The 72,089-nt window shown below is 33.3% G+C and overlaps 1 protein-coding gene and 1 long non-coding RNA gene across 2 annotated transcripts; both read left to right on the top strand.

The window, feature by feature from the left end:
* Positions 1 to 43,774: 43,774 nt before the first annotated feature.
* On the top strand, positions 43,775 to 48,694 carry LOC110096487. The gene is made up of 2 exons (XR_002303092.2): positions 43,775 to 44,311; positions 48,290 to 48,694. It is a non-coding gene; the product is annotated as an uncharacterized LOC110096487 (long non-coding RNA).
* Positions 48,695 to 60,113: 11,419 nt separating this feature from the next.
* LOC110096484 (2-oxoglutarate-dependent dioxygenase DAO-like) lies at positions 60,114 to 61,341 on the top strand. Its single transcript, XM_028694403.1, has 2 exons — positions 60,114 to 60,534; positions 61,000 to 61,341. The coding sequence occupies exons 1-2, from the start codon at positions 60,182 to 60,184 to the stop codon at positions 61,325 to 61,327; spliced, it is 681 nt and encodes a 226-aa protein (XP_028550236.1). The 5' UTR covers positions 60,114 to 60,181; the 3' UTR covers positions 61,328 to 61,341.
* Positions 61,342 to 72,089: the final 10,748 nt, after the last annotated feature.

Below are 72,089 nucleotides of genomic sequence, written 5' to 3'. Positions count from 1 at the left end.
TCTTTGCATCACCTTTAACCAATTTGTTCCAAGTATTTAGAACAATTCCTTTAGAAGCAGAGAGTGAAGCCCAAACCTCTTCATATCAAAGAAATCTGCTTTGATGTAATTATTCATTGAAAATTCTGAGAATTAAATGGCAATGTGTTGCGTATCTATTTTCAGAAATAAAATTTTGATGGTTGCAAATACTTATGTTTTACTACGACTGCCTTGCCTACTAACATTTCATGTCCACAGGATCAAGACTGTAATTTGAACCAGTTCAAGATTGGGTAGACTAGGTCTGAGTCAGTTTGTAATCTTTTTCCTTTCTTTAGTCTATTTGTAATAAATGTGATTCCTCATTCTAAGTAACCTTGCGCACACACACACTTGGGGGGTTTTATTTCTTTCTATTTTAGAGTTCTCTATTTTGAGTACATCATCCAGGATGATTTTCATATCTGCCAGGACGATCAGCCTAAAAACAGAAACCCTAATTAGAGCATCCTTGTTAAGGCAGCTGTTATTAAGCATATAGTCCTGGACGATCCATGTATCAGCAAGGCCGATAGGCTCAAATCAGAAAGAATCAGTCGCTAGATCTATTTAGGTATTATTTATTTTTGGACATCGTCTAAGACGATCCATTACATCATCCTAGATGATGCAACACAATTATCCCTAGATAAATATGGTAACTAAGAAAAGCAATTACAGCTTGATTGATACGATCACATCATCTCGGACGATCGTAGATCGACCAGGACGATCATTTCAAAAAACCTTAGTTGCTCCTAGACGATCAACATCGGCCAGCTCTTATTCAGAGTGATGTTCTTGATGATTTCCCCCTTTTTTGAACTAATCGTCCGAAACAATCGTGAGATCAACTCGAATGATCAAGGTATTTTTGGATCGTCTAGACCTCCTTTCAGAGTGATGGTTAGGCTGATATTCTGTGATTTGAACTAATCATACAGGATGATATTTTATCATCCTGAATGATATGAATAAATGCATTCTGATTATCTCAGATCATCCCGGCTGATTAGGCTTAAATTACACTGATCATACAGGATGATATTTTTATCATCCTGGATGATATAGTAGGTAAGTTGCAATTAATGAGCTATTCCTAAGATCTTCTATTTAAGAGCTCTTGTTCTACCTTTTAGGGAATCTTTTGCTACTTTATTTAACTAAGAAAGCCTAGAGGAGAGGGAGAGAGGGAGAGGAACTTGTCAGGGGGAGTTTGCGAGAGGATTCACAAGGGTTGCTCCAAGCAAGGTTCCAAGTCATCTTTTTCGATCATCATCCCTTGTCCTTGGAGGGTTGTGAGAGGTCTAGTTTAGCAATCGATTGAGTTTCTCTGCCTTCTTCAGGAGGAAGCAAAAGGAGTCGTGTTCTCTGCCTCACTGGTGTCAGTGGAAAAGGCATTTTGTAAAGGTTTCTCCGTATTGCTATGGGAACAAAAGTAGAGTCACTAAATTTAGTGCAATACCTGGAGGGTACCTCCGGGGAGTGGACATAGGTCAAGTTGACCAAACCACCATAAACCTCTTTGTGCTTTTACAAATTTTTTTTCGCATTTAATTTTCGCACTCTTTATTTTCGTTGTGGTAAACTTTGGTTTGTTGATTTTGATTTAAAGAATTTTAAAATACCAATTCACCCCCCCCCCCTCTTCGTTAGCTTTGGGCTAGTTCATAAGGGCTTAACATCCCTAACGAATTTTAAAGTGGTAGTCCTTCAAGTATTTTCTTCACACCATCTCTTTCTCCTTACTTTCTGCTTCCTATTTTCTTGCTATTTGTGATCATGGCAGGAGGCAAGCGATCTCACCAGGTGTCAGGCAGTTCCTCGAGAGCAACTTTGGACCCTCGATTCATGGAGGTGCATGATCAAGATACCTACCAACACTACAAGATGGCTAGCATTACTATTTCCCGCTCAAACAACCCAAACCACCTTTCATATTTGGTACTTGACTTATTCTTTCACACATCTTTGTGTTTCATTCTCACTCTTGTAATCCCCTTCAATTCAGAACTTCTGTTTGAATTCTTCACAAGCCTTCAAATAAATTCTTCCTTCACTTCTCTTGGATCATATATGAATCGATGCCCCATCGAGAACACATATCAGGATTACCAAGAATTCCTACAACTTTCCACCATATGGGATAAACTCCATACCATTTGTTCTGATCTTGATTTTTACTAGGCTCCAACCAATCACTTTCTCCTTAACTCTAATACCCACTTTCATATTAGAGAGACTAGCTCTCTACTTAAAGATGCTAGGATGATCCAACAGATCCTTCGCATCTCTATTATTCCCAAAGCTGGTGATTGAATCCATATCACTCCTCTTCTTTTACTCACCACTTTTTACATTATGGCATATCAAGAGTTCAATGCAACCGACATGATATTTCATTACATCGAGCACTTGACTACAATTTGAGATCCAGGTCATAAGAGGAAGCCAAATATTTCCCTAGGACATATCATTTCATATGTTCTAGAATCCAAATATAACCTCTAATATCCTACTCCAAATTATTAGCCTGTCTTCTACTCAAATATTTTCTTCAATGTCCTTCACAATACTCGTCTCCACCCAGGGGATAGGGAAGCTCAGGTGGCTGAGGAGGAGGAGGCTCCCGCTTCTGTTCCTACACCTGTCCCGCTCTGCCAGCACTCTTAGCTGGATCAGTTGGTGGAGCATTTTGATCAGTGGGAGACTCATTTTGAGACTTACGTTACTGCACAGAAGTAGCAATATACTGAGGACATTATCCGCATGTAGCACCAGCACGACTAGGATATGGCCTGGTTTGGATCACAATTCACTACTCTGTCTAGCTACTTTCAACAGCCACCACCACCTTCTCCTTCAGATGATCAGGAGCGATCATTTTACTAATTTTCTTTTTATGTTATTTTCTCATTGTAGTTTATTTTTTATTTTTAGTTTCTTCTTTGTTTCTATTTAATTCTCCTTTTTTGATGTCAAAAGGGGGAGTGGTCTACTGTATTGTTTGCTTTGATTAAATAGTTGATCTGTGTTTTCATTACATTGCCTTAATTGCTTAGATTTTTTTGTGTTTTACATCACAAAAAAGGGGGAGATTGTTGCATATCTATTTTCAAAAATAGAATTTTGATTATTGCAAACACTTCTGTTATACTACAACTATCTTTCCTACTAATATTTCAGGTCCACAAGATTAAGACTACAATTTGAACTAGCTCACGATTGGGTAGACAAGGTCTGAGTTAGTTTATAAACTTTTTCCTTTCTTGAGTCTATTTGTAATAAATGTGGTTCTTGATGTTAAGTAACCTTGCACACACACACACACACACTTGGGAGATTTTATTTCTGTCTGTTCTAGAGTTCTCTATTTTGAATACATCATCTAAGATGATTTCAATATCGACCAGGATGATCAGCCTAAAAATAGAAGCCCTAATAAGGGCATCCTTGTTAAGGCAACCGTCATTAAGCATATCATCCTGGACGATCCTTGTATCGGCCAGACAGATAGGCTCAAATCAGAAAGAATCAGTCTCTAGATCTATTTATGTATCATTTATTTTTGGACATCGGCCAGGACAATCCATTACATCAGCTTGGACGATGCAACACAATTATGCTTAAATTAATCTTGTAATTAAGGAAAGGAATTAATGCTTAATTGATATGATCACATCATCCCGGATGATCGAAGGATCAGCCGGGACGATCAGTGCAAAAAACCTTAGTTGCTCCTGGAAGATCAACATCGGCCAGCTCTTATTCAGAGTAATGTTCTGGATGATTTCCCTCTATTTTGAACTAATCGTCCAGGATGATCCTGATCGTCCCGAATGATCAGGCAATTTTTGGATCGTCCAGACCTCCTTTCAGATCAATTTTCAGGGTGATATTCTATGATTTTAACTAATCGTATAGGATAATATGTTATCATCCTGGACGATATGAACAAATGTCTTCTGATCATCTCAAATCATATCGGCTGAATAGGTATAAATTGCACTGATCGTACATGACGATATGTATATCATCCTGGATGATATAGTTGGCAAGTTGCAATTAATGAGCTATTCCAAAGCTCTTCTATTTAAGAGCTCTTGTTCTACCCTTTAAGGAATCTTTTGCTGTTGTCTTTACCTGAGAAAGACTAGAGGAGAGGGAGAGAGATAGGAACTTGTAAGGGAGAGTTTGTGAGAGGATTCACAAGGGTTGCTCAAACCAAGGTTCCAAGTCATCTTCTCCGATCGTCGTCCCTTATCTGTGGAGGGTTGAGAGAGCTCTACTTCAACAAACGATCGAGGTTCTCTGCCAGCTTCAGGAGGAAGCAAAAGAAGTCTGATTCTCTGCCTCTCCGGTGTCGGTGGACGTAGGTCAAGTTGACCGAATCACTATAAATCTCTTTGTACTTTTACTACTATTTTTTCGAATTTTCCACACTTTTAATTTTAATTGTGGTGAACTTTGGTTTGTTGATTTTGATTTAAGGAATTTTAAAATACCAATTCACCCCCCCCCCCAGCCCTCCCTCTTAGTTAGCTTTGGGCAATTTCATAAGGGCTTAACATCCCTTACAAACTTTAACAATGATTAGATGCGATCCTTTCCAAATGTCTAATCGCAACATTGTGTATTGTTGCAGATCTATTTTCATGGTTTATGATTTTGATGATATAAAACACTCTTATTTCTCTACGGCTGCCTTATGTATTAACATTTCAGGTCCACAAGATCAGACTGCAATTTGGAATCAGCTCAAGATTGGGTAGACTAGGTCTGAGTTAGTTTGTACCTTTTTTCCTTTCTTGAGTCTTTTGTAATTACTGTGGCTCCTGATACTAAGTAACTTTGCACACACACACCTTAAAAGAATTTTTGACTATTCCTTAAAGTTTTTTTTTTTCGGTAACATTGTCAAGGATAATATTTATATCGACCTGGACGATCGATTCAAAAATAGAGACCCTAATTAGGGCATCATTATTGTTAAGGCAGCCGTCATTAAACACATCATCCTGGACGATTTTATATCGGCCAGGATGATAGGCTCAAATCAAAAAGAATATGCTGCTAGATCTATTTAGGAATTACTTATTTTTTGACATTATCCCGGTGGATCAATCTAGCCTATCAGGATCAACCTGGCCGAACCAGCACAATTTTTCTTAAATAAATTTGGCAATTAAGGAAAGAAATTAATGGTGATTTGACATCGGCCAGCTTCTTTTCAGGGCTATGTTCAGGATGGTTTTCCTCATATTTGAACTAATCGGCCAGGATGATATCCTATCGGCCTAGATGATATGACCAAAAATTATCTAATCGTCCCTAACCGACTGGGCTGATTGAGCATAGTTTACCCTGATTGGCCAGGCTAATATTTATATCGTCCTGGATGATAATATCGATTTTACAAAACTATTAGACCTCTTGCTTTCTCATGAAGAATGTCTTTGGCATCCATTGTAGCTTCATTCTTTTGGCAGAACTTGAAGAGAAAGCTTGAAAGGGAGTGAGGAATGGGTGAAATCTGAGAGAGGCAGAAGATCCTGTGAGGGGGGACTCAAGGGAGTGTGGAGGGGGATTCCACACGGTTGCTCTGGCAGGCTTGCACCTTAATACCATCAGATTCAAGGTTTGTCTTGATAGAAGTTCAGCAAAGAAAAAGATCTCTTTGGTGTCAAAGAACCCGGCAACTCTGCCGCACCAGGGAAGGTGGAAGTCATTTTGTAAGGACTTCTCCGCCTAGTTGTGAGAGCTAAAGGAGAGACGCTTAGTTTAGTGCAATACTTGGAGGGTGCCTCCAAGGAGTGGACGTAGGTTAAGGTTTGATCGAACCACTATAAATCTGGTGTGTTCTTTCCTTTATTACTTCCGTATTTAATTTCCACACTTTGGTTTTCATTATGGTGAATCTTGATCTTTGTTTTAAGATCGTGTTTGTTTTAAATACCGATTCACCTCTCTTTTAATTAAACTTTGGCCAGTTCATAGGGCCTAACATCCCTAACAAACTTTTTAGTGCTATCAGAACACTTTCAAGTGGTATTAGAGCAGGATTCATAAACTCTAGTTTTTAAAAGCTTTTGAATTTTGATCCATGTTTAACAACTGTAATCGTAATATTGCATAAGGTTATTCAATCACTCTACCACCTTTATTTGAAAATATTACATTTGATTTTTAGAATATTTGTATGTCTACTTTCTTGCAATCAACTGATTTTTGTATGTGGCATATGATTTTAACTGGTTATTCATTACCATATCAGGTTTTAGATGGAGTTAAAACTAATATTCCTTTAAATCAATGGAATATGGAAGAAAAAATCAATGCTCAATTGAATGCAAAATCTTTAAATTATTTTTTATGTGCTTTAAATTCTGAAGATTTTATTTTAGTATCCACGTGCACTACTGGTAAGAAAATTTGGGATAAACTACACACCATATACGAAGGCACTGGTGAAATCAAGCAATTCAAGTTGAATATGTTAATGCATGATTATGAAATGTTTTTCATGAAACCTTGTGAAATGATCTTAGATATGTATATTAGGTTTATTCAAATTGTGACATCATTGCATGCTTTAGGTAAAGAATTTTCAAATTTTGAAAAAGTAAATAAACTTCTTCGTTGTCTACTAAATAAGTTTGATGCTAGAGTTGTTGTCATTTGTGAATCAAAAAATTTGAATGAATATTCTATTGATAATTTTATTGGCTCACTCATTGCCTACAAGCAAAGTTTGGGTCAAAGACTTTTGGATGCAAGTTAAACGATAGTGCTAAAAGCTGAAGATATGGAAAAAGGTAGCTTAGTTGGTGACGAAAGCAATGACTTGACAAGCAAATAAAAAAACTCATAAAAGCATAAGCATCAACTAAAGTGGAATAAAGGCAAAAATGGTAAGAATTTTAATGTTTCTTCTAACGTTATTTGCTTTGGATGTAGGAAGCCTGGACATATGAAAAATCAGTGCCCTAATTTGAGAATTCTTCTTCCAAAAGAAAAGGGTAAAGCAAAGCAAATTATAAACTTGGGAAATATTGAAAAGCAAAAAATTTCATGGGCAGATTTTGCTTCTGAATCATCTAATCAGGAGCAAGATGATGCTTAAATTATTTTGAGTGTACTTTTTATGTTTGCATGTTTTGTTTGTTTTTTTTTTGTGGTTTTTTATTTATTTATTTATTTATCTTTTCTTTTCTTTTCTTTTTTCCTTAAATTTTTTATGTGTCATTTCTAATCTAACACGCACGTCACCTTTCTAAAAATGAAAAACCTACCTCCTTTTTTTTCTTGAATTCATATGAAAATTGTGTTTGACTTCTCTAAAAATAGTCAAAGGAAGGAAACTCATGTTTTTTACTCTCAATCTCTGTTTCCTAAAAAAGGTTATTCTACTTTTGATTAAAATTGAATATATTAAGCTTCTCAATAACACATTGGGGAGAAGCATTCACAAGAGAAAAATTTGCCAAATTAGCTTTCCACAAAATTATAATTCCTCTTGAAGCACCATCAGAGGGATATAAGAAAAAAATCCAATCTTCGCCCAACAACTTATTAATATCAAATCTCTCAAATGAAGAGATTTTAGTTTATACCACACCAACAAAAGAAGCATCCCAATCTTTCACGAATTCTTCTAAATAAAGAGAGGCCTCCCTCTTATTATCCCCCTTATAAATCCAAAAATCTAATGAAGTCATTTGGACAAAGATGTGGGAGAGCCCCCACTCCTTCCTTTAATTAATACCTCATATTTTTTCCTGGAATAATTCCTCATAGGCCCAAGAAGCTTGAGTTCCTTCAAGAGTTTTGATATTTGTGATCCAGAATTAGCTTTCTCCAAGCACATATTTCCCATGTTTATGGGAAAATCTTCAATCTTTCTATCAATGTTTGAAGTATCAACAATCCCTTCACTATTAACTCCATCATCTTTACAAATTTCTCCTTCTTCAAGCTCTGGTTCAGCAAGGAAAGACAATACAGTTTTGTCAACTGAACTGTTATCTTCGATCTCTAATTCCAGCAGTTTGAACCTGTTATCTTGGACAGGAAACACTTCAGTATTTGAAGAAGCCTTCTTTACCATTTCAACAACAAAACTCCTTGCAAGATCTTCATGCTCCTCAATAGCATTCACTTTACTCTTTAGATTCTCAACTTCAGTTAATGCATTTGCTGCAACTTCTAAACTTTCTTCTACCATTTGCAATTCTGAAACATATTTCTCATCTTTTCTCATCTGTCAGGATTTTTTTAGCAACCCATCCCTCTTTCATCCCTTTATTCACCTCTATCTTCTTCTTTTGATAAGGCACATTCACCCACCTACCTCTTTTATTAATAACATGAATCCATGGTCCAAATTTTGAGTCTTTAGTAGGATCACCCAACCTTGGTAATCCTATACAATCAAGCATGAGTTGGAGCTTTCATTCATGATCACAAAGGTATTTTTCTACTTTCTTAGGGAAGAAAAATTTTGCATTAGGATATTAGCCAGTTGGAGTAGCTCATTGTTTATGTTATCTAACAAATATTGTAGGAATGCAAATATGATCAAGGAATTATTATTGAAGGAAATAATGTGAACATTATGAGATCTTGCCACAACTATTTAAAAAAGGTGTTTGATCTATACGATTTGAAGGACAATTTGTTTATCATTGAGACTTTAATTATGTTTTTTTTTTTTTTTGTTCTATTAATTGGCATTGTAATAAGCTGATTGATTATTTTGCCTCCTTAGCTATTTGTAGAAATTTCCTTTTGGATGTTTCTTCATCCAATAATCTTACTCTATCATTTGTTAGGATGGTTAGTGAAGATTGTGAAGACATTCTATAACTTAGGTTGTTTTGTTTTTTTTTTTCTTTTTCAATCTTAATGCAATTTTCAATTTCATCAACAACAAAAAAAGGCAAAGTTATATCTTATGTTTGCTTATGTTTATATACTATAGTTTACATTGTTTTGTTTTATCATTTACATTTAATTTAATTTTGTTATGCTTAATTATTAAAAAATTTCCTCAACATAGCGCCCAAACATTAATTGCCTTTATAAAAAAATAGTAATAAAAATTACATAAAATTAAGATAATAATAAAACTTTATATGAAATTTTGAATGAACAAAGCATAGTAATTCATATATTTAAGTCATTGACTTTTCTTAAACTTATAAGCTATATGTTGTTGCACTGACTATAGAATTTGAGAATGAATATTTCAGTTTAGGGAAAAGAAGTATTTAGCTTAAATTACAAAGATCACAATAAACTTTAATATGGAATTGTTGATCTTACTAAATCTTAATATAAAATTAAATAGGGTTATTGGACAAGGCAATAGAACAGTAAAAAACTGGAATAGAATTGAGAACTGGTTTAATTAGTAGAAATTTTCCAGCCAATGATAGAAGTTTAGAACCCCGTATATGAATCAATCTCATCACTTTATCAACAATAAATTGATAATCTTCAGCCATTCTTCTTCTTAGTGCAATTTTAATACCTAGGTAGCTGATTTCTTTCATCACCTTGAAGCCCATAATCCTTTCAATAGCTCTTCTCTTTTTATTCTTCACATTGTTGCCAAACATCTTCACAGATTTCACTGCATTAATGCTTTGGCCAGTCCAATTACAAAAATTGGATAAAATGATTTTGATTTTCTTCACATCTTTAATAATAGCTTCAGAGAATATTAAGATGTCATCGGTAAAAAGCAGATGATTAATCCTTGGACCATTTTGCATTATTTGAATACCCAAAGAATTCCCATCTTGTAGAAATACATTAGAGAGAATCTGAGCACATAGGATGAAGAGGTAAGGTGACAAGGGACACCCTTGTCAAAAACCATTCCTAGCTTTAATCCATTTAGACCGATTTCCATTGATTAATAAGGAGAATTTTGGATCAATGACGCAGTCCATAATCCATGAAGAAAATTTATGAGGAAAACCAAAATTTTCCAAAATTTTCCTTAAAGTTTCACAGCACATACTATAGAATGCTTGTTCCATGTCAATTTTAAAAGCTACAATACCTTTTTAAGATTTGGAAATTCTGAATTTGTGAAAAACCTCCTGGGCAACCAACATGTGATCCTCAAGAGATATACCTTTAATAAAGGCCGCTTGCTCTATAGATATGAGTTTATGCATAGTTGGTTCCATTCGTTTGAGAAGAATTTTTGCAATTACCTTGTAAATAGTCCTGCAAAGACTGATTGGCCTGAAATGTTTTGGAGTAGATGGGTTTTCTACTTTAGGAATAAGAACTATTAAAGTTTCTTTCCATCCTTCATCCATTGAACCAGATTTAAAAAAGAGCTCTAAAGCATTCCAGAAATCATTTTTGATGATATGCCAATAAAATTTTAAGAAGGAATAGCTAATGCCATCATTACCAGGTAAGCTGTTTCCTTCAGATTGCATCAGCATAGTTTCAACTTCTTCAAAGGAAATGTCCTTATTCAAGCATTCTATCTCTTCACCATCCAGCTTACAGATTGGATTAGGCCAACCATACATATTGCAAGGTCTGTCTTTCCATTTATCTTCAAAGAAATCCAGGATGACGTCTTTTATTTGTTCTTGTTCTTCAACTGTTACTCCATTTTTATCTTTGAGTTTGAAAATCCAATTGGATTTTTTCCTTGCCGGAGCAAAAGTGTGAAAGATTTTAGTATTGAAATCCCCATCAGAAAGCCATTTAATTTTGGCTCTTTTCTTCCACCATGTGCATAACCTAGCCAGGATTGAATTGAGTTCATTAATTTAAGATTTTAAAGTAAAAGCATCCACTTCTGAAAGCCATCCATGCTCAGCTTCCTTCATTTGTAACTCCAGAATACTTGATTTCAGCTCTTCTTTTTGCCTTAAATAATTTTTGTGTTTTGCTCTGCTCCAGAAATACAAATTTTTTAAAGATCTTTTAAACTTTTTGTTCAATTTCTCAGCACAATTGCCTCCCATTTTAATGTTCCAAGCAGCTTTAACAATAGTTTCAGATGTAGGATAAGATGCCCAAACATCCTCAAACCTGATAATCTTATCTGTTTTTACTTCAACATCCAGGAATTTCAGTAAAATGGGATTGTGATCTGAAACTACTCTATCAAGACGTCTCACCACCATCTTATTGGAGGAAGTTAAAGCAACCATGTTTAAAAAACATCTATCAAGCCTTTCCATGATGCGATCTCCCACCACTTTATTGTTACACCATGTAAATTTAGGCCCAACAAAGGAAATCTCATGAAGATCATTATTCATAATGAAACCTTTCATTTCTTTAGATGCTATAGAGAATCAAAAGTTTCTACCACCCCTTTTATCTTCTTTAGATAACAAACAATTAAAGTCACCACCTATAATCATATGAGTATTATTTGTGCAAAAGCCTTCCAAATCAACCCAAAGTTTTCTTCTATGAACTACCTCCTTGTTTGCATAAACCGAAGCAATCCACCAGGATCCCTTATTAGCAACCAATAAGCCCCCTATAACAACTTGTTTGGAAGAAAATATCATAGAAAAAGAAGCTACCTTATTTTTCCAAAGAATGAGAATTCCTCCTGACAATCCTTCAGAAGGCATATTGAAGAAGTCCTAATAATCTCCTATAAGATTGTTCACATCCTCTCTACTGATATTTGAGATCTTAGTTTCAAGAAGAGCCACAAAAACTGCTCCATAGTATTTAAGTATCTCTTTAAGGTATAGAAAAGCTTGTTTCTTTTTAGCTCCTCTACAATTCCAAAATAAGAATGAACTCATTGATTATTCAACGGGTAATGGATCCCCACCTTTTCGATGCCATCTCCATCCTTCTTTCTATTCCTTGATAATAATTTTATAGGACCCAAGCTCTTCAGCTCTTTAGATAATTTTACTTCATAAATAGAGGAGGTCTCAGCTAGCTTCTCTTCCGACCTTGAATCCTTGGGTGAATGGATTATTTCTTGACTTTGAGAGATGTTTTTAGCTTCATCCCCCTGGTCTTCCTGATCTTTACATGAGTGATTAATCTCCCCTTCTTCCAGCAACTTAGAAAGAATTGAAAATTTGTTCCCACTATTATTTGAAAGGACCTTTTCATTATTACCAGAAACTACTATAGCTCCCAAAGAAGATAACAAACTGATCCCTTATGGGCTTGGTACCTCCAGTGAAGTACCTTTTTGAGTAGAAACAGGAACATATTCCTTCACCATAGCTTTCTTCTTATGAATAATTGGATTCCTATGATTTAAGTTTTTCTTTTTACCATAGCTGACATAAATTCATGGGCCATAGTTAGAATTTTTATCATTAGATAAACCTCTAGCCAACCCCAATGAAGGTTTTACTGAGGTTGAATCTTTTTGTAGAATACCATTCTCCTTCGAACCATTTTTAATCCTTTCCTCCAAGATCTTTGCATTTTCCAGCTCAGGGCATTGATTTTTAAAATGGCCAATAATGCCACAATTAAAATAGACATTAGGAATCCTCTCATACTCGATTCTCTGAAAGAATCTACCCGTGCTTCCTTCAACCCAGACTCCAAGGGAAAGTTTATTCCCTAGTTTGATATGGACACAAATTCTTGCAAATTCGTGCCTACCCCATTGAAACATATTATCATCAATTAAATAAGGCTTACCAATTTTTGAGGCAATTCTACAGACGTTGATGTCATCCCAGCATTGTAGTGGTAAGCTTGGCATTCTAATCTAGATCGGTGCTGTCAATCCTTGTAGTGAATCTGAGGAAAACGATGTTGTCCACTTCTCCACCTCAATAATTTGGCCTTTAACAAACCACGGTCCATTAGATAAAACCATTTCAAGTGATTCCTCATCTTCAAATGCACAAAGAATCCAACCTTTCCAGAGCCAAGTCATGTTAAATTTCCCAAGATAAGACCATTGTCTTTTGATTTCTGAATTGATAACATAAGCTGGAATGTTTTCTCCAAACACTTTGATAACCAAAGCATTAAGAAGCTTCTTAGTATTCTCCTTTATATTTTCTTCATGCATTTTGATGGTTTCCCCATCCTCCATAAGGCAATTGCTGATATCCAAATCAGCAACACTCTTGTTGGATTTATTGTGCCAGACATTTCCCATGTTGTTCCCTCCAGATCGAACATCCTTCAAGCTTTTAGCCTTTTCAAACCTCAGGTTGCATGTATCGCGTTCACCAGATTCATAGTTGTGAACTACTTCCAGATCTTCAATTCCCTTGACATATTTTATTTTATCAGAAATCGAATTAGCATTGATGAGGTCATTGATATTTGAATTCTCTTCTATACGTGAATTACCAATTGAGTTCAGATTAAAATTGCCATTATCAATAACAATTTTTAAATCATCTGATTCCCGGCCTTATTTCAGAGTTGAAACAAAATTATTTCTCATGAAGTCCTGTTTGTTAGAAATTAAAGCAGCTTCATTGAACATGACTTTCTTGCCTTTCCCAACGAAATCTTGAGAAATTCTCTTATTCTTGACAAAGCCACCTTCGTTTATAATCAAAGGTTTTGCTTTATTGACATTGAACAGAATACCATTCATACCAGATTTTTTTGTCAAGGAAGAAGCCCCAACAAAGGCTGGAGGAGAAGATGATTTGAAAATTCCTTGTTGTTTGTTCATAACGGAGGTTCTGTTCCGATCAACCTTGTCTCCCATTTCAACTGATGATCGGCGATCGGACTCCATCATTGAAAAACTAGATGGCTTAGCCAATTTGAATTCTTGAAATTCCACAGTTTCTCTCTCTAAGCCGAAAAAAAAAATATTACCTCTTTTCCTAATCAATTAAATTGGGCTCTTAAGCTAATCAATAAATTATTACACTTTTGATTGAGGATAAGAATGAGCTTAAGCTTGCGGGACATTATTAAGTGAAAGTTGTATACTATTTATTTTATTTAAATTCAGCAAAAATACAATGTTTTAGTTATGTTTATGTAAGAAATATATTAGAAAATACAAAAAACCATAATTATTGAACCAACATTTTATTTAAAAAGCTTAAGCTTGCGGTCTAATTACCTGTGCTGCATCATCTATAACTCCTTTATAAACGACTACAAAATTGTTCCACCAACATCATGGTTAGCCTTGCATCTCTTTAGAGTGTCACAATATAAGAATATGTGTTGTAGCACCTAAATCTTTAAAATTTTAACATTGATTCGTAGATCATTACCACTTTGCAGCACTATATCCCACATTCAAGATCCTCAATGCTCAATTTTTTGCAACACTGTGGTGGAGCGATAATGAAAGACAAAGTTATGCCGATTAAACTAAGTGACACATCGATTCATCTGATAGATGCTTCGAGTAATTGTAGTGCCACAATGGAGCAAGCCAAATATTTTTGAGGTGCTAGTCCATCTAATAACATAATAGCTCCCCCAATTTGAGATCCACAATGCCTAAGACAATTTTAACCCTCATTATAAATAGTTTTTTTGTTCTTTCATTAGTGAGTTTTGTCACATTCAATAAGCTTTTGTAATATTCAGTCTAATTCTTTAGTACCTCATAAGAGTAAAGTCTAAGGGAGGCAAAGGAAGTGTAAGATATGTCCATTAGAGACATTAGCCTATTTTGTATAAGTAATCCTAACATTAAAGGAAGAAGCTGTGGAGAGAAATCATTTGTACTATCTTGTTAAAGTTCTTCCTTATTATGTTTCATATATCTTTTCTTCTATGAATGAAATGAAAATGTGTTTGCTTTCTAATTTATCTGTTTGGCTAACTTTTGAGTTTTGGGCTGATTATATAAATGGACATGTTGGTAGAGAGGTAGATGATTTTAAAAGCATTCATGGTAGCCATGGGTTTGGAACAACAAATGAAGGTGGTAAGACCATATTTGATTTTTCTTTAACTTATGATTTTTTATAGTTAATACTTTATTTAAGAAAATAGATGAGCATCGTATCACTTATAAAAAAGGATATAGTAAAACACATATTGACTATTTTTTTATAAGAAAATTAGATCGTTTAGATTGCAAAGATTGTAAAGCTATTCTAAGTAAAAATTTATGTATCCAACATCAATTATTAGTTTTGGACTTTAAGATAAAGGGGTAGAAAAAAGAAAATAAAATAATATTCTAGGATTAGATTGGGGCATTTAATAAATATTAATAAAATTACTTTTGAGAATAAGATTTGAGATCTTAAGAATTTATCTGTGTATGATGATGCTAATGTTATGTGAGAAAAAGTGGCTAATTATATTAAGAATATTACAAAAGATGTACTTGAACCTTCAAAAGAAAAAGCTCCTAATAGTAAAAATAGTTGGCTATGGAATCCAAATGTTCAAGAAAAGATAAAAAAAATAAGAAGATTTGTTATTAAAATGGTTTAAATGTAAAAATTCTAATAACTGGGACAGCTATAAAGAGGCTCATAAGGAATTTGAGAAAGCTATTTGTGATGCAAAGAGCTTAGCTTTTAATGATTTATATAATAGCTTAGATACTAAGCAGGGAGAAAGATATATGTATATGTTAGGCAAACAAAGAGATAGGAGTAGTAAGGATTTAGTTCAAGTAAAATGTATTAAGGATGAAGATCAAAAAGTATTTTTCTTAGAAGATGATTTTCAAAAAAAGGTAGATTAGATATTTTGATAAACTTTTTAATGAAGAATGTGAAAATATGATTGAGTTTAGTCACTTTAGAACCCTAATTGAAAATAAATATTTTTGTTTTAATTGGCATATTAGTAAAATTGAAGGTAGAGAGACTTTAAAGGAAATGAAGTGTGGAAAAGCTGTTGGAACTTATGATATTCCAATAGAGGTGTGGAAATGCTTAGGAGATGAAGGAATTTCTTAGCTTACTAAACTTTTTAATACTTTTTTAAGACTAAAAATATGTCAAATTAGTGGAGAATGAGTGTGTTAATTCCCAATTTTAAGAATAAAGGTGATGCACATGAATGTGTGAATTATAGAGGAATTAGGTTATGTGTCATACTTTAAAACTACATGAGCGAGTTATGGAGCATAGGTTACGGTGTGATATTAATGTTTCTAAAAATCAATTTGGCTTCATGCAGGGTAGGTCTACTATGGAAGCCATATATTTATTGAGAGGTTTGATGGAGAAAGATAGAGAGAATAAGGAGGATCTACAAATGATATTTATTGATTTAAAAAATGCATATGATAAAGTTCCAAGAGAAGTCCTATAAAGAGTTCTTGAAAAGAAAAGAGTTAATAATGCTTATATTCAAATCATTAAAGATATGTATGCAAGATCTATTACCTATGTTCAAACATAAGGTGGTTTGACCAAGTATTTTCCTATGTCGATTGGATTGCATCAAGGATTAGCCTTAAGCTCGTATATTTTTTCTTTAGTCATAGATGTTCTCACTAGACATTTGCAAGAGGATGTACCATTGTGTATTCTTTTTGTTGATAATATTCTTCTTATTGATAAGACCAGAGAGGGAGCTGAAGGTAAACATCAATTATGGATGTCAACCTTAGAGTCTAAAGGTTTTCTCTTGAGTGGATCTAAAATTGAATATTTGTAGTTTAATTTTGTAGCAATTGACCTAGTGAGGGGATTGTGACTTTGGGAAATCAAGTCATTAATAAGAGTACATGTTTTTAGATATCTTGGATCTATTATTTAGAGTGACGGTGCAATATATGGATATTATCTGCAGAATTCAAGTTGGATGGCTAAAGTGGAGGAATACATCGGGTTTGTTGTGCGATAAAAAATTCCCCCACAAACTTAAGGAAAAATTATATAAGATGGCGGTGAGACTTGTAATGCTTTACGGTGTCAAATGCGAGCCATTAAAAGAGAAGCGTAATACTAATTTAAGTGTTGAAGAGATGAGGATGCTTAGGTGGATTAGTGTCTTTACCCTTAGAGATAAGATACGAAATGATCATATACATGAAAAGGTTGGAGTAGCTCTAATGGAAGATAAGATTAGAGAGAGTCGTCTTAGATTATTTGGTCACATTAAACAGAGGCCTTCCGAAGACCCAATTAGGAATGTTGAAGTATTAGATTTGACTTATGTTAAGAAAGTTAGAGGTAGACCTAGAAAGACTTGGTTATAAAATTTTAGAATGTATCTTTCTTTCTTAGATTTAAATGAAATTTTTACTTTTAATATGACACAATGGCAAAAAAATGATTCATGTATATGACCCTATGTAGTGGGGCAAAGGCTTGATGTTGTTGTTGTTGTTGTTGTTGTTGGGCTAATTATATAAACATAATGCAAGTACTAATATAAACTCACATGTATTGAATGAAATTATGGATGTTTTCAATATCTCCAATTAAATGGACGATATGTAGTTAATATCTAATATGATATATTACCTTGACGAAGGAATATTAGAATAATTAGGAGCATTGGAATGGAATTTTGGAATGCCTAAACAAAGGATATTTAATCTTTTAGGTTCTATGGATACAATAAAATTATAGTGATGGGATGCATACACTGTAATACACATTAATATTTAAAAGTATAATTAGGAAAATAATATTATTTCATATGCATTTGTCCAAAATATATTTTTTATATTGGTATCGAATTATCTTACTATATTCATTGTAAGTAAGAAAAACTCAAAACATATCATTTTACTTTAATAGGATAAATTGTGCATATGTAGTGAACAATACTAGTTCAAATACAATTTAGCAGAACACTTCCTCATGGGATCAACACTTGCTCATTCACTTTATTACTTTATAGATGCATACTTGTGTATCTTGTGGGAAATCTCATATCAAAAAAATCTAAGCTTATTCATAATCATACATATACTATTCACCATTGTAACAATAACAAGCACAATCCAAGCCACATTGTTCCCAGCCCACCACATCATTACCTTGTACTTTTGGAGCCATTAGAAAATTTTGTTTGGAGCAAAAAAATACATTAAATCACATGAACAAGAGAGAGGAGAAATTCAAATCTTGGTGAAAATAATAAAAACTAGATCTTTTTATTTAAAACGTGATATGAATTATGTTGTTGTAATGAACTATGCTACGGTGCTTGAAAGTACTAAATAATAAATTGTCAAACAAATAATAGTTCGATGCATGAAATGATATGTAACACTGTGTTGTTACTATTGGAATATGATATACAAGCTTTTTTAGTATGGGACCACCATGGTATTTGACATGTACTAGCACTAAGGCATTTGGTAAAGACCATGATCATGGTGCTATGTTTGATTAATTATAACTTAAGTTAATACTCAAACACTCAAGTTTGTGTTGACGTGCTCAATAATGATTAAAAATGAAAAAGATGCTTGTGTATGGTAATGTTGTATACAATGTCTCTATAGTGTAGAAATAAATGAATTAGCAACATCATGCTACATGGATTAAAGTTGAAATGTTTCATAAGCATAATTAGCATTACGATACAAATGTACAGCATTGTGGCTTTACATTACACCAAATTTTTTGAGACTTCAGCATAGTAGCGCCAGATTTAGATGCTAATGCGCTTGGCAAGAAATGTTGCAACACTTTAAACTTAATGCTATATTGCTAGTTCAATTTACAAAATATGTTGATACTCAAAAAAATATGTGATATTTATTTTAGTCATAAATATAATTAGAAAACTCATATATAATGAACACTTTATAATTTTTTAATAATTATTAAACCAAAATAATGAACCCAAACATCACAAATCAACAACAATAATAAGATTTAATCATCAATAAAATTTGGTTACCTCCCAAGCATCACTAAGTTTATAATATTTAACCTGACTTATCTTGATTTTCATTTTGTTTGTGATATATAATTACTAATCCATATATATTACTAACTTTGATCTTTTAATTTTACTTTAGGATTAATTTTAGTGGTACTAGTTAAGGTTCCATGGGGCAAACTGCTAAAGAAAATTACAAGCTCCCCTAATTGATTTTGAAATTCTTAATGGAAGTAGCTTAACTATGTAATTTATTTATCTTCTAAAACAATATATCCTTTGAAGGTGTATTCTTATCTCTGAATTAACTATTTTAATTAAAATTTGGTGGATAAGAAGATTTTTTGTTCACCAAAAGTTGTTGAGGATTATTTAAATTTCTTAAATTATTTGATTGACTTATATTCCACTAATTTCTATCATTATTACTAATCTACCTAATATTAGGGTGGCTCCTCAAGTCTCAACTATAAGTATTAGAATAAATATTATTAGGTCTTCCCGTTTAATTTGCATTCTTAATCACTTGAGATACAAACTCATTAATTGAATTCAAGTTCTTTTCTTCCAAATCCAAAGGTGATCCTGAAATAGAACTAACTTCAGAATTATTTAACTTCTAAGATATAGGTGTTACCTGAGCAGTCAAAATTGATAAAGCATCCGACTCCTAAATATTTGCTAATCTTTTATGAATTCATCATATCAAAAAATCAATAGAAATTATTTTTTCATCTCCTCTATCAAGGCATAAGTCTCATCAAAAGCCTTTAATATTAAAGAACCTCTTGCTATCTCATCAATTATAGGCCTAAGGGATCCTATAAGCCCACTATAAAAAGATTGAATTACCTATAAATAAGGCAAAGCATGATGAGGGCACATTCTAAGCATCACTTTTAATCATTCTTAGCTCTCATAAATGGACTCTTTATCTAATTGGATAAGAAAATTATATCATTCATAAGCTTGGAAATTTTAGACAGTGGGAAATATTTAGTTAAGAACTTATGTACAACACATTCTAAGTGGTTATGGATCCTAGGGTAAGGAATTCAACCAAGTCTTTGCATTGTCCCATATAAAAAATGAAAATATATGAAGATTAATAACATCATCATTGTCCATAAATTTTAAATATTGCTCGATTCAATCACTAACTCTACTATACTTGATTATTGCATAAATTTCTATAAGGTTGGCTAAGTATAGGTTTGGATCCTCAAAAAGAGTTCTCCCAAACTGAGAAATTTGTACCATTTGGATAACAACAAGTTTTAACTCAAAATTATTAGATTAAAATTATTAGCTTGGATATTAGTTGTTACTATAATATAATTCATCTACTAAGAGATTGACATACCTACTAAGAGATCTTGGATGGACTTGTTCTAGATTTGGTTCAATTATTCTTAGTGCTGAAGTCTTTTTTATTTTTTTTTATAAGGGTCCTTTCAATTTCTTTGATAAACAACAAAGGCTCCTTATTAGCTCTATTATGTATACACCAATAACATATAAATTAAATTTCAAGAAAACAAATTTTATGAATAAATTTTTTACAAATATTCATAATTTTATAGCTTATAAATGACAATCATAAAATAATATATAATAGAATTAAATATGTAGCTCTTTTCATAATATTGAACAATTGGAATAGTTCAATCAAAATTCCCCATTAATGGCACCAAAAAAATTAATGGGGGCTTTGTTTAGTTTTATATTTTCTTGGATGTAATGATAATAAAAATGAAAGTGTATAAGTCGATCAACTAATAAAGTGAATGAAAGAGTATCGATCATTCTAGGAGATATGTGATACATATAAATATTTCTAGTACTATTTACTCTCTTTTTTTTTTCTTTTTTTCTTGAAGATTACAAATTGCATTAATTAAAAGAAACTATTACAAACTACTGAAGCAAAGATCAATCAACTCATTCCTTCTTTAACAAAGTAATCAAAGAAGAAGGAATGTTACTTAAATCAAAATTGTCCCACAAAAAATTACTACAAAGAGCAAACGTTGCACAAAGATGTGCCATTTTTTTACAAACTCTAGGAACATATTGAAAAACAACATTTTCAAATTAATGCAAAAATAAAAATCCTTATTCTAAAAAACATCCTCCTTCTAATTAGAAGCCTTCATAGAATCATATATCATCTTAATGATATTAGAATTATCTCCCTCAATAACGACTCTTTTGTAATTAAACTACCAATCTTGCAAATTCTCTCTAATGAATAAAATAGCTTGAAGTTCCAATTGGGAGATATCCCAATGCTTTATATGTTTATCAAAAGCAAGAAGAAATCTACAATTGTGATCCCTTATGACACCTACAATTCCTCAAAGATTCGAACTCAATAAAGAAGCATTAACATTGATTTTGATCTAATCTAGTGTTGGGGGATGCCAAGAATCTAAAAACTCTAAATGTAGATTAACATCCCATTCTTCTAGAATTGGATTACACTTTGGATGCACATCATTCATTAAAACATTAGAAGTAGTAAATGAAATAGATGGCACTAGACCATAGTTCTCAGTAACATTCCTATTCTTCCATGAAAAAAAAATATTGCAGCAAGATATAGGCAAACAATACATAGATTACTTTTTGCCAGTCTTCTATGTTCAGCAACACCTTCTATCATAGAATGAAAATTTTGGACCATAAAACCCCATTCACTAAATTTAACAATCATTTTAATAAGATATTTGCAAAGCATAGTGAATGGATAATATTTTCAATTTCAAGATAGCCTCTAACACATGAAGTAGCATGAATAACTTTTCAATAATTGAGGTATTCATTTGTAGGAAGAGCATTCTTACTTACTATACACCAAAAAAATTGCACCTTCGGTTTGAGCATCAATTTGGAAATCCATTTCTTGAAAGAATCAACTTCTTTAACATAGAGATGATCCATCAAGGATTGATATGCTAATATAGTAACTGATTTTCCAAAATGTTGATGCACTAGTTCAATTTGATCTTCACAAATATTTGAATAGATCAAAACCTGCAAAATTAAAGTCCCCAGATCTATTATAATCCAGGATCCATAGTATATGAATTTGATGATGACAAATAATTTTGACTAAATTATTACTTTCTTCCTTGAATATTTTAGATGTTATGTTTGTATGTGAGTACTGAAATTTTAGATAAAATACACATAACTCAAGACTATTGAAGACTCAAGACTAGGTAGAATAGGATGTGAAAGAGTCTATAACTTTTTTTTTTTCATTTTTTATTTCTTGAGTCTGACTACAAAAGAATGTATGCAAATTGGGTGACCATGCACACACACACAAGGGAAATTTTTTTTAATAATTAAAAAAAAACAAATCATACTATATGTTTTTTTTTCTTACTATAGGATATGTTATAAGAGAATAGGCTTAATGGTTAATTGAAAGATTAGTTTCTTTGACATAATTATATTGTATGATCTTGGTCATTTGCCCGCTTCATAAAGGTAGACTATCGTACATTACTTGTCACTTTTTATAAGTAGATTGTTGTGCACTAATAAATATCCTACTATGATGTATGGATGGTTGTATTTTTTTATAGTTCTCTTGTATTTTGCTTGTAGTTGTTATGTGATATGTGTACCAAATTTACTGAATTCACCACTAGATCTTCCATGTGTGTTAGCATGTGAATTGTTGCATCTACCGTTATTACGAACAAGTGCTTGTATCTACTACAATTCTTCTTGCATTTGCTTACGGATGGTATGTTGAATATGTAGTGGGCCTTCTTTAACAACTCGTAGAGGTTTGAATTTAATTACGATCTCCTATATTTTTTTTTTTGGATTGCACTTTGTGTATGTGATAGGTCTCCTATGCTAATTCATAGGAGTTCACATTTGTCATCACTTCTTTGAGCTCGTTGGTTGGTAGGTTGCTATATTCACTTGCATATTAGTTTCATTATTTGGAAGAGGTTGCAACATATATCTACAAGCCCACTACTATTGATTGGTGTGATATCGTTGCATTCAATTTAAATCCCTTGAGTTCAATTGTATGTTTGAAACCTATTACGCCTATTTATAAACACTTCCCTATAATTCATAAAAACGCACAAGCCTCCTATAGTTTCTTATGAATGGACTATTGTGTGTGCATCTAGGCTCACAGAGGATCTATCATCTTTGCAACATGACTCTTATCGGTGATTGCAACATCGATTATAACATCTACTGCTTGTTACTAATCATCATTGTTGCGATTATGGGAAATCTTCCACTATCCTCAGTAAGTGTTAGCCTTTATCATACACTAAATTGTATATGATTTATAAGGAATTTTGTGTGTTGGTTGTGTATTACTGGCAATCATTCATAGTTAAACTTTTTTATGAATGGGAAGTCCCTTATAGTGACTCTTAAGAGCTCATATGTATTCACTATGGGGATGTTACAATGTTTATTGCCTCCTACTACAACAGTTTGTATGTACTTTTTATGTTGATCAGTATTGATTCTTGAATACTGTAACATTCACTGTCTACTAGCAATCATCACTTACAAATATGTCATTATATTTGTAATGAACTTTTTCTATAACCTTCATTATATGTAATGATTGGAAATTTGTTGCATTTGTTTGTATACCTTATAATACTTGTGAGAAGTACTATATGTCTTTTTTTGACATCTAGTGTTGGTCGTAAAGAGGTTGTGGCTTTTATAATTTAATCAACATCGTCATTGTTTGTTAATGCTTGTATACATTAAAGGCTTTTTATCCTTTCTTGTAAGCGGTATCCCCCATTTGATGTAGCTTTCTTTCAAATGTGTAGACAACACACTTTCCTTTCAGAAGCTAGCAATATTGACAGTATGCATGATATTCCCTCTATGCTTTCTTTACATTTTCTTGCAGATACATTGCGCTTCTTGTGAATTTCATCTTAATGATATAAGGCCCGATCACAAGACCTACATCTACGTTCTGACGCCAATAAAAAATGGACATGTGGATGAATACACATGCAATGTTTTTAATATAATCTATTAATTTTATTTATATTAACCCGACCTGGTCTACTATTTTTTTCATTTTAAATGTAGGGTAGGTTGGTGATATATTTAGAAACTCGCCAAAGATCTAAATATTTATTTCTTTTTCTTGGGACTGAAGAAAAAATGAGCTAGAAAATTTCATAAAAGAAATGGAATGCTCTCTGAAGAGAGAGGGGGAAGGGGTGCATCAATCGTAAGGGATACTTGAATCGAAAGTCAACTTAGCTGGAACTTCCGCAGGTTTCAACATATCGATAAGTTTCAATATCATTGCAAGTTGTATTACGAATATACTTTTTAAAAGTTGTAATACAAAGCTTTGTTAAAAAAGGCATCAATTGCTTAGTAGGTTTCAACTCATTATAGACTCAGGCTCATAGAAGTGTTATTTAGGGTTTAGGCGAAAAAGTAAATAAGCTCTTAGATGTTGTTTTTCAGCTCTCATTAATGTTTTATTTTACTTAAGCTAAAGAAAATTATTTTTAGGTCATGTAAACATAAAGATGTTGCACTTTTATTGTGCTTTGGTTGCGCTTTGGCTATGCTTTGGTTGCACTTTTTTTCGCTTTAGTTGCATTTTGTTATCTTTGCTTCTTGTTTAAGGTTGTGAATAAAGATGAGCGAGAAGCATATGAATGTTATTGTACTTATTCTCATAATAATGGCTTTAGCATCCGGAAAGATAATCATAGTTTCTAGCCAAATTCCAGGAATATAAAATCCAAGGACTTTATCTTTTTAAAAGCTGGTTTAAAGAAAAGTATTATTCTAAATTCAAAAAAGAAATTTGCTAAACTAGATGTTATACCTAGTTGGTAATCTATGGTGAGGTTTGTTGTTGATGAAGATGGTTACTGGCATGTCAAAAGATTTATTGAATCCCACAATCATGAATTGGCTAGCCTAGCCGACTGACGCCATCTGAGATCATGTAGGAATATTGTTGAGGAAAAAACTATCATCCTTAAATCAATGACAGATGCAGGGATTAGAATCGTTTATGCATACGCCTACCTTTCAAAGGAAATTGGAGCATATGAGAATGTTGGATTCTCTAAGAGAGATGCTTCTAATTTTATTCAGAAGGAGAAAGAGAAACGATTGAACTTTGTGACACTAATTCCTTGATTCAATTATATAAAGATTGGCAAGTTGAGGACTACATGTTTGTATGGATGATTTTGATACTAGCTACAAGCTCAATAATTATAATTTTTTATATACACCATTTGTTGGTGTTAACAATCATTGGCAGATTATTTTGTTAGGGGCAACTTTTTGTTCAAAAGAAATAATTAAAAGTTTTACATGGTTGTTTAAAACATTTGTATGAATAATGGGTAATAAACATCCAACAATAATATTCACTTATTAGGACCAGTCTATAGCTGGGGCCATAAAAGATGCATTACCTCACACTCATCATATATTATACCATTGGCACATCTTTAAAAGGTTCATTCTAAAGTGCCTATCTTCAATAGCAACAACAAAGTCAGATGATTCTTTTAGAAGAGTTTGAACAAGTGTGATTATGAGGAAGTGTTTGAGGAGGTGTGAGTTGAAATGATCAAGGGAACCTTGATAACCATGAATGGTTGGAGGATCTTTATAAGATATGGAGAAAGTGGTTAATAACTTTCAAAATTGATTTTTTTAGCATGGGCATTTTATCCATACAACACAGCAAGTGTACTAATAATGTGTGTCATGACATTTTGAACCCAACAAATTCATTAATTGATTTTTTTCTTGGGTTAGAAAAGGTACTGATCAATTGGCGGCAAAATGAGTATGATGAGGAGTACAAATACAGTTAGTCTAAAATTGTTCCTATGATAAAGATCATCTCAATATTAAAGCAAACTACTGGTTTTACTAAAGAAATATATAATCCTTTTTTGAGGAAGAATTTATACAGGGTGTGTGATATTGCAAATCTGTTTTCATGGAATTTGTTTTGATGATTAGCAAACACTTTTGTTTCTCTACGACTGCCTTTTTCTATTGACATTTCAAGGCCACAAGATCAGACAGTAATCGAAACCAGCTCAAGATTGGGAAGACTAGGTCTGAGTCAGTCTGTATTTTTTCTTTTTCCCTTCTTGAGTCAATTGTAACCATTGAAGTGTTATGATGCTAAGTAACCCTACACACACACACGAGTGATTTTTTCTATCTGACTTAGAATTTATATTTTTACTCACATCGTTCCGGACGATATTATTATCGTCATGGACGATAGGGTTCAAAACAGAAACCCTAATCAGTCATCTTAGTTAAGGCAGCCGTCATTAGCCGATCAGCCTGGATGATACATGTATCGGCCAAGACGATAGGCTTAAAACAGAAAGAATCAATCGCCATGATCTATTTAGGTATTCTTTATTTTTGGCAATCTTCTAGGACGATATTGTATTATCCTGGATGATTTGATACAATTATGCCTAAATTAATCTGGCAATTAAGGAAAGCAATTAAGGATGATTGATACAATCACATCATCCTAGACAATCACAAGATCGGCCGGGATGATCAGTTCAAAAACCTTAGTTCCTCCTGGATGATCAATATCGGACAGCTCATATTTTGGGTGATGGTCTGGCCGATCAGGATCGGCTAGCTCAAACTCTGGGCGATGCTCTGGATGATTTTTCTCTTATTTGAACTAATCATCCGGGACAATCGTGAGATCGGCCAGGACGATCAAGCTATTTTGGAATCATCCAGAACTCTTTTCAAAGTGATTATTTGGATGATAATCTGTGATTTGAACTAATCATACAGGACGATTTATAATCTTCCTAGACAATAGGAACACTTTTCTTTTATTCATCCCAGATCGTCCCAGCTGATTAGGCTCAAATTGCACTAATCGTACAGGACAATATTAATATCGTCCTAGACGATAATGTTGGCAACTTATAATTAATGAGCTATTTTGAAGCTCTTCTATTTAAGGGCTATTGTTCAACATTTTGAACAATCTTTTGCTGCTGTCTTGACCTGAGCACCGCCCCCCTCTTGGTTAGCCTTGGGCCGGTTCATAAGGGCCTAACATCCCTAACAAACTTACATGGGAGGAATGAATATAGACTTTATCTCGACCGATTCTTAAAAGTTTATAGTTAACTAGGTGTTGAGTATACCAGATTGATGATGGATTTCATTACTTTGGAATTGGAATTTAATGAATTTTCATTGGAATAATATCGATTAGAAGCTTATGAATATTTATTGTAATAAATATTGAATTTCAATTAAGAAATTTTATTATAATAAATATTTATTAAGAATATGAAAATTTATCATAATAATTATTAACTGCACTATAACTACAATTTAGTTGTGCTTGAGTTGCATTTGAGTTACGCTTTTGTTGCAATTTATTTTCGCTTTAGTTGAGCTTTTGTTGTGCTATTCGTGTGCTTTAATAACTCTTTAGTTGTTCTTTCATTGTGCATTCAATGTGCTTTTATTACACTTTTGTTGTGCTTTAGTTGCTCTTTTATTGATCTAAATGGGAGATTTAATTAAACTTTTGATTTTATTGAGTTGTGCTTTATTTGCTCTTCATAATTTATAATTTATAGAACTCCAAATATTCAAACGTTTAAAAGTAACAAAACAAATAAAAACTATATATTAACATTTCAAAACTTAAATGCTCAAATTTACAACTCATGTACATGTTGATTCTTGTTAAATCTAGAATAGGATGTTAAACCTAAGCTTATATCCAAAGGCTAACCAAGAGGGGGGTGAATTGGTAATTTTAAAAATTACTTCTCATGGATTTTAAAATTTGAAACTAGTTAATGATTCATAGCAATTTAATTGAAGTTATTTGAAAATAATTTTTTTAAACACGGAATTAAAATTATAGTAAGTAATAAGCGGCAATAAAATGACACAAAGATTTACAGTGGTTCAGTTAAACACGACCTACATCCACTCTCCTTTTGCCCTTCGTCCTTTAACACCTTCCAAGTCTAGGTAGAGTACCTTCATCCTTTTGCACCCTTCAAGTGTAGGCAGACTCACCTTTGGCTATTCACACTCTCCAAGTGTCGGCAAAAAACTATCGATTTTTCATACTTTCCAAGTGTCGGCAGAGAACTAGATCTTCTTCAAAGATCTTCTCACGAGAAATCTAGAAAGATAAGGAAAGAGTGAAAAATATAAATCACACACAAAGATCCTTACCTTTGAGTAATCTTGTGAACCCTTCACACTCCACTAGCAAGAAACATCTCTCAAACACTATCTCATACTCTCTCTTTCAATTTCCATTGAAAATTCACGTTGAAAACAATAGAAGAAGTATTAACGTCAGTTTTAGATGGACCTTTTATACGAAAGACATGAAAAATCATTTAGAAAACTGAATTTTTTAATTTAGAGTTTATATGATCATACAGTACGATCATATGTTCGTGCGTATGAACAATTCAAATACTGTTAAGTGCAAAAATATTTTGAATGGGTACGAAATCATTTTATACCTGGTCATCATCCGGTACGAACTAAGTTCATTTGGGATGAATAGTTATAAAATTTCAAATTTCATATGTATAAAAAGTTAGGATGAAATTAGCGAGAACAAACCCGAGATGTTCGTCCTTGTACAAAATGGGGATTGTATCATACGATCCAAGCTTAGAAAAAAAATTTATACAAGAATAAAGTAGAGGCATTCGTCCATGTATGAAAATAAAAATCATCTCGTATAATCTTCGTGCCAGAACAAAACTAAGGCATTCATCCCTGTATAAAAATTAATATTGTCCTAAAAGATCTTCATGCGAGAACAAAACAGAGGCGTTAGGCCCTGTATGAAAATTAAGATCGTCCCGTACGATCTTCGTCCAAGAACAAAATAGAGGCATTTGTCCCTATACAAAAATTGAGATCATCCTGTATAATTCATACTTTGAAAAATATTTTCATTTATGTTCGTTCAATTGCTCATCGAGAAAAATAACTTACCAGATCTTCTAGTACGAAGTGATATCGTATAGTACGATCAGTTTAAAAATATTGAATTTTAAACTCTCTCCTGGTGTGTATGTGTTTAGTTACTTAATTACAATCACACTCTCTCAGACTCAATAAAATAGAAAATACAAACTTCAATTACAATAAATTCTAAACTGATCTTGATTATTAAGTCTTCAACAATCCGAAGTATGATTTCCTATAAATGTTAGTACACACAAGAGCAAAATAATTCTTCCAAAATATGTTAGGAGAAATAATAATCAAATCAATAATAATTGAAATCATCAAAAACATACAAGTTATAAGAATATCAAACCTGCAAAACTAAGTAGCAACTATCTCAACAATCTCCTCCTTTTGTATGATTGCAAAATAATTATTGTTTGAACAATTGAAAATCCTAAATTTCTCATTAACTCCCCCTAAATGAATAAGCATGTGAATATAAGAGAATTTCTATTAAGAACAAATCAATTTTATTATTATTATTATTATTTTCATAAATTCATAAACCCAAAAAACAAAACACCTCAAAAACTCACAAAACTCTTCAAACTTAAAACAAAAAAATAAAACAACTCTAATGAACACTAAAACGCAAAAATCAAACTAAAACACAAAAATCAAAAGCACAAAAAAAAATATTTCTCCCCCTTTTTGACAACAACAAAAAGAAGGAAGAAGAAAAACAAAAAATGTAAAAAGTCATATGAGAAACCTATAATTGATCTTGAAAGAGATTGAATTATAATTGCAATAACAAGATTAATGTTAATTTGAGAAAAAAAAAGATTCATAACATTTAAATTAAAATATAACATAGACAAGATAAATATATCAAGGTCATAAAACAATCTAGACAATTAGATAAATAAAATTATTGCAATAGTGACAAAATGAAGATTAATTAAAGTCAAAGTCCAATACAAAATATAATTGACATTAGATTGAATTGAAATTGAAGATTAAAGGATAGATAAAAGAACATTATCAATACACTTGTTTGGCGACATTGCGCATCTTTTTAAATATTTGTGGCACACATTGTGCATCTTTTTATATTTGGGCTAATTGTGTGCCGCTTTTCAAATTACGATCCATTGCACATTCTTTCGATTTTTATACACTTGTACATTTCTCTAATTTTTTTAATTGATCTTTCCAAAATCAATAATTTAAAAACTCAAACTTTTCTAAGTACAAAGATAATTATATTGAAAAGAGAAATAAAAAAATAATAAAAATATCAAAATTATAATAATAATATTAAGATTGTGTATGCATAAAAAAGAGTATGAGATTGATAGTTTTAACATGATAGAGTTATAAATTAACTTATAATTTTAAAAAATTAAATTTTCTAACGAAATCAATTTTTCTATGTTGTTCATATTATAACATTTTTAGATCAATTAAGTCGAGATCAACATATAGAAAAACTAACATTTCAAATAAAGTTAAAAAATAACTGAACAAAATAAGACATATTTATTGATATCAATTAAACGTACAGATACATTAACGCATACTTGATATCAATACAAACACAACATATCATCAAAAAACAAAAAAATAAGAATAAAAGACAATTACAAAAAAACTATGTAAAACATCACATCACATCTCAAAAGTCTGACAAGGATAGCACATAAGAAGTAAATCTACAACTCTGAGGGACCCTAGTCTGGAGGAGGTGGCTGGTTGAAGATAGAAAAATAGTTATTCATCATAGCCATGTTTGTGTTCACTGATTCAAACTGACCTCAAATCCAACTCATGTCCTGCAGGTATTATGCATCCTGCTGGTGTAGGTGAGTCTGAATTTGATCAAAGCACTGATCAAAATGACTCTCAAGTCAGTCAAAGCGTTGGACCATCTCCTAAAAGTCAGCTCCATGAGCAGGCGCAGGTGCATGTGCAGGTGCAGGTATAAGTGCAGGTGCTCCCCCTTCTCCCTTAAAATCCTCACTTGTATTATCTCTCCCAAAAAGTGCTCAAAATGAAGCATCAGTGAAGTAGATAGGTAATTCAAGTAGAGGATTAGGATGAACAAGACTGTAATTCTTCTTAAGGATATAGGTCACTAGGTGTCCTAAAGTAATGTTCTTATTCTTTCTATGTGAGACATTACCAATTTCAAAAAGCCCGTGAATATAATCAATAATAAGTTTGGCATCATCAATTGGTTACCCAACAATGATAAGATAAGTGATAGTGGACAGAATAAGAGTAATATTAATATGCTCACCAGCTTTAGGAATTATGGAGGTTTTAAGGACATGCTGGATGTTACATTTTATTACAAATTTAGTTTCATGGACTATGTTTTGATGATTGGCAAACACTCTTTCTTTTCTTCAACTGCATGTTACTACTGACATTTCAGGAATCAAAGATCGAACGGAAATCAGAACCAGCTCAAGATTGAGAAGATTAGGGTTGAGTCAGTCTGTATTTTTCTTTTTTCTTTCTTGAGTCAATTGTAATTGTTTGAAGTAACTGATGTTAAGTAATCCTACACACACACACTTGAGAGATTTAGAACTTGTGTTTTTACTCACATCGTCCCGGACGATATTTATATCATCCTGGACGATCGAGTTCAAAACAGAAGATCTAATCAGGATTTCTTAGTTAAGGCAGCCGTAATCAACTGATCGGTCTGGACGATATCTGTATCGGCTAGGACGATATGCTCAATACATAAAGAATTTGTTGCCATGATCAATTTAAGTATTCTATATTTTTTGAAATCGGCCAGGACGATTCTTTGATCGGCCTAGATAATATTGTATAATAATGCCTAAATTGATCCGGCAATCATGGGAGTAATTAAGAATGATTGATACGATCACATCGTCCTAGACGATCGCAAGATCTGCCTGGATGATCCATTCAAAATCCCTTAGTTGCTCATGGATGATAAATATCGGCCAGTACAAATTCAGGGCGATGCTCTGGCCGATTTGGATCGAACAGCTCAAATTCAAGGCGATGCTCTGAACGGTTTTCCTCTGATTTGAATTGGAATGATCAAGCAAATTTTTAATCGTTCAGTTTACATTCAGGGCGATGCTTTGGACGATCTTATGAGATTTGTACTGATCGGCCAGGATAATTTCCATATCAACCTGGACGATAAAGTTGGCAACTTGCAATTAATGAGCTCCTTTGAAGCTCTTCCATTTAAGAGCTCTTGTTCAACGTTTTTGAACATCCTTGGCTGCTATCTTGACCTGAGAAAACCTAAAGGAGAGAGAGAGAGGGAGAGAGAGAGAGAGAGAGAGGATCTTGTGAGGGGGGAGCTTGTGAGGGGGTTCACAAGGGTTGCTCCAAGCATTGTTCCACTTCTTCTTCCCTAGAGTCTCTTGTCCTTGGAAGGGTTGGGAGAGGTAAGTTTCAGCAAGAGATCGTGGTTCTCTGCCTGCTTCAGGAGGAAGCAAAAGGAGTTGGGTTCTCTGCCTTGTCGGGTGTGGCAAAAAGGAGGTGTATTTGGGAGGACTTCTCCGCTTAGCTGTGGGGGCTAAAGGAGAGTCACGTTGGTAGTGCAATACTTGAAGGGCGCCTCCTGGGAGTGGACGTAGGTCAAGTTGACCGAACCACTATAAACCCTTGTGTTCTTTTTACTGCTTCCGCACTTTAATTTTTTCCACACTTGTTTTTCCGTGGTGATTTTGGTTTGTGATAATCATTCTTTTAGTTTTAAAGAATTTTTTTTAAAATACCAATTCACCCCCCCTCTTGTTTAGCCTCAGGACTAGTTCATAGGGCTTAACATCCCTTACGAACTTTCACATTTTGGTTCAAAGTAGAGACCCTAGGCAAATGACATACTTATTTAATCCCTCTAATAACTTTATTTATTTTAGTCCAGTCAAAATTAAAAGTAGAAGTCAAAGTGTGGGCTCTAACTCCTTTAGTCCTTAACTGCAAAATGTTTCCCAAATCTTCCTTAGTAATTGCTATCCTCTTTTTAAGTAAATAAGATCTAATCCTACTTTCGTCAGTACTAAAGGACATGTTGGCTAGAAAGTAGTAAAAGGTTTCTTTATTATAGGCGTGAATTAGGATAAAAAAAATACAAATTGGGTGATAACGAAAACGGACATCACTTGAAAATGGATACTATCTTGAAGTAGGATTCTTAAAGGAGTGATTTTGGCAGAGACCAACCTAATGAAAGAATCCTTGTTAGCCCTGGATAGAAAGTTGTTGTCTCCAGCCCTGGAAGACAAACCCCTAATGACTCTACCCCTCTTACTAGAACTGTTCATTGCTAAGATTTGAAGGATTAGAAAATGATCTTTCGTACGTACTAAAAGAGGTTCGTACAATATGATTCATGGGTTCGTATGTACGAAAATAAATTTTGTATGTATAAATGAATACATTTAAAAAAAATTTACTTTTTATAATCATACAATTTACGAGGCATCCTTTCATACAGGCTTTTTAAAAATACGATCATACAAACAAATAGGTGTTTGTTCAGGACGATCAGTTATTTAAGATCATTTTAATGATGGTTAGATTTGTCTCCCACATTGAATGACATGTGGTTCGTATGTATGAACTCCATCTTCATACGTACGATCAGTTATAATAATAGATTTTACATGTATAACCGTCTACATGCGTACAGATGAAGTAATATAAATCATCCGGGATGATATAAATATCGTACACTATGATATGTATTAAAAATGAAAACATTACATAATCAATTTAAAACAATGATCGAAATGCTACAGAATTTGTACAGGACGAAAATAATTTTTTATAGTTCGAATAGAACACTTAAAAAAATTTGCATGATCGATCTGAAATAGGAAATCCGATGTGAACACATTTCAAAATAAAAGAAAACACAAAAAACACAAACTTGCAAACATAAATAAGCACTTAAAATGCAAAAATAGAAAACACTCAAAGACACATATTAAGTTTGTAGAAAAATTTTTAATTAAGTATTTAAATCAATCACACCAAGCCTTATTTTTAATGTAATGAAAGTATCAAAGACTAGTGGTTTTGTAAAAATATTTGTAAGTTTATTTTCAGTTATCACATGGTTCAGTTCAATTTCTCCTTTAGATACATGATCTCTTATGAAATGATGCCATATTTTTATATGTTTGGTTCTAGAATATTTAATAGGATTTTTTGAAATGCAAATTGCACTAGTATCATAATAAATTGGAATTATTCCTATTATTAACCCTAAGTCAATCAACTATTATTTCAACCAATGAACTTGTGCCACATAACTTCCTAAGGCAATATATTTAGCTTCAACAGTAGATAGGACTACAAAATTCTATTTTCTACTGGACCAAGAAACCAAAGAATTTTCAATATTGACATGTTCCATATGTACTCTTTCGATCAACCTTACAACCTGCAAAGTTTGAATCTGAATATCAAATTATTTCAAATGAAGAGCTATACTTAGAATACCAAATTTTTAAGTTCTGAGTTCTCAAGAGATCTCAAAATCCTTTTCACTGCTGTCAAATGTAATTCTTTTGGATCTGATTGAAATCTAATACACAACAAAATATTAAATATAATACCGGGTCTGCTAGCAGTCAAGTAAAGCAAAGATCCAATTATTCCCCTAAAATTCTTTTGATCAACAGATTTTTCCTTTGGGTCCTTATCCAACTGAACTGAGGAACTCATAGGTGTACTAACAGGTTTAACATTATCCATTTCATACTTTTAGAGGATGTCCTTAACATACTTTGACTGACTAAGAAATATTCCTACCTCAATTTACTTAATATTAAAATATAGAAAATAACTCAAATATCTAATTAAACTCATCTCAAATTCACTACTCATTATTTTAAAAAAATTATCACAAAGAATTTTATTTGTATATCCAAAGTTGATATCATTAACATAAATTTGTATAATGAATATATCTTCTCCCAATTTCTTCAAAAAGATATTGGTGTCCATATTTCCTTTTTCAAAAGATCTATCAAGTAGGAAAGTGCTTAACCTCTCAAACCAAGCCCTAGGTGCCTATTTCAATCCATGTAATGCTTTTTTTAAATTAAAAATATGATTTGGATATTTTGAATTTTCAAAATCTAGAGGTTGTTCAACATAAATATCCTCTTGAATTACCCCATTTAAAAAGGTACTTTTAATATCCATTTGAAACAATTTAAATGCTTTAAAACAGGAAAAGGCTAACAAAATTCTAATTGCTTCAAGTCTTACTACAAGGAAAAAAGTCTCAATAAAATTAATTCATTCAATTTGATTATACCCCTTAGCTACTAATCTAGCCTTATTCTATGACAACTCTTAAGTCATTCATTTTATTTTTGAATACCCACTTAATCCCAACTATACTTTAATTCTTTGGACTTGCAATTAATTCTCAAACATCATTTCTCACAAATTGATTTAATTCTTCTTGCATTGCAAAAATCCAAAATTTATTCAAAAGTATTTGATCTATATTTATGGGTTCTATCATTAAAATAAAGACATAATGATTGACTTCTTTACTTATTCCATGCCTAGTCCTAACAACCTCACTAAGTTCACTTAAAATCAATTCCTTAGAGTGATTTTTAGAAAATCTTAAATCTCTAAGCAACGTGTTTTCTATCTCAAATTTTTCATCTAAATAACCTTTCTCTATCCTTTGGAAGTTATTTTCTATTTCATCCTCATCCAAGATTTACTCTTCCAAAATTTTATATTCATTAAATACAATATGTGTGGTCTCCTCAATTATCAATGTTCTTTTGTTAAATATTTTATAAGATTTTTCAACACTAGAGTATCCAAGAAAAATTTGTTCATCTAATTTTTGATTAAATTTTCCTAAGGTAATTTTCAATTATCATGTATGAACACCTTACATCCAAAAACATGCAAATGTGATAAATTAGGTGTTCTCCCCTTTAGAAGATTATAGGGTGTTTTATTTAATTTCGATCTGACGTTCACCCTATTCAGAACATAACATGCATGCAAACGGCTTCAGTCCAAAAATATTTATGAAGTGAATATTCTGCCAACATGGCTCAAGCAGTTTCTATTAATGTTCTGCTCTTTCTTTCGACTACCTCATTCTGCTGAGGGGTTCTAAGTGTAGAAAAATTATGATCAATTCCTTTATCTTTATAAAAATTCTCAAATTTTTCATTTTCAAATTCACCGTCATCATCACTTTGGATTGTTAAAATCTCACACCCTAATTTTCTCTGAATCCAAGTCAAAAAATCTCTAAACTCCTCAAATAATTCACTCTTATGATATAAGAATTTAACCCAAGTGAATCTTATAAAATCATCTACAATCATAAATCTGTATATCTTTCCTCTTAGACTTATAGTTTCAACTAGTCCAAAAAGATCCATATATAAAATCTCCAAATGTTTACTAGTTCTAAGATCCTTATTAGACTGAAAAGAGGACTTCACTTATTTTTATAATTGACATGCATCATAAAGGTAATCCTTAGTAAAGTCTAGTTTTGATATACCTCTAACCAAATCCTTTTGGATAATTTTCCTCAGATTTTTCAGGCTAGAGTGACAAAGTCTCTTATGACATAACCATGACTCGTTAGAAATAGTTTTCAAACAAAAAGTATTATGAGTTTTTATATAATTTAAATTTTGTATATAAAAATTATTTACCCTTAAATCGTACAAAACATCATTACCATTTAGGTTTAATATGCAGCTAGTAAGAAAAGTTTTTTACTCTTTATCCCTTATCACATAGCTGGCTAATACTCAACAGATTATATTTTAAGCCTTCTACAAGTAGCACATTTTCAATGAAAAAATTTTACAAATTTCCAATCATACCCGATCCAGCCACTTTCCTAGTGATGTTATCTCCAAGTGTAACCCTACCTCCACTTTTGGCTTCCAGCGATATAAATTGCTTAGTGTCCCTAGTAATATTATTTGAGCAACCTCCATCCAGGTATTAAATGCTCTCATGAGGCCTTATATGAGATTGTTCCTGTAAAACTATCAAATGTTAGACCTGGGAACCCAAATAAGTTTAGGTTCTCCTTTTGGCAAAATAAAACTATATGCATGTATGATATGTTTAGGTTTATACATCTTAGGTTTTAACACTGAATGAGTTTTCTTATCCAAAGTACATGTGTGTGCTATATGTCCAAACATGCCATAAGAATAATATTTACTCCAGGAAATAGATTTCTTACTCTTCTATACGAACTTTAATTCTTCCTGGATTTTAAAATTTTTTATATAAAATAGGATTAGAAAAATCTTTAAGTGTTGGTGGTTTCCTATTTTCCCCGAGAGCTTGCACTTTCAATTTCAAAAATGTGTTCATATCTTTTAGAATATTCTTATCAAAATTTAAATGCACTCTCTATTCTCTGATTCATCCTTAAGCCTTTTAAAATATTTTTCCTATTGAGCATAGAATGATTTTAATAATTCATTCTTTTTATTCAAGTCGTCAAATTCATCAAGTTAGCTCATATGATTGTTATCTATCAATGCATGATCTTTCCTAAGGATTTTGTATTATCTTTGCATTTCCTGTAATTCTAAATTCAGACTAGCATGCATTTTCTTTAACTTCCTATATGCATCATGAATCATTTCAGATACTTCTAACAATTCAGCATAGGTTAAGTCATATACCTCTTCTTGATCTGACTGATCAGGATTATCGGCCATTAAGCACAAGTTGGTAACTTCCTCCTCCATTACAGTTTCTGATGAATCCGAAGGCGAGTTTGCCCAAAAAGCTCTTTAGAATCTCCTCTTTCCCTTCTTCATATTTAGTTTGTCATATACCTTCTCCTTGCTAAGAGTGGCCCTTAGGCTTGGGTAATCTGACTTTATGTGTCCAGATTTCCTACTTTCATAGCAAATCACATCATTTGAAACCTTAGCATTCTTATTAAATTTACCTCTTTTTTATTATTGGCGTCTTTTTTGCTTCCTCTTTAGAAAGCTTCTAAACTGTCTAGTTATTAAAATAATGTCATCCTCACATTGCGATAGATCACTCTCTGACTCCTCCACTTTCAGTGTAATGTTCTTCTTCTTTCGATGTTTACCTACATCAATCTTTTTTTGACTCACTCCTTGCTCGTAGGCGATTAGTAAACCAAGAAGATTATCAATAGAATAAATATTCAAATCTTTAGACTCTATAATTATAGTTATTTTAGCATCATATGCAGTAAGTAAATAACGAAGAATCTTATTAACCATTTTAGCATACGTTAGTTCCCTACCCAATACATGTAAAGAAGTGACCATTTGAGTAAATCTTATGTACATTTTAAAAATGAATTCATTTGGTTTCATGCGAAATAATTCATAATCTTATAACAAGATGTTTAGTCTATTTATTTTATTTGTCCCTTCATAAGTAATACAGAGTCTATCCCATATGTCATTTTCACTTTTACAAGTGAAAACCCGCATGTAGTCTTCTGACTTAAGTGCACAAAAGAAACTGTTTAAACACTTTGCATTTAGTTGTACGAATTCATGTTGTTCTACTCTCCAATCTGAAAAGGGTGTTTCAACTCTAATACCATCAACTAATCGTTGCTTTTGTATACCCTTCATGAACTAAGATCCACATACGATAATGTAGTGACTGTAAAATTTTTGACATGCGTGTTTTTCAAAAATCAAAATGGATGTTGTCAAACAAAGGAGGTCTAGTGATAGAGTAACCTTCTAATGTGTTCCAATTTCCAAACGTAGCCATGCTCATTTTTCAAAAAGTAGTCTAAACTTATGATTTTGAAATAAAGCTCTTATACCAATTGTTGATCCTTGTTGAATTTAGAATATGTTATTAAATCTAAGCTTATATCCCCCGGCTAATCAAGAGGGGGGAGAATTGGTAATTTTAAAAATTACTTCTCTTGGATTTTAAAATTTGAAATTAGTTAATGATTCGTAGCAATTTAATTGAAGTTATTTGAAAATAAAATTTTTAACCACGGAATTAAAATTGTAGTAAATAAGCAGTAAAAATAAAAATGACACAAATATTTATAGTGGTTCGGTCAAACACAACCTACATCCACTCTCTAAAGACTCCCTCATAAAGTATTGAACTATTACCAAAAGTGACTCTCTTTTTGCCCCAACAGCAAGGCGAAGAAACCTTTATAAAACTCTCTTCAACCAATCCCTAGTGTGGCAGAGAACCATCGCCCTTTCACACCCTCCAAGTGTTGGTAGAGAACCTTTGTCCTTTCACACCATCCAAGTATAAACAGAGTATCATTATCCTTTCTCACCCTCAAAGTGTAGGTAGAGTACCTTCATCCTTTCACACCCTCCAAGTGTAGGCAGAGTACCTTCGGCTGTTCACACTCTCCAAGTGTCAGTAGAAAATCGTCAGCTGTTCACACTTTCCAAGTGTCAGCAGATAACCGTATCTTCTTCAAAGATCTTCTCATGAGCAAGATATAAAGATAAGAGAAAGAGTGAAAAACACATATCACACATAAAGATCCTTACCTTTGAGTAACCTTGTGAACCCTTCACACTTCACTAGCAAGAAATCTCTCTCAAACACTCTCTCACACTCTCTCTTTCAATTGCCATTGAAAATTCACGTTGACAAAATTAGAAAAAGTATTAATTTCAGTTTTAAATGGACCTTTTATACAAAAGACACAAAAAACCATCTAAAAAACTAAATTTTTTATTTTTAGAGCATGTAAAATCGTACAATACGATTATATGTTCGTATGTACAAATAGTTCAAATATGAACTAAGTTCATCCGGGATGAACAATTAGAAAATTTCAAATTTTATTTGTATGAAATGTCACAACAAAATAAGCGAGAACATACCCGAGACGTTCATCCTAATATGAAAAAGGGATCGTCCCGTATGATCCAGACTTAGAAAAAAAAATTTGTGCGAGAACAAAACAGAGGCGTTCGTCCCTGTACGAAAATTAAGATCATCCTGTTAGATCTTTGTGTGAGAACAAAACAGAGGTATTCGTCCCTATAAAAAAATTAATATCATCCCATACGATCTTCATGTAATAACAAAATAGAGGCGTTTGTCCCTGTATACAAATTGAGATCATCTAATATGATCATCGTTCGAGAACAAAACATAGGTGTTCATCCCTGTACAAAAATTGAGAACATCCCGTACAATTCATACTTTGAAAAAATATTTTCATTTCTATTCATTCAATTGCTCGTTAGGAAAAATAACTAATCAAACCATCCTGTACAAAGTGATATCATATAATACGATCAATTTTAAAAATATGAATTTTAAACTCTCCCCCGGTGTGTGTGTGCTCACTTACTCAATTATAATCACACTCTCTCATACTCAATAAAATTAAAAATACATACTTCAATTACTATAAACTCTAAGTTGATCTTGATTTGAAGTCTTTAACAATCCGGAGTATGATTTTCCTGAAATGTTAGTACACACAAGAGCAAAATAATTATTCTAAAATATTTTAGGAGAAATAAGAATCAAATCAATAATATTTGGAATCATCAAAAATATATAAGTTGCAAGAATATCAAACATGCAAAACTAAGTAGCAACTATCTCAGTAGTACAAAATTTATAATTGGAGGAAAATCTTTATTGGGTGATGGTGCAAGAACATCTTTAATGGGTGATGGTGGAGGAAGATCTTTACTAGGTTGTGGTGAAGGAACATATGCACTTCTTGGTTTTTTTACAAATTGGATACTTGAGAAAGACATAGATATAAAAAGTTTATCAATATTATATTCACATTATGTTAGTTGGTAGATGAATTTGTATTGTAGAGAATCTACCATTACTTTGAGTTTTTTCAAATTATCTTCAATTCGATCCACTCTTCTACCCAAATTCTATTCAATTATATTGCACATGTTTTCCAATGCATCTAGTAATTTATTCTGAATAGTATACCAATATTAACCTTTAGTAAGAGGTGGTTGACTAGGAGGTTGAGTAGCAGGTTGAGTAAGAGGCTGAGCAAAACTTTGAGGTGGTTTTTGATGAAGAGAATGGGGAGAGGAAGGTGGGGGTGTGAACTTTTTTTTGTTGTGATGAGTGAATTTTATGGGGATATTTATGAGGTCAGATTTTCAAGTTTTGAATAGCATTTAAGTCAGCCCCGAATTTTTTTTCTTCCTTGTTAGTAACATTCTGTAGAACAAGACAAATCTATACAAAATTTAAAACTAATATTAAGAAATATCCTATTGTGTTATAGTTGCGATATAGATGCCTTATAATTACGCTTTAATTGCACTATACTTGCGCAGAACGGGGAGAGGAAGGTGGGGGTGTGAACTTTTTTTTGTTGTGATGAGTGAATTTTGTGGGGATATTTATGAGGTCAGATTTTCAAGTTTTGAATAGCATGTAAGTCAGCCCTGAATTTTTTTGCTTCCTTATTAGTAACATTCTATAGAACAAGATAAATCTATACAAAATTTAAAACTAATATTACAAAATATCCTATTGCATTATAGTTGCGATATATATGCATTATAGTTACGCTTTAATTGCACTATAGTTGCACTATACTTGCGCTATAGTTGCGTTATAGTTGCGATTTAGTTGTGCTATAGCTGCGTTTGGAATAAAAAAATGATCAAATGAAATTTAGTCTTACAATGTACCTCCTTTGACTTGAAATCTTTAAATAAGGTCATAACACTGTCTTGGGTATAGAATATTTTAGTATTCCCCTCCCATTTCAAAAAATGTGATTTTAATTTTTGATTGGATGGTTTATTTAAGAAAATGTGTTCCAAAAACTAAATTTGTATAATACCACACATAAAAAAAACATTATTTAACTTTAAAAATTATTATGAGAGGAAGAAAGTAGTTGAGGAAACTTACCAATATGAGAGAAAAAAAATCATTGATGTAACCCAATGGTTTATCCATTACAAACTTATTTAACATTTTATCAAATTCCTCGATCATGAAATCCCTTAAATATGAAACACAATTGATAGAAGAGAACTCATTTATATTATTTTCTACATATATGCGCCTTCTAGGGGTTTTATAATTTTTTATTGAAAAAAATATATTATATAACAAAAATATTATAATGTTCTTTAGTTTTGTTGCATTATAAGTTAAACTATTTAACTTTGTCATTTCAATTTTATTTCAGTTAATAGAGGTCCAATGATGGGATCAATCTTTCATTTGATATCATCACCTCTATTAGACAAACCTCTGAGAAATTTTTTATTTAATTGGCCAAACATAATATATTGAAAATAAAAAAAATATATCTGAAATTCTTTATTAAAAATCTCACCTATCAGCAAAGCAACATCATCAGAAGTGAATTTAAGCAAAATGAAGCCTTCATCAAAAGAATTCCAAAATTTTAGAATCTCATATAAAAGTGGTATACAGTGCTAGAATGCTGGAAACTTCAAAAATTGTAGAATGTTCAAATTTCTCAAAGTTTGGTCAAGATCTTGGTCAATTATCTCGACAAAAGCATCATAAATTTTTTTTTGAAAGTTGTAACATAGCCTTGAGAAGTAACTTGCCTTTGATAAGGCATTTGGAAAAAATAATTATAAAAGATAATTAAGAAAAGTGCAAGTAAAGTGAAACTATAACCCAACTAAAGTGCAACTAAAATGCAACTAAAGTACAACTATAATGCAACTAAAGCGCAACTTAAAATTAATTTCAAAATCATTTAATATATCTCATATTCATTAATGAAGAAGGTTGAAAAATAGAACAAAAAAATTTTAAGATCGCATTAAACAAACTAGTATGTATAAAATGAACATAAAACCCTAAAAAAGTAAAATCTCACATAAAGCGTAACAAATGTGCAACATAGGGGCAACAAAGGCGCATCATTACCTTTTCTTAAATGTAGCTTAAGTACTCCAATGTCCTCTACAGCCGGGAAGAAAGTCTTGCATAATGGAAATGGCAAAAGATTGAAGACTACACGAGTACGAGGGCAGAGAGAGAGAGAGAGAGAGAGAAGTGAAAATGACGAGTGAAAAGTAAAAATGTTTCATTTCCATTCTTATATTCCTGAATTCAAACCATGGGTTAGTGGGTCAGGTCGATCGAGCTAACAAGACATAAAGCATACATTTATATTAAAAACATTCCACGTTTATTATTCATCCACATTACGGGTGTCAATTTCGGGTAACGGGTCGGGTTCAGGTCAAACCCGGAACTGACCCGGCATTAATCGGGTCAACCATAACCCGACCCGTTTTTGTAAATGGATCGGTTTTCTAGACCCAAACCCGACTCACTTTGGGTTTGGGTCAACCCGACCCGACCTATTTCAGCCAAATCCCGCGTCTCCATTCAAATATTTGGCCAAATCGACAGCAGTCGCACGTCACGAGGGCAGAGGTGTTGCCGGCAGCAGAGGCCACACAGAAGCAGGCAACCAACGGTCGCTCGTCACGCGGTAGCAGGGCCACTCGGTCGCGCATCACGCTTGTTCGGGCGAATCGGGCAGGCGCTGGTCCAGTGGTCCACGCGTTCGGGCAGACGCAATGCGCGCGGCAGCGGGGCAACGGGGTGCGGGGGCAAGCAGGCAAGCTGCGCGGGCATCTGGGGCAGCCGGGCATGCGGGGTTTTCTGGGTCATTCCGGGTCATGCCGGGTTTTGCAAACGGTCGGTTTTCCGGACCTGAACCCGACCCGCTTCGGGTTCGGGTCAACACAAACCCAAAAATTTTGGGTCGGGTTTGAGTCAGGTTTTCGAGTCGGGTCCAATGTTAACACCCCTAATCCACATGTCCAATTTTTATTGGCGTTGGAAGGCAAAGCTAGGTCCGTTGACCGGACCTAATAATTTTTTCTTTGGAAGAGGCTTGAGACTAGATGATTTTTGTAAGATTGAGGTCGGGTCGATTGCAGCAGGAGGAAGGGAATCGAGGTTCAGAAAAGATCAAGAAGGATGCTTCGATGGTTATATGCGAGAAGCAAGTCGGGTGAGGTTAGGGATTTGGCAAGGAGTGGAGGTTAGTGGCGGCTACATGTATGTAGGGTTGGTTATGAGGTGGGAAATGGGAGGTTGAAGGGAGATAAGGTCTTTAACTATAGGGTTTTTCGGTAAATAAAAGGGATGCAGACTGGGTTCGAAGGTCTTGCGGGAGTTTGGTCGTGGGTTTGGATTTAGAAGATAGTGACGAATATGGGAGGATGAGGCAGCTTGGATCTCGGCGCTAGAGGGACTCAGTTAGTTAGGGCTTTTACTTGGAGAAGAGCTGAGGGAAGGTTCGTGGGATTGAAGAAGCGAGGAAGCAACATCCTTTTGCAATGCTTTGTTCTCATTTTAACGACACAAATAAGGATGCGATCGAGACGACCTATGCATGATACAACCTCTTTGGTGTCGTTGCAGAGGCATAGGGAAGCCGTATTCGCAGGATTTCAGCAGGATTTGAGAGAAGGTAATCATTTAGAAAAAAAAAAAATTATTTCTTTTATCTTCATTATAGAGGTTAACATTCTTTGAAGGATGGAGATAGATAAAATTTGAGAGCACATTATGAATAAATATGCACACAAATGACAACCTTGTCTAAATCCTCTCTTATCCTTAATCCATTTAGACATTCTTCCATTTATAAGTATAGAAAATCTAGCATTCATCATTCATTCAACAAGAAGATTAGAAAATCTTATTGGGAATTTAAATCAATCCAAGTTTTAACTAAAGATGGTCAGCCCATACTATCATAAGCTTGTTCCAGATCTATCTTAATAGTCATTAGACCCTTTTTATAGTTAGAAAATATGAATTTATTAAAGATTTCTTGGGCTAAAAGGTAATGATCAGACATCGATCTCCCATGAATAAAATCAACTTGATCTTCAAAAATGATTTAGGAAAGATACCACATCAATCTATTCGATAGCATTCTTGTTACAACTTTATAAATTGTTTGACACAAGCTAATTGGTCTAAACTGAGAAGGTTCAATAGGATTTCTCACCTTAGACATTAATACTATTAGTGTATCCTTCCACATAGGATTCATCTTGCCAATTTTGCAAAAGCTATCTATAACTTTCCACGTATGATTCTTAACAATATTTCGAAAGAATTTAATGAAAGATGAAGTGATATTGTCAATCCCTATTGATTTGTTGTTAGCCATTTGATAAACAGCTTCATAAAACTCTTCAAACATAAAATCAACATTTAGGTTCACCAAATCATCTTTGTGATTTTCTGATATGCACAAGCATCAGGCCAATTCGTCAGCTTACAACTTATGTTCTTTCATTTATTTTTGAAATAATAAAAAAATTGCTTCCATATCTTCTTGATCTTCAAACAAATGTCCATTCCGATCTTTGCTTTGGTTAAGTTTTCATTCTTCTTAGCTGAAGAATAATTGTGATTTGTGAAAGAAATTATAAATAGAGTCACCTTCATCAATAGACTTCACCTTTGCTCGTTGGTTCTATCATGTAGATAATTGGTTTAATGTCACATTCAATTCAATTACTTTTAATCTCAACAATTTTAAATCTTCTGAAGATAACCCGAGAGCCTCACTTTCTTTCAATTGAAATTTGAAAATTTCACTTTTTAATTCTTGAGCTCATTCAAGTTCTTTAGTGTATTCTTATTTCAGAAATACAAAGCCTTTTATGATCTCTACATTTTTCTATGAAGTACTTCAGCCTCATCACCAAAGTCTTGCTTCTTCCATGATTTTAGAACCACCTTCCAAGCTGCCAGATAAGATTTCCATACATCTTCAAACTAGTTGAACTTCTTTTGAGGACGAGGAATGTCACTTATCTTGAAAATAAGAGCGGTATGATTCGAAGTAACTCTTGCAAGATGCCTAATGGTAACAAAAGGAACACACTCGATAGCAACATAGTTGAGAAAACATCTATCCAGCCTTTCCCAACTTCTTGATGTTCCTTTGTTGTTACACGAAGTAAATCTTGGTCCAATAACACCTACATTATGCAATTCATTATTAGACATAAACGACTTCATCTCCTAAGGACCTTGAGAGAATATGAACCTCTTTCCACGTATCTTATCCTCTTTAGAAAACATACAATTAAAATCACCAATCACAATAGAAGGAAAGCTAAAGGAAGAAAGTCTTTAAATACTATCCCATAACCCTTTTCTAATGTGACAATCCATATTACAATAAACCGTGGAAACATTCCAAACCCCCATATTAGGAATATGAATAGAACAAATCACAGATCTAGAAGAACTCTCAAAAACATCAAAGGAAACCTCCACCCTCTTCTATTAGACAAGATTCCTATCCGAAGTACTCACAGCAAGATGATGAAAAAAAAAACCCAATCCTCAATACAAGCTTACTTAGTTTCTAGTAAACAAATAAAAAAAACATTATTGTCTTTAGAAATTTCTCAAAGATAAAGAGAAGACTCTCTTTTTGGCTCCTCTAGAATTCCAAAAAAGAAAAAAAAAGACATTTAAGAAGTCAAAGGGGAACCCTCCCCTTCACCCTGATACATCTTCACATCACCTTTCCTTTTCCTAGGAATTTCTTCAATAGGTCCCAAGGCTTTAAGTTCTTTCAAGCATTTTTGTTTAACACTTAAAGAGCTTAAAACCTCAACACTTTTATCACAATTCCAAGATTTAGAACTTATCTAGTTTTCAAATTTTGGGATGAAGGTTGCTTTGATGTGATCAGCTTCAACCGATTTTATTGAGTATAAACCATCCAATGTCTTCCCATCCTTCTCCAGAACCTTCATACCTTCAGAAAGTCGACTTTTATCTTCAGCCTTCTCTCCAATTTTTTGATTCAGCTTCACATAGCTGTTTGCACACCAGAAACTTCAGCAGCAGGAACTTCATCAACATCCCTAGGCTTACTATAAACATCAGCAACAGAAACTTTAGAAATTGAAATTACGGATTTAGCAGCTTGACAATCTACCAAATTCACTTCTATATCAATATCATCACTTATTTGTGATAAAACATTGAATTTATTAGCGTTAAGGCCAGCTAAATCACCACTGGAATCAATTTCTGCGACTTTAGCCTTCACGGACTTAGCAATTGGAATTTCAGACTGGGAATTATCAGATAAATTCTTATTGTCCTGGACAACATCTAATTATTTAGACCTCAATAGATCATTATGTTTAACAGAAATAGGCATTTTCACTGGATGAAACACTGTATTATTAGCACCAGGTTTCACCAAATTATTGTTCAACCAGAACTTATTCTTTATGTTCCTGAACTTCATGTGTATCCACGGGCCATATTCAGATTCATTTTGTTGAACTGCAGCTTTATCCATAAATGTACCTTGAATTTCCTCAACTATATTATCATTAGCCTTATGAACATGCATATTTTGATTTTCAATGCATAAATCAGCTTTATGACCAATCTTTCCACGTATAAAACAAAATAATGAAATTTTCTCATTTTCAATCTTCTGAAAAATTTCCCACTCATTCCATCTATCCAAACATCGTGAGGTAGTTTAGAGACCAAATTAACTCGGACACAAACTCTAGCAAACTCCCTCGTTCCCCACTTAAACATATTAGCGCCTCTCTCTTCTTGGCTTAGGAGTACCAACTTTTGAAGCAATCTTCACAATACTAATTTCATCCCAACATTATAGTGGTAAATGGGGCAAACGAAACCAAATAGGTGAGGTTAACCCTTTCAAAGATAATTGAGAAAATTGAGATGTCAATCTATCAATACCCAATTAAGTGTCCACCCACATACCAAGGACCACCACTAAGAACTTCATCCATAGCTTTATTGGATTAAAATGAACATAAAATCCAATCTAAACCAAGGGACGTTAAATGAAATCCACCAAATCTAGCCCATTAATGTCTTAGTTTAGTACTACACAATAGAAATGTGATGTTTTTACCAAAAACTTTCACCACAAGGGAGTTTTTTCAAGGCATTAACATTTTCAGCCACTTTATTTTCATTAAGTTTAACAATATTTCTTTTTCCTTGCAATTCTGAATCTTGATCAATATGATCAATTTTAATACGATGTGTTTTAAACCATGCATGCAAAAATTGATTTTTCTGAAACGCAGTTTTAGGATAAGACCGTTTAACCCATATAGAAGATTCATTATCCTTATTTTCCAAAGGAGTTTTTCGAAAAAAACATCAGCAACTAATTGATTTATATCCACATGAACAGGGAATTGAATTTCTAAATGAATATCGTCAGAAAGACCCTGATTAATAAATCTATTAACTTTTAACTTGAAACCTGAGGGCGTTGATGCTTCAAGGTCATTTGTTTTGGAAACCAAACCTGAAATGCCATGCTCTGATGTAGTTTGAACTTCTTCAGCTCCAAATACCTTTTTCCATTCTTGTTGAATTAAAACAGATTTGCCTTTTCCTTCAACAGGCGCATTATTGCAAGAAGCTGGACGAACACCTTCATGAATTACCAATGGTTTGTGTTTGTATATACCATCATGGTCATTATCGTGAAAGATTGGGTAATTGCCTCTAGCATTACTCGATAGATGAACTTCGTTATGATCTCTCGAAGAAAACAAAGCTTGGGATGGCTGATCACCACTATAACGGAAATTCAAAATTCAGAACATTCTCTCACTAAAATTTTGGACTTTCTCTTTAGTACTATTTACTCAAGGTATATTTATCTTACAAAATAAATTCAAGGGTATTCTGTCTCTAATGAGAAATGTACAAAACAGTGAATATGCTAGTAAATAAAGTATTTTTTACTAACGAAAATGAATATCATAAGCTTTTTCAAAGAAGACTTTTTTATATGAGTTGTGAATCAGAGTATGTATATCCTTAGATCTCAATCAAGTTTGTAAAGATTTAAAGAAAGGTTTATGGCATTCCATTAAATATTCTGTTTCCGTAGATCCTAGAATACTTAACATCATATGCCTAGGTATGGAAGCATTTCATTTCAATTCTCCTATTCTTTCTAAAACTCCTCCATCATGCAAATGCATCATATTAAATGTTAATTTATACATAGACATTGCATAAATTAAATGAATGTTGGATGATATTGAAAACAACCATTTATACATAAAAGTATAAGCATCTACATTAGAAACTACAAAGGCTTTTCACATAATCAATCCAAAACAATGAGTTTAGCTAGCACTGAAATTAAAACTTAAAAACACAAATTTCATTACTGCTCAAAAAAGAAAGTACAAGTAGAGAATATTAGTCAAATATCAATTAAAATGAAGAATCCTAATGGGGGCAGCAAATGCTAATAATATGAGCAAGAATGTGACTTGCTGAAACTGAAATATTCTTAAGTTTTCTTTGATATGAAATTAATACAAGCCAACTAAAATATGCAAGCATATGTGTCGAAGCAAGTAATAAACTGTTAGAGAAGAGTGTCGAACCCATGAGGAAGTGTTCTGCCTAATTGCAACTTAACTTCTATTGCTATTTCAAATGCATGACTTATCCTATTGAAGATAAAGAAGATGTTTTTACGTTTTTATGACTTTAATAGAAAAACTTGCAAAGAAAGTTGATACTTATGAAAATAAAATATTTTTTTACAAATGAAAATATTTTTGGCATGGCTCCTCGCGATGATAACTGCTCTGCCACGATGCTTTAAAAGCTTCATTAAAAGCTTCAGCACTGGGGCGTTAGAGTGTGATTTCGTTGCTAAGGTGTTGCAAAGCTTGGCGCACCGACGCTCATTTTCCTAAGTCTTTTGACACTGCAATGCTAATTTTTTGTACAAAAGTGCTGTGTAATGTCATGCCATTGACTATGGTAGCTGTGGAAATTACAAAGAGAGAAGACTATGATGTAATGTCTGAAATGGGAGCCTCTGCGTAATGATCTCGGTGTTGCAGTGTCATATAGGTTGGTGCCATGGTGCTTTTTAAAAGTTTTAATTTTTTCCTTTTTTAAATATTTTTAAACAACGATAATTAAAATAACACAATTTCACTAAAATTTAAATTCAAGAAATAGTACATAATTTACCCTTAATAAATCCCAAATAAATCTTGCAAATGGTTCCTTTCCCAAATTGAATCCCTTTGAACTATGCTCTCCACACTCCTTTCTTCTTCAATTTATTATTTGCTCACGAAAAAGTTGACTTGCCACTCTAATGGATATATCTCACTATTTCCTAGTCTCTCTTTTACTCTCCTCTAGCATCTATAAAATATTCTAAACAAATCTAAAAAAACTCTAACAAAAACTTTCCTTAAAAAGATTAAAAAAACTACTTTTTACTTAATACATAAATAGTCTCAGGCACTGCAAAACTCGATGTGGTGGTACCATGGTGTTAAAATATGAACTTGTACTTCGATGCTACTAAATATACTCTGCTATGGTGCTATGCTAAGCTGAAGTGATTGTTGATTGCACCAGTGCAACCTTTAGCAGAGTCAATATGGTGCTTTTTTTGTTTGCTATTCTACCACAAAATAACAAAAGATGGGAGCTATGATGATTTCTTTTGTCATACATTCCTATGTTGCTTTCAATATTGGTACTTAATGTTGAATTATTTGTAAATTTTGTTGAGATTCTGGCACTGCAATATTTATTTTTGGCTGTATGGTGTTGTCCTTTAATAAAAAAGGGTGTTATCTTTACTGAAATTTTCTAGAGACTCTTGCACCATAATGTCCAAAACTAGTGCTGGGGCATTGAAGGTGATGCAACACTAATACTTATAGCGCTACAGCATTGGTTCTAAACATATAAAATTTTCTCCTTTTTTTGAGATATTTTTGCACAACATGAACTAAAACACACATCTTTAATTGAATTAACAAAATAAAAATACTACATAATTTTTACTTAATAGTGGGCATTTGATTATTTTGAGGTTTGCTAAGCTACCGATCTTACCTTTAATTGAAGAAGTAGCATTTTTTTATACTCACCCCATACATAGTTCGCCATCATCTGTCAATTGAAATGTACAACTAATTGAGTTTCCCCTATCTTGTAATGAGCTATAGATGGGCAAGTAGGTCATAATATTCTTCTTGATTATTTGTCACCTTGAACCAAAGTTTATTTTTTTTCTTAGAGAGAGAAACTCCCATTTTTTCAAAATATTCTTTTTTTGCTATTTTGGCAGAATTTTTGCATACGATGGTAGAGTCGTCGACAGCCACTGCTAGTCTCCAGAATTCTGCCGGTGGTACTGCCTCAGATTCTAAACCCTAGATGGTTCTTTTTCTTCAAATCAAAAAGGTAGTTCAGTTCATCAAAGTAGAATTGTCAAGGATTCTCCTTTGGTGATTAAAGAACCTCCGTCCGTTCCAGTTAAGACTTCTTCCTCTATTTTTGGCAAAGGAAAAGAAATTGATGATGGATTTGTGGTAAAGACACCTTACCCCTTTGGTAGTTTTTCTCCACCTAATAGACCGAATGATTTTTAGCGTCATCTTCCTTGGGTATGAAGCTTTTAGTAAATAGGTTTGGTAATTTCAATGCTAAATCTTTTATTCCTGAGAAGGAGTCATCTAAGAAGGTGGTTTCAGATTGTCAAGGATTTTCCTTTGGTGATTAAAGAACCTCCTTCCATTCCAGTTAAGACTTCTTCCCCTGTTTTTGGCAAAAGGAAAATAAATTGATGATGGATTTGTGGTAAAGACACCTTGCCCCTCTGGTAGTTTTTCTACACCTAATAGACCGAATGATTTTTAGCATCATCTTCCCAGGTATGAAGCTTTTACTAAACCGGATTGGTAATTTTAATGCTAAATCTTTTATTCCTGAGAAGGAGGAGTCGTCTAAGAAGGTGGTTTTAGATAAGTCATCTGGCATTTGTTTAAATGCTTAAGAAAAGAATCATGTTGAAAATAAGTCAGAAGAAGTTTTTGTTGATCATGACAGTCTGCCTTCTAAAGCTCCTATTAATATGTGGTCTAGACGTCTGAATATTATGGTTAATTTTTCAAAAGATGAATCTATTCTTTTCAAATTATATGAATCAAGTGTACATGGCATCTCATAAAAACTTAAGTTTTCTATAGTAGTTAAAGTTTTTGGGAAGGATGTTCTAGTCCAAATGATTGCTGATGAGTTATTTCATCATTGGTTGCAATTTGAGAAATTCCCCCTTACTATCCCTTGTTTAGGTTGGGTTTTATGTTCTTTTTCCTCACTTGAAGCTATGGAGAATGTTTTATCAGGAGGTACGTGGTATGTGAATGGTCATATAGTAGGCCTTGATAAGTGGACTCCTCAACTTTCTCCTACCTCATTGAAAGGCTTATCATCCCCTATTTTTGGTTGGGATGCCTCATTTACCATTACTTTGTGGGGATGAGATTAATGTGGTAAGAATAGCAACAATGGTAGCAAAACCCTTATGGATTGATGGTAATTTGTTCCAATGGGGTAAAAGAGAATATGCAAGAGTTTGTGTTCGTGTGGCATTAGATAAGCAACTCTTTATGGGAGTTTTGGTGGAAGGGTTGAATGAACGATTTTTTCAAAAAATCAAATATGAAAATATTTCTACATTTTGTTTTAAATGTGGAAAAATTGAACATTTTATCAATGAATGTAATCTGAAAGAGAATATCTCTTATGATGAAGGTGTTGTCAGGTATAACGTGGAAGTTAGTATTTTTTGTGAGTCTCTGCCGGAAGATGTGAACAATGGGGCTTTTTATGGACCATGGGTGCATGTTAATTATGGGATGAGGAAGTTTTTTGCTACTAGAAATAGAGGATACCAGAAAAAAGATTTTTTTCTAATAAACTTGTAAATCAGTCAAAAGCAGGTCCTTTCTATGTTAAAAAGTTTCAGCCAAAAGATGATATTTCACAGACCTCTGAATTGGAGGGGACGGATAAAGTCAATTCATATGTTGCTAGTTATGTTAATCTTGATTTGTCCGTTATAACTGAAGAAGAGAAAGTTAATGTTGATTTTAAACCTTTGGTCGGTTATGCAGGACTTAAGTTAAACGAGGATGTTCCTGTTAAATCAAATGAGCAACTAGTGAAGACATCTTCTATTTCTATTATTAGTGAGGAGTCTAGTTCTGTTAATTCTTATATACCAATGGATGTTAACATGTCCAAAATCTTGGAGTCTTCTTGTGATGAAGAGAAGACCAAGGGTAATCCCTATTTATCGAACTTTTATTTTATCCAGTGAACGTACGCTCCTCTACGTTCGGTTCTAAGCAAAAAAAGCGCAATACCGAGTACCGAGTTGTACCGAGTTTTTTCAAAAAACTCGGTATTGCGCTGTTTTGGTCTAAAACCGAACGTAGAGGAGCATACGTTCACTGGATGTAATAAAAGTTCCTATTTATCTGATTTGCTTGTGGATGAAATAAAAGATGGAGAATTTGTTGATGTAAAGAAGATTGCTGAATTAGGTAAAGTTTTAGAGTGTAAGTTATGGAGTTGCTAAATTTAAACTTCAAAAAGAACTCAAATCATTAGGCACAATTAATTTTCTTTCTCGTAATTGAAAATGTGATTTGTTGAATAGAGATAATAGTGGGAGTAATCCCAATTCAAACCTTAAATGTCACCATAGCTTTTTGGAATTGTAGGGGGGCTAGGAAGAGTGAAGCCTCTTGATATTTGAAGGAGTTTGTGAAAGACATTAATACATTCATTGTTGGGCTTGTTAAAACTAAGATCTATTATATTGATATATTTGAATTTAATAGATTTATTGGTGGTAATTGAGACTTCTTTCTTTTTTTTTCCTTTGGATGGCTTATCAAGTGGTATCATGGTTTGCTGGAGGACATATATTGCTTCTATCAAAGTTATAGAAGCATCTTTTCAAGTGGTTGTAGGAGACCTTAGTATTGTTAACAAAGGTGTGTGGTTCGTTGCTATGGTTTATGGTAGTAGAGATATTTATAAGAGGAGAAGCTTGTGGAATAGTCTGGATGTGATTTTGGGTAGAAAGGTTTTTTTTATTGTGGGAGGACACATTATTGTATTTTTTCTCAAAATGATAAAATAGGAGGGAAGACTTTTGTCCTCTCTCAAGGGCCTCATGATATGAATATGTTCATGAACAATTGTGACTATCATGATGTTGGCGGGATTGGTCCAAAATTCACTTTGTGTAGCAATAAAAGTGGTGGAGCTCGTATTTTGGAAAGGTTGGATCGGTGCCTTTTGAATTATGCTGCTTTAGAAGCTATCTAGTTGGCGGTTGTTAGGCATCTTGTAAGAGTAGCTTCAGATCATTGTCCTGTCTTGCTAGAGTAGCTTCTGAATTCTCTTCTTAATAGGATATTTATGTCTAAGTATGGAAATGATATTTGGAATTATGAAAGAAAAATTTATTTCTCACCAACTTGGAAGATTATTTTGAATGGAGTTAAATTTCTTCACTCAATAGTTAGACGGATGGTTTCTACTAATTGTGATATTAATACCATAGAAATGCATGGATTTTTTATAAGAGTATTGAGAAGTGGCCTACGTTTGTTACAATGTTGAGTGAAGAAACTAATTTTTTAGTGGGATTCATACGGGATGAAAAGTGGAACGAGTCCCATCTGAATCTGTTCTTTGGACAACATTTGGTTGAGTTAATTATGTCTATTATTATCCATTCTAATTTGCATAAAGATCATTTGGAGTTGGTATCTAATTGTTCATGAAAGTCAATTTTTGCGCTGGTTCTAGAGAAATTGTATGAAGACGGCGGAGAAGATAGACATTGAAGATGGATGAAGAATCTGAAGTTAAGGCCTCATGTTGAGCTATTCTAGTTTAAACATCAATGCAATTCCCTCAAATGTTTTTTGATGTATAGGAGGCTATTGGACTTTAATGGATGTCCTAGAGGTTGTAAAGCTACTAAAAATTCAGAACATATTACAGTCAATTGTAGGAAGCTCCCTCAAGTGTTTTTTTTTCCTCAATAAATTGGGATTTAAGGTTCTAATTTTTTCTTCTATTGAGGAATGTATTCGAGTCCTGGAATATCTTGCAAAGTCTAATCCTTTTATTGGTAACTTGTATTATTTTGCTATTTTTTCTCTTGGAAAAGCAGTAATAAGATATAGCCTGGTGGAAAAAAGGATAGTGCGGTATTCATAGCATCTAATTCTATTAGTTTTGCTATTGCATCTTTTTGTATTAATCTTATTTTGGAAAACTGGGATGCGAACCAGTTGTATCAGCTGTCTCCTTCTTGCCATTCTCCACCTCCCGAATGGATTAAGATTAATAATGATGCTTCCTTGGTGAGTACATATAAAGCTGGTATGGGTGGCATGTTCAGAGACCATGGAGGAAGATTTTTGTGTGCTTTTGGGTTTAGCAATCTGCACTAGGATTGTTCATTATTGGAATTGTTATCAATTCTATCTTTGAGGAAAGTTCTTCAAGAGTGGATGTTTAAAGCTATATGTATCATTGTTGAAGGTGATAACTATAATGCTATCAATTATGTTCGAAGATTGATGAATAATGAACCGAACAAGGAGGACATCTTAAAGCCTAAAGATTTATCTTTTCTTATTGATTTTAATCAAGTGTTATTTCATTTTTCAAATAGGAATTGTAATAAGATAGCTAATTTTTGTGCTAACTATGCTCTTTCGTTAATTTTTTTGGATGATATTAGTTGTAATAAAATTTCTCATTCCTTTTTTTTTCTTTGTTAAAGGAGGAATGTGATTGGGATTCAATCCCTTAGTTGGTTGTAACTTTTTATTTTTAATAAATTGCTTAATGCATCTCTTCAAAAAAAAAAAAAGAATCAATGTTGGTGACTTTTGTGCTGGCAATACATATTAGGTTCTTTAAAATCTTCCTTTCACCTATTCCTTTCCTGCTTGAAGCTCCATCAAATCAGAGGATCCAATGTTGTATATAAGCTTCTACCTCTTATTGTATCCTTGAATATTATATAAAAAATAAAAAGTAAAAAATAAAAAATAAAAATTAAAAAACAAAAAAATTAAAAAAAAGGGAAAAAAAGAAAAAAAAGAAAAATAATGAATATTGTAATCAATAAGTCAACAAGTTCCCAAACCTTAATGGTAGTCCTCTACATTTAGGTGATTTAAAATTCACTTAACTCCAATGACAATTTCAAAAGTCTCCTAGAATGATCATACTTTGTGAGTATTGACTTTATAGGATGGTTTGTGACAATTTATATTGAATGAGCTTAAAAGAATTATCATAGTTGCCTAGCTGAGATCACCAATTCCTATTTGAGTTTCTCCATAGTTAGGTCTCTTTGTTTTGCTCCCCTTAGTATTTTAGTCACATAATATGCTATCCATTGCTTCTTCCCTTATTCCCTGACAAGTAATGAGCTGAAATAATCCTATCCCACTCCAAGGTATAATAACAAGTCCTCTCATGATATAGGACTCTAGATTAAAGGTGAAATGGAGATGAGAAGCTTCAATTATTGGAAGTAAACCTTACACCTATTGCTCTAGGCAAACTTTTAGCATTTATAAGTTGATGGAAAAATAATGAGCACCTCTTTCCTAGACTTGACATGAAAAAAATCATGACAATAACCTTCCTAATGAGTTGCTAAGAATATTTTTGCTTTATATATATTAACATTTTGGAATTAACTTCTACTTATCAAGCTTCACTTTGACACCTTTGTGGTTGAGGAGAAAACCAAAGAACCCCCTTTTGTTAATTAAAATACAATATATTTAGAAGTTGTCAGCAAAGGTAATGAAAATCATAGGATTTTTGTTTTGGATCTAATCTACAAGCTTATCTACTTCTACAAAAGTAACAAGGGAAATATCCATTTCTCAAGCACATGAGATAGAATCCATGTTCACCTCTCCAACCTTTATTCTTTTATAAGTCACTAGCATGTTAGTTCAGTCTTTGCCCATGATGATGGGTACAACTTGAGTAATAAGAATGTAATGGGCTAGGGTGGGCTAATATCCATGGTTCTCTATGGGAGGCCTTTTACTATGAGTTGATAGGGATTAATGAGTGTATAAACCTTTATCTTGGTGGCCTTGATGAGTTCTTAAACTAATACTTAGGAGTGGCGGCACTCCTTTGTCTCTTGGATGTGTTCATTATTGAAAGCACAATATATGAAGGTGTCCCTAATATGTGCACCCACTTGTATAAGCACTAAAAACTTAAAGAACTTTTTATTTTGGAAGACATAGAAAACCTCACTTTTGATACCAATAGTGGAGTATATGTGGGATATGTTAGGGCATGATATGTAGCTTCCTTATGGTAGGGCTACGTGGTAGGTGAAAGCTTGTGCACTCTTAGTCTTGGCGGCCAGCAATCCTTGGTGGCTTGTACAATAAGAGCACTCTCTGGTAATTTAGCAACAACTTTCCCAGGGCATCGCAACATCTTTCTCATGGCATGATGGACTTTCGATCTATTTTGTCCCTTGGGATTCTTTCTCGATCTCACCCTTGATTTAAATCTCTTCTTGGGGTATGTTCATATGTGCAAGTAGACCTGGAAGACTTTGTCATTCCATGTACTCTTAAGTGGGGCCATAACTATTGGTGAACTCCAATAATTCGACCAACAAGCTTAGCTGCTTCAAGTTGAGCATATAAAGAAAAAGACCTTCACTTAATCCTTCAGTTAAGGTAACATAGGCTATTATTGGCTCCAAATATTTCACCTGCAACATGTCTCTTTAAACAAAATGAAATTTCTCATCACTTCTCTTGGTATTTACCTCTTGTTAAGGAGAGTCCGTACATTTATTTTATGCTTTTTAGCCCTATAAAATTATGTCACAAACATTTGATTGAATTCCTAGAAGGCGGTGATGACACGCATTGATAAGGAAGTGAACTCATCAATGCATATACTCCTTAAGGATTGTAAAGAATAGAAGACACTTAAGGACATCATGAATTCCAATAGAGAGGTTATTGATTCAAAAGTTACAATGTTGTCCACTATATCAATAATCCCGACCCTCATAGGACTCCAAATGTGGCAACTTGAACATAGGAGGCCACTTAGCCTTTGTTATCTCCTTAGAGAAGGCATTAATATAGTTTGGTTCATTTCTCCATTCTCACCAAGTTGACGGGTTATGTTCTTCATCCTTGGTCACCATGCAAGATGAATTATGGACATGTGCTAAGGTTAGTGATGTGTTTTCTTGCCTCCTATAACAAGCCATCAAGTTAAAGGTTCATTCACGGGTGCTTTCTCTATGTACAAGCCTACGTACCTATCCAAAGGCATCTTAGATAATTCTTGCCAATGTTTTCTCCATCTCAATGTGGCCTTGGCGAGTTGTGTACTTGGGGCTGTCCATGTCCACCGAGGGGTCAACATTATTTTGCTCATTGAGTGTGTCCTATCTTCAACTAAATGGCATCATTACACACTCATTGGATCTTTGAGGATGTTGATGCCAAATTTTTTCTTAGGTGATACTTGGACTTGCTTGCAGTCTCTCTCTCTCTCTCTAGAGAGAGAGAGAGAATATATCTCTATTCTCTCTCTCTCTATAGAGAGAGAGAGAGAGAGAGAAATCAATAACTCAAATGTTTGTAGTACAAGTTTCAACATATGCTTCGGTAGCAAAAAAAAAAAAATATTTTTCTTGCTTTATTTATAGAGAGATATGTGATCTTTCTGCTATGTCAGTAAATTACTTTTCATATCACATTAGATCATTGTGGAGACAAAATATACAGATTTGCTTTACATTTGTTGGGCTTTTTTTTTTTTTTTTTTTTTTTGGGGGGGGGGGGGGTGGGGTGTAAAAGCTTTTGTTATGTTTATTAATTTTTTATTTTTAAGATATACATTTATCATTAAACATAAAGGAAAGATACAAATAAACCTATGTGATAGATATCCTATCACATTCCTTCCTAATCAAGTCAATAAAATTTGAAGTTTACTAGTAACAAAAGTATCCCCAAAAAAAATCACCTAAGAGTAGTGGCGGAGCCAGAAAATATATTTAGAGGGGGGGGGGGGGCTAATTTAAGGGGGCTAATTTAATTTTTTATTTTATTTTCTTTGAACTTTTTACATCCAGGCATGGGACCGATATAATCAGTTTTAAAAATGATAAAACTTTGATAGTGAATAAGTTTTTTTTTTCCTTCACAAAATGACTTCCAGACATCAAATCACTTGATTTATGCTAGAACGAGTTCAATTTATTAACTAAATACGTGATATTAAAAATCTCATTGCACAAAAAAAATATATAAAGTCTATTTAAGATCGAATCAATATAGGATTAAGCTAATATCATCCAAGAAAAAAATGTGAATTAATAGGAAATTAAATTGGGAGTAATTTCAATGGACGATCAATATTGAATCGCTTGATCGTGGGTCGTTTATCGGGCATTTAAATGGCTTAGTTATTTCAAAATCTGGCTACCTTGAGCTCGTTGGATTCGTCTCGTCTAGCCGTTCAATTCGACTATAAGCATATTATGTTTGAAAACCATTTGGTAATCCAAATTATGATTTAAACCTTCTAAATATGCTTCCGGTCTTTGATCTGGAGTCATTTGGGTTCGGATTGAGTCGAATTTGGTGCCGTTGGGTTCGTATTTTTGATACCTTCAGTTCGACTATAAGTTTGCTGAAATTGGAGTTAAGATGGTCTCTGATTTAGTTTCTGAAGTTTTCAACTTAGCCTTTATCTCTAAATTCCCTCTCTATATATATTTTTTCATTTTTTTTAGGGGGGGCACTTGCCCCCCCTTGCCTAAGAGGGCACAATGAGAAGTCTTAGGGCACAATGAGAACAAAAGTCCGCCACTCTATTACACTCTCTAGAAACAAATTAAAAAATTACATAATGAAAAACTTCGTGAAAAATCCAATCTTTGAATGCTTTTATTCTAATCAATGGTCTTCTTTACTGAATTTTGCAAAAATTTAATAACATTGATGTTATCACCTTTAATTAAGATTTCTTGTTTATCACTTATCCATTCTTGAATTACATTTTTGAAATAGAAAACAGCTAGTAATTTGTTATGTTTACTTTAAGTTTTGTTTTGTAAGAAATTTTGTAGATGCCGCTTTAGATTCCGTTGAACAAAGAGACAAATACACTACATTCAATACAGCAGAAGTCATGTTAGCGCCATCACTTATCCCATTCATATAGAAAAAAATAATTAAAAAAATGGATTTATATGAAGTGCATAATATTATATAAACATTAATTTAAAAATAAATTTAATGATATTCGCATCAGGTGACATAAATTTTTGGCTTTAAATAAAGAAAGCCTCCATCAAAGAGTTGAGAGAGAAAAAAAATATTGAATCAAAAGGTTTGTAATGGCGGCAGATAAGTTTTCAGTTTCAGTGATTGATCTAGTGAATTACCTCCCGATGGAGATGAAAAGGCTTGCGGCAGCCGTAACCGAGTTTGGTTGTTTTCGGGTTGTAAATCATGGGATTCCAACAACTTTAATTGCAGATATTAGGGCCACCATCCGTTCACTGTTTCAGAAGCCCATAGAGGTAAAGCTCCACAACACTGAAAAAATTATCTCAGGCTCCGGTTATGTTGCAATGAATGCTCAGCCCGATATGACACAGTTCTTTGAGTCTTTTGGCATCTACGACGCAGCATCATACGAAGACGTTCAAACCTTTTGCTCCTTACTGAACGCGTCTCCAAGCCAACGGTGCGTCTCCAATTTTCTAATAAACTTTTGTATTAGAAAAATGCGAATGTTTTTCAATGACATATATTTTTGTAATTTTTTTTTTTTTGCTATTTGTGCTTAGTTATGCGAATTACAGGATAATTAGAGTTTTAATCTACATAATTGGAGCTTAACCATCTACTTTGGATGATTAGTGATTAATTTTTATTTTGTTCTGATTTTTAAAAGTTTATTGTCATAATTATGGCAATTAAGACATTTCAATAATCAAAATATTGAAGTACAATTTAGTATTCACTTTAATTAATATCATTATTTTTTAATTAAACAATCTGATAATAAATTTTAAAAATTAATTCATTGATGAATTAGAATAAGTTTATTTGATTATATTTTGACAGAATACGAGTAATAGAATTTTAACTAAGATTATATAAATAGTATTATCATGTAAATATTAATTGATTTTTGGTCATCTTGCAGAGAAATTATTAGTGAATATGCTTCAAAACTCCATAGCCTAAGTATGGACATAGCTTCTAAAATATCAGACTGTTTGGGTGTGGTGGATTTCTCATTTCAAGAGTGGCATGGCCTCTTAAGTCTACACAACTATAAGTTTACAAAAGAGTCAATCGGTTCTGTTGCAGCGGTTGCTCACACAGACTCTAGCTTTGTCACCATCATCCAAGAGGATGGAAATGTTGGTGGCCTTGAGATTATTGGATCAACAGGCAATTTTGAGACAATCGATCCTGTATCAGACAGCTTTTTCATTATTGTTGGTGACATGGGAACGGTAATTTCATAAGTAATTCCATTAGTATGATTATTACAATAAACATATTCATTAGCCTTCTAATCTAAATTTTTGATTAGTTTAGTGCAACCAACACATATTTGCATAAAAATTTGATTGAAATATTTAAAAGGTTTGTGTTAGGATCTACGAACTAGTTATATATCTTTGAAGATATTGGTCGGTTCAACACCAAATCATAGAAATATAATTTTATACATTAATTTATTCCAGTGCATATATACTTTGCTTGTTTAGCTCGAATATTTATGTGATGAATGTAATAGGTTGTTTTATTTAATTGTATAAGCCTAAACTTTATTACCTATGCTTAATTTCAACTACTCACCATTGCAGCATATATTTTGTAATTACAGTAACATGTATTTGTACTTGTCAATTTTTAGCTTTAATGTAGAAAGCAAGTTGATTATGCTTGTGTGGTTGACTATATTATTTTAATATGATTTTAATTGTTGCAAAGCACCCACATGCTTCATAAATGGTCTGCACATTAGTTAACTTGTTTAATGTTATACTTGTAGGATTAGATAAAAGTGTGCTTACTAATATCAATATAGGTGGTGGATGTGATATTTTGATAAACATTCAATAAAGGTTGTGAAAATATGATTGTTGCGTCCTAGAATATTTGCGGCAGAAGAGAAGTATAAATTTTAATGTATTAGCATTGTACGAAGATCTAGCACACACACAGATAAAAGTGAGGGTGCATCATTCATATGAGTCACTAAGATTTTTATGTGAAATGCCCTAAAAAGGGGAAAAAGCACAAGGCCTTGCCCAGTTTGAATGAATCCACTAGTATTTGTAGTTGATTACAAATGAGGCCCTTAGTTGGAAAGAAGGCCATGACTTTATGTAACAAATATACATCATATATAGTGTGTTACATGGTGAAAATATGAAGAATCATTGTTGACTTGTTCGCTTGGTCGGAAGGGCCATAGTCTGTGGGCAACGGAGGTCAGAAGGGCTGTAGTCGGTGGGTGACGTAAGTCAGAAGGACCGTAGTCGGCGGGCGATAGAGCTCATAAAGACCTTCGTCTGACGATGGACGTCAGAAGGACGGCATTAGGTAAGAGTCCAGTGATGGGCATAAGTCCAGCGTCAGATAGATGTCCGGTGAAAGTTCGACAACGGGCAGAAGTCCGTCGTCAGATAGAAATCTGGCGATGAGCGGAGGTCCGGCGTCGGGTAGAACTCGGATGTTAGTCGGTGGCGGAGAGAACTCTAGTGTTAGATGGTATTAGAGCAAAACTCCAAAGTCACTTGGATATTAGACAGAATTCCGACGTCACTTGGAGATCGGGTGGATTTTTTGTGTTACTTGGAGATCGGGCGGAGTTTCAGCGTCACTTGGAAGTCCGGCAGAACTCCGGCATCACTTATAAGTTGGGCGGAACTCCAGTGTCATTTGAAAGTTCAGAGGAACTCCGACGTCACTTGAATGTTGGACGGAACTCCATCGTCACTTGAAAGTCGGGCGGAACTCCGACGTTACTTGAATGTCAAGCGGAACTCCGACGTCACTTGAAAGTCCGACAAAACTTCGGTGGTGGTTAAGGAGGTGCTTCTTCCCTCCTCTTCTTCTCTTCTCGTTTCTTCCTTCCCCCCTCTCTCAAGAGAAATGAAGGGATATTTATAGTTTTCTGAGAGTGGCATGGCCAGTAAATAAGAGTAAGATCGAGGGTAAATTAGGAGTGAAATGAATAGACGGCTGATGTTGAATCCCTTGATTATGGACCATTTATTCGGCATTTGAAGGCCTTGATGATTTTAGAATTCCTTGATCTTAGGCTCGTTGGGTTCATCTTGTCATGTCGCTCGATTCGATTATAAGAATGACACGTTGATAAACTATTTGATAATATAAATTATGGTTTGAACCTTCCGAATGTGATTCGGGTCTTCGATTTGGACCAATTTGAGCTTGGATTGGGTCGAATTTGGTGTCATTGGGTTTATATTTTTGAGACATTCAGTTCAACTATAAGTTTACTAAAATCGGAGTTTAAATGGTCCTGAATTTAATTTCTAAAGTTTTCAACTTGATTTTACTTTGAGATTCGTGCCAGATCAACATAATTTTTTGATGATATTAAAATTGCCCCCCTATTTTGGATGTCGAAGCCTATAGAGTCCAAAAATATATAATACAACATTTTACAATTGACTAATCATAAAAATTTATGTTTAAAAATTTATAAATTTGCTCAAACTCGATCATAGAAGCTCCGTTGAGCTCTGAAAAAAATAAAATTGAGTCAAAAACATTGAAAAACGTATCCAAGGACCCCAAAAATATCAAATTTGGACTGTCCATGCTCAAAATAAGAGCTTGAATGCGATTTAGTGGCCGAACTGCCCGACAAGCCAGCTACTGCCTGCCGCCGGCGGGTATCGCCACCGGCGAGTGCCCATGTGTTAGTGTGGGCTGAAGGATCACGTGAAGCGCCCCCATGAGAGGGATATATATATATATATATATATATTTGGCAGCAATAGCCGCCCCTTTTTTTCAATTATTTTTTTGTGAGCGCACAATTTTTTTTAAAGGATATTCCTAGGAATATTTATGGCATCTTTTTAAAATATTTTTATTCCAAATAAATATTCCTCCCTCCTCTTTCTCCCATAAATATCCCCTTAAGGCAAGGGGAAAATTGCTCCTCTCCTGCTTTCTTCCTCTAACTTTCTTATAGTTGAGGCTTTCTATTAATTTTCGTAGGTGACTTTTCCTACGCAAAATCACTGCTCCTCTCCTTGTGTAGAAGTTAAAAATTCTTATCATTCTCACTTTCTTTCTTCTTTTTATAAATTTCTTATAGTTATGGCTTTCCACTATTTTTCGTAGGTGACCTTTCCAATACAAAATTAGCGCCCCTCTCCTTGTGTAAAAGTTGGATTTTTTATAGTCATTCCTTTTTTTTTCTCCTCCCACGTTCTATCTTTCATACAATTGAGGCATTCCCATGTTTTTGGTAGGTGGCATCCCCTACTCAAATTCAAGACCCCTCTCCTTGGGTAAAAGATAGAATTTTTATAGTCATTTCTTTTTTTCTCCTCCCGTATTCTAATTTTCTTACAATTGAGACATTCCCTTTTTTTGGTAGGTGGCATCCCTACTCAAATTCAAGGCCCCTCTCCTTATGTATAAGTTAGGCTTTTTGCAGTCATTCATTCTCTTTCTCCTTCCTCATTTTATCTCTTATAGTTGAAGTATTACCCTATTTTTTTAGGTGGCATCCCCTACTCAAATTCAGGGCACCTCTTCTTATGTAGAAGTGGGGATTTTTGCAGTCATTCTTTTTCTTTCTCCTTTCTCATTGTAACTTTCTTACTATTGAGGCATTCCCCTATTTTTGATAGGTGACATTCCCTACTCAAATTCAGGGCCCCTCTCCTATGTAGAAGTAGTTATAATGAGAGTTTGTTCACTCCACTAAACTATCCTTGACAAAAGATGGTCAAATGATTCTTTCATATGAAAGTGATTTGAGAAGATTTGGTGGTAATAGTACTCGGGAGGAGAATTAGAAGTTATTAGTAGACGGGGAGAATTTTAATAATATTTGAGCTGAAGTCTGTTGGTGATGGATGATTGAGTTGAAGTCCATTGGCAGTCAACGGCCAAGTGTATAGCTGAAGGAGAAAGTTTGAGTGTGTGCTACTATCAATTATTTAGTGAGAAGCCGATGATGGTATATATAAAGTGAAGGACCGCTGATAGTTATCAAATGAAGCGCTAATGATGGTGGGTTTCCAGTGGCATTTTTCTAAGGCAATTTGCATTCATACTTAAGTGCGTCGACATCAAATATCCTTGAGTTAAGGGGCTGAAGAAGTGTGCTATGCTAGCATTCTAGCAACACACTATTACGGTTAACTCTGTTGAGGCCTGATAATGATCAGGTTATGTCCTTTCTTTAAAGAAAAAGTTATACAAGATGCTTGTGTGAAGTAAAGAAGAAGTCACTTAAATCCATTAAGGATATTTGACTGTTTTGAAGTTTCTTATTGCATAATGATAGTAGCTTGAACGGATAATGTCAATGTACTATTTAATTTCAACTTATCTTGAGAATAAATATACACCTGAATTTGAATTTATGTAACTCCATTTATATTGTATATGAAGTTGAGAATTTTCCTTAGAGGAAGCTGAATTGTTATTGCATCTTTGAGACATGCTTTAATATATTGCATAATATAGTTTTTTGAGGCTTTTTAGCCTACTAAGATCTTCATATGAGTGATGATTTTATCAATCACTTGCTTTCATAGAATCTTTATAGAGAGAATATTATTCACTCAAAATAATACTCAAACTTTATGGAAGAGCTCCAGAGAACCAACCAAGGATGTATGACCTATTTGAGGTTGTATGTCAGAGCCCTACTCGATGACATGAATCTATATGGAAGAGGTTGAGAAAATCCATCAATGATATATGACCTATCAGAGGTTATATGCCAGAGCATTGCTCGATGATGTTAACATATATGAAAGAGATCGAGAGAATCCACCAAGGATGTATGACCTAACCTATCTAAGGTTGTATTTCAGAGCCCTGATTGATGATGTTAACATATATGAAAGTGGTCGAGAGAACCCACCAAGGATGTATGACCTATCCAAGATTATCTATCATAGAGCTGCTCGATGATGTTAACCTATATAGAAGAGGTCGAGAGAATCCACCAAGGATGTTTGACTTATTTGAGGTTATATGTTAGAGCACTTCTCGATGATGTTAATTTATATGAAAGAGGTCGAGAGAATCCACCAAAGATGTATGAACTATCCGAGATTGTATGTCAAAACCCCACTCGATGATGTTAACCTATATGGAAGAGGTTAAGAGAATCCACCAAGGATATATGACCTGACCAATCCGAGGATGTATGTCAGAGCCCCGCTCGATGAAGTTAACCTATATGGAAAAGATCAAGAGAATCCACCAATGATGTATGACCTATCCGAGGTTGTCTATCAAAGCACTGCTCGATGACATTAACCTATATGAAAGAGGTCAAGAGAATCCACCAAGGATGTATGACCTATCTGAGGTTATATGTCAGAGAATTGCTCGATGACATTAACTTATATGGAAGACATCGAAAGGATGTATGACATATCCAAGGTTGTATGTTATAATCCTGCTCGATGATGCTAACTTATATGGAAGAGGTTGAGAGAATCCACCAAGGAAATGTGACCTATCCGAGATTTTATGTTAGAGCCTTGCTCGACGACGTTAACCTATATGAAAGAGGTTAAGAGAATTTTCCAAGGATGTAAGACCTATTTCAGGCTATATGTTAAAGCCCTACATGATGCAGTTAACCTATATGGAAGAGGTCAAGAGAATCCACTTAGGATGTAAGACTTATTCAAGGTTATATGTCAGATCCCTGCTTGATGATGTTAAACTATGTGAAAGAGGTCGAGAAAATCCACCAAGGATTAAGACCTATCATAGGTTAAATGTCAGAGCCCTGCTTGATGACATTAATCTATATGAAAGGGGTTGAGAGAATACAGCAATTATGTAAGAACTATCCGAGATTGTATTTTAGAGCCCAGCTCGATGACGTTAGCCTATATAGAAGAGGTTGAGAGAATCCACCGAGGATGTACTACCTATCCGAGGTTGTATGTCAGATCCCCACTCAATGAAATTATCTTGTGTATAAGAGGTTGAGAGAATACACCAAGGATGTGTGACCTATCTGAGGTTGTATGTCAGAGCCTTTGCTCATTGAAGTTAATCTATATGGAAGATGTCGAAAAAATCAACTAAGGATGTATCACATATCCGAGGTGTATGCTAGAGCCTTTATTCAATGACTTTAACCTGTATGGAAGAGGTCGAAAGAATTTAACAAAGACGTATGATCTATTCATGGTTGTATGTCAAAGCCTTTGCTCGATGACATTAATCTGTGTGGAAGAGATTGAATCAGATCCTCCTAGGATCAATTTTGCCTTGATTGGGAGGGGGTGATCGCTGCGTATATCCTGAATCAAAGGTGACGAATGGTCTATCTTTAGACTGTTACTACCTTTTAAGATTAAGACTTGGCCCAAGGAATAGAAGTCCAGTAAGGGACTTTATAAAGCTTGCATTCTTTGTATTTTCTAGAAACTTTATAAAAATATTTTCTCAAAATATCATATTAAATGTTGGAAATATTGGAGGAACTTTATTGAAAACTGCTGTAGTCAAGGTTTCCCCTCCCCCCAGTCTGTATCTAATTTTCATGAATTTGAGGGAGAATTAATTGATGTCAAGATATTGATATAAACCACTTTTGAGATTGGAGCAATAGTTACCCCTCAGTCAGGAATGATGTTCCCACAAACAATGCAAAACTATTGCATCCTAGAATATTCATAGTGGTAGTGAAGTATAAAATTTAATGTCTTAGCATTGTAGAAAGATCTAATACACACAAAAATAAAAAAGAGGGTGCATCATTCATAGGAGAAACTAATATTTTTACATGGAAAACCTTAAAAAAGGGGAAAAATCAAGGGGGCCTAGCCCAATTTGAATGAATCCACTAGAATTTGCAGTTGATTCCAAATGAGGTCTTTAAAATGTAATTTCTGCATTTCTTCAAAAAAAAAAAAGATTACAAATGAGGCCCTTCATTGGAAGGAAGGCCATGATTTTATGTAACAAATGTACATCATATAGAGTGTATTACATGTTAGAAATATGATAAATCATTGTTAACATGTTCACTTGGTCGAAAAGGCCATAATTAGAGGGCGACGGAGGTCAGAAGGGCTATAGTCGGTGGGCGACGTAAGTCGGAAGGATCATAGTTGGCGGGCGACAGAGGTCATCAAGACCTTTGTCTGATGAAGGTGGTTAGAAGGAAGGTGTCAAGTAGGAGTCCAGCGATGGGCATAAGTCCAGCATCAGATAGATGTTCGATGAAAGTCTAACAACGGGCAGAACTCCAGTGTCGGATAGAAATCTGGAGACGAGCAGAGATCCAGCGTCGGGTAGAAATTCGAAGTTAGTCGGAGGTCGGGGAGAACTCCAATGTTAGATTATATTAGGGAAAAACTCCAGAGTCACTTGGAGATCAGACAGAAGTTCGGCATCACTTGGAGATCGGGCGGAGTTTTGGCGTTACTTGGAGATCGTGTGGAGTTTTTGCATCACTTGGAAGTCGGACGGAACTCTGGCGTCACTTGAAAGTTGGGCGGAATTTCGATGTCACTTGAAAGTTGGGCGGAACTTTGATGCCACTTAAAAGTTGGACGAAACTCCGACGTCACTTGAAAGTCGGGCGGAACTCCGACATCACTTGAAAGTCAGGCGTTGGTTGAGGAGGAGCTTCTTCCCTCCTTCTCTTCTTCTCTTCTCTTCTTCTTCCTTCCCACCTATCTCAAGAGAAATGAAGGGCTATTATAGTTTTTTAAGAGTGGCATGGCCAGTAAATAGGAGGAAGATCAGGGGTAAATTAGGAGTGATATGAATAGATGACCGATGTTGAATCCTTTGATTATGGACCATTTATCGAGCATTTGAAGGCTTTGATAATTTTATAATTCCGTGATCCTTTGCTCATTTGATTTGTATCGTCAAGCCGCTCGATTCGAGTATAAGCATGTCATGTTTGTAAACTCTTTGATAATCGAAATTATGGTTTGAACCTTCAAAATGTGCTTCGGACCTTCAATTTGGACCAATTTGAGCTCATATTGGGTCGATTTTGGTGTCGTTGGGTTTGTATTTTGGAGACGTTCAGTTCTATTATAAGTTTGTTGAAATCGGAGTTAAAATGGTCTCGGATTTAATTTTTTAAGTTTCCAATTTGATTTTGTTTTGAGATTCGTGCCCGATCGAGATAATTTTTGATGATATATCAATGATTAACCTTAGTGTCCTTAGCAACCAAAATAAAAATAGAGATTTTTTTATTGTAATTATATTAGTAAAACTAAAGTGGGAGAGGCTTATAAAAAAATAAGTTATAAAAAATAGTAGGATCTAATAACTTTAAAATAGACATGTGAAAATGTTTAAGAGATCAAGGTATTTTTTGGCTTGCTAAATATTTTAATATTATTTTCAAGTTTAAATAAATATCAGATGACTGGAGAATTAGTGTGTTGGTTCTTATTTTAAATAATAAATATGATGATTAATATATAGTGTGCACATTATAAAGAAATTAAGTTATTGTGTTACACATTAAAATAATGATAGAGAGCAATTGATCATAGACTATGACATGATACTAAAGTTTCTCAAACTTTGTTTTGATTCATGCTAGGTAGATCTACTATAGAATCTATATATTTATTGAGAGGATTGATGGAGAAGTAAGTGTAATAGAGGATATGTATACGTTATTTTTTTTTATTTAGAGAAAGCATTTGATAAAGGAGTCAATAATGCTTAAATTAAAGTCAGGTATATGCTTTTTTTATTAGTGTTAAAAAAAAATGATGATTTGATTTATTATTTTCTTATGTTATTTGGATTACCCAAGTTTTAAGCCTACATAATTTATTTGGTTATAGATTTTCTTACTAGAAATTTGTAAGAGGATCTCCCGTGGTATATGCTTTTTGGACATTGAAAGAGAAGCATAAAATTAAGTTAAGTGTGTCAAAAATTAAGAAGCTTAGGTGGATTAGTAGGTTTACACTTGGAGATAGAATGTTTAATGAGCAAATGCCAGAAAGGTTGGAGTAGCTCAAATGGAATGTAAGATTAGGGAGATTCGTCTTAGATGATTTAGTCATGTTAAATATTAGACTTCTAATGGCCCTATTAAGAGACTAAATATATTAAATACAACAATTGTTAACAAAGGTAGATATAGACCAAAAAAGATTATTTTAGAAAGTATTAAAAATGAAAATTTTTTGTTAGATTTATATTAGAATTTGGCTCTTAATAAGACATAATGCAGAAAAAAGATTCATGTAGCTAACCCAAACTAGTGGGGTAAAGGAATTTTTTTGTTGGTGTAAATGCTTACCAAATATAGTGATAGATGAGAAGAGTTTTCTCACTAATTTTCTAAATTATTTGATAAAAAATTTGATTATTTAAATATTTTAAATAAAAATTATGCCAAAAAATGAAATTGATGCAATCAGACTAGATAAAATTTGTGATGAAAAATTTATGAAAAATAGAGATTAATGAGGCGAGGCATTAACAAAATTTTCAAAAATTTTATGTTTGTCAAAATCTCTTAATGTGTATTAAATTTAATTAAGAGTTTAATAATTCTTTGAATTTTAAGATATTTTGAATTTTTAAATGTTCTATTTCAAATTAAAATTTTATCGTTGTTTGTTCTCATAGAGATGAGTTTATTCACAATATTAGACCATTGTTAAGGTTTTTATAAATTTTCGATATTTAGGCAAATTATAATGAATATGATCAGTTTGTGTTAGAATATAAGACATTCAACTCTACTTTAGGGGTGTGGATCTTAAATTGAGTTTAATGATTATATAGAATATTTTAGTAAATTCTTAATTGACTTGACCATAGGAATACTCTTTTGGTTAAATAAATCACAATGCATGATTCCCCAAAGAGGTTAAATCACTTTGCTTAAGCTTTAAGTCACCTTATTGAGTTAGCTTATATTGAAGGACAAAACTTTTGTGTTTTCTAAGTGTAAGATTGATTTGAATTGATATAACAAAAGATTAGTATGATTTAAAAAGTGTTTTTATCCTTAATAATGGCCTTGATTTAAAAGTTATTTTATCTTTAAAATTAGTAAGATTAGTATGCCAATATATTGGTTTATTATAAATGAGTTAAGAGTTCTAGAATTATAATTGTTGTTCCAAGATATTTAAGTTTATAAACCATTGTTCATCATATGAAATAATAAGATGGACTCCTACTTTTCTTTATCTCCTTAAAAAATTATTTGGAGTCATTCTAAATCATCTATTCACAATAAATTCTTAAAAAAACTTTAGACATGAAAATGTTCATTTTTACTCCACCATAGGAGAAAATATTTGGTGCAGAAACCGAACGTAGCGCTACGTCCGGACTTCATATAAAATTGGACATGTGGAAATACGACATATATATTTTTTATATATTACTTTTTCTTTATGTTTTATTTGCTTGATCGACCCATCGACCCTAAAAATTTACCTTTTAGAAGTCGGGGCTTAGGATTTTCGCTTAAAAAAAGTCGTGAAAGCTTCAAAATCAAAATATTTAGGACTTCTCATAGCTGCTCCAAAAGAAAAAAAATTAGCATAACTTTGCAATATTTTGTGGAGATGGAATGTTAACAGGGCACGAATGTTGAAGATAGGTATGGAAACATTCAGCAATTAGAAGTTAATTTGGCTGGAACTGCTGTACGTTTTAACTTATAGGTAAATTTCTACCTCATCCGAAGTTGCTCTATGGGTTTCAGAACATGTGCAAAAATAACAACTTAAATACTGAGTGACGAAGATCTTTGCAATAATCTACTATACTTTTTCTATGAATTTATTTATGTGATCTTTCTCAACTTTGCAATATTCTACTGCACAATATTCTGCCGCGCTTTTAATGTACATACTATTTCGAGGTGATATTATTCTCCATAAACTTTTAAAATAATTTTGATTTGCTTTTATTGCGCTTTTACTGTGATACTACTGCCTTTTACTATTATTTAACTAGGATTTAACTGAGCTTTTAGTGCACTTTAATTGAGCTTTTGCTGCACTTTTGTTGTGCTTT

The sequence above is a fragment of the Dendrobium catenatum genome, unplaced genomic scaffold (genome assembly GCF_001605985.2).
Source record: "Dendrobium catenatum unplaced genomic scaffold, ASM160598v2 fragScaff_scaffold_480, whole genome shotgun sequence".
Classification (NCBI taxonomy): Eukaryota; Viridiplantae; Streptophyta; class Magnoliopsida; order Asparagales; family Orchidaceae; genus Dendrobium; species Dendrobium catenatum.
This window is presented reverse-complemented; position numbering and strand designations above follow the sequence as displayed.

Excerpts from the sequence above, each read along its gene's own strand:
- LOC110096484 (XM_028694403.1), top strand. The coding sequence starts at position 60,182 with ATGGCGGCAGATAAGTTTTCAGTTTCAGTGATTGATCTAGTGAATTAC. Across the intron at positions 60,535-60,999 it reads AACGCGTCTCCAAGCCAACG|AGAAATTATTAGTGAATATG; the intron begins GTGCGTCTCCAA and ends GTCATCTTGCAG.